This window comes from Ambystoma mexicanum, chromosome 3p (assembly GCF_040938575.1).
Source record: "Ambystoma mexicanum isolate Mex_15411 chromosome 3p, UKY_AmexF1_1, whole genome shotgun sequence".
Lineage (NCBI taxonomy): Eukaryota > Metazoa > Chordata > Amphibia > Caudata > Ambystomatidae > Ambystoma > Ambystoma mexicanum.
Genome location: NC_090925.1, coordinates 1095038995 through 1095111083, shown reverse-complemented (window position 1 = coordinate 1095111083; position 72089 = coordinate 1095038995).

Here is a 72089-nt window from a genome sequence, read left to right as displayed (position 1 = left end):
GGTGGAGGCTGCCCCTGCACTGCTGGGGGGTGGGGGTGGTGGGAGACATGAGTGGGGGCCTGGTGGAGGCTGCCCCTGCACTGCTGGGGGGTGGGGGTGGTGGGAGACATGAGTGGGGGCCTGGTGGAGGGTGCCCCTGGTGGCAGGGGGGTGGGGGTTGTGGGAGACATGGGTGGGGGCCTGGTGGAGGCTGCCCCTGCACTGCTGGGGGGTGGGGGTGGTTGGAGACATGAGTGGGGGCCTGGTGGAGGGTGCCCCTGGTGACTGGGGGGGTGGGGGTGGTGGGAGACATGGGTGGGGGCCTGGTGGAGGCTGCCCCTGCACTGCTGGGGGGTGGGGGTGGTGGGAGACATGAGTGGGGGCCTGGTGGAGGCTGCCCCTGCACTGCTGGGGGGTGGGGGTGGTGGGAGACATGAGTGGGGGCCTGGTGGAGGCTGCCCCTGGTGACTGGGGGGGTGGGGGTGGTTTGAGACATGAGTGGGGGCCTGGTGGAGGGTGCCCATGGTGGCAGGGGGGTGGGGGTGGTGGGAGACATGAGTGGGGGCCTGGTGGAGGGTGCCCCTGGATGGTGGGGGGTGGGGGTGGTGGGAGACATGAGTGGGGGCCTGGTGGAGGCTGCCCCTGGATGGTGGGGGGTGGGGGTGGTGGGAGACATGAGTGGGGGCCTGGTGGAGGGTGCCCCTGGTGACTGGGGGGGTGGGGGTGGTGGGAGACATGAGTGGGGGGCTGGTGGAGGGTGCCCATGGTGGCAGGGGGCTGGGGGTGGTGGGAGACATGAGTGGGGGCCTGGTGGAGGCTGCCCCTGGATGGTGGGGGGTGGGGGTGGTGGGAGACATGAGTGGGGGCCTGGTGGAGGCTGCCCCTGGATGGTGGGGGGTGGGGGTGGTGGGAGACATGAGTGGGGGCCTGGTGGAGGATGCCCCTGGTGGCAGGGGGGTGGGGGTGGTGGGAGACATGGGTGGGGGCCTGGTGGAGGCTGCCCCTGCACTGCTGGTGGGTGGGGGTGGTGGGAGACATGAGTGGGGGCCTGGTGGAGGCTGCCCCTGTACTGCTGGAGGGTGGGGGTGGTGGGAGACATGAGTGGGGGCCTGGTGGAGGGTGCCGTTGGTGACTGGGGGGTGGGGGTGGTGGGAGACATGAGTGGGGGCCTGGTGGAGGGTGCCCCTGGTGGCGGGGGGGGTGATAGGGCACATGAGTGGGGGCCTGGTGGGGGCTGCCCCTGCACTGCTGGGGGGTGGGGGTGGTGGGAGACATGGGTGGGGGCCTTGTGGAGGCTGCCCCTGCACTGCTGGGGGGTGGGGGTGGTGGGAGACATGAGTGGGGGCCTGGTGGAGGGTGCCCCTGGTGGCGGGGGGTTGCGGGTGATAGGGGACATGAGTGGGTGCCTGGTGGAGGCTGCCCCTGCACTGCTGGGGGGTGGGGGTGGTGGGAGACATGAGTGGGGGCCTGGTGGAGGCTGCCCCTGGTGACTGGGGGGGTGGGGGTGGTGGGAGACATGAGTGGGGGCCTGATGGAGGGTGCCCCTGGTGACTGGGGGGGTGGGGGTGGTGGGAGACATGGGTGGGGGCCTGGTGGAGGGTGCCCCTGGTGGCAGGGGGGTGGGGGTGGTGGGAGACATGGGTGGGGGCCTGGTGGAGGCTGCCCCTGCACTGCTGGGGGGTGGGGGTGGTGGGAGACATGAGTGGGGGCCTGGTGGAGGGTGCCCCTGGTGACTGGGGGGTGGGGGTGGTGGGAGACATGAGTGGGGGCCTAGTGGAGGGTGCCCCTGGTGGCAGGGGGATGGGGGTGGTGGGAGACATGGGTGGGGGCCTGGTGGAGGCTGCCCCTGCACTGCTGGGGGGTGGGGGTGGTGGGAGACATGAGTGGGGGCCTGGTGGAGGCTGCCCCTGCACTGCTGGGGGGTGGGGGTGGTTGGAGACATGATTGGGGGCCTGGTGGAGGGGGCCCCTGGTGGCAGGGGGGTGGGGGTGGTGGGAGACATGGGTGGGGGCCTGGTGGAGGCTGCCCCTGCACTGCTGGGGGGTGGGGGTGGTGGGAGACATGAGTGGGGGCCTGGTGGAGGCTGCCCCTGCACTGCTGGGGGGTGGGGGTGGTGGGAGACATGAGTGGGGGCCTGGTGGAGGGTGCCCCTGGTGACTGGGGGGGTGGGGGTGGTGGGAGACATGAGTGGGGGCGTGGTGGAGGGTGCCCCTGGTGACTGGGGGGGTGGGGGTGGTGGGAGACATGAGTGGGGGCCTGGTGGAGGGTGCCCCTGGTCGCGGGGGGGTGGGGGTGATAGGGGACATGAGTGGGGGCCTGGTGGGGGCTGCCCCTGCACTGCTGGGGGGTGGGGGTGGTGGGAGACATGGGTGGGGGCCTGGTGGAGGCTGCCCCTGCACTGCTGGGGGGTGGGGGTGGTGGGAGACATGAGTGGGGGCCAGGTGGAGGGTGCCCCTGGTGGCGGGGGGGTGGGGGTGATAGGGGACATGAGTGGGTGCCTGGTGGAGGCTGCCCCTGTACTGCTGGGGGGTGGGGGTGGTGGGAGACATGAGTGGGGGCCTGGAGGAGGGTGCCCCTGGTGACTGGGGGGGTGGGGGTGGTGGGAGACATGAGTGGGGGCCTGGTGGAGGGTGCCCCTGGTGACTGGGGGGGTGGGGGTGGTGGGAGACATGAGTGAGGGCCTGGTGGAGGGTGCCCCTGGTGGCAGGGGGGTGGGGGTGGTGGGAGACATGGGCGGGGGCCTGGTGGAGGCTGCCCCTGCACTGCTGGGGGGTGGGGGTGGTGGGAGACATGAGTGGGGGCCTGGTGGAGGGTGCCCCTGGTGACTGGGGGGGTGGGGGTGGTGGGAGACATGAGTGGGGGCCTGGTGGAGGGTGCCCCTGGTGGCAGGGGGGTGGGGGTGGTGGGAGACATGGGTGGGGGCCTGGTGGAGGCTGCCCCTGCACTGCTGGGGGGTGGGGGTGGTGGGAGACATGAGTGGGGGCCTGGTGGAGGCTGCCCCTGCACTGCTGGGGGGTGGGGGTGGTGGGAGACATGAGTGGGCGCCTGGTGGAGGCTGCCCCTGGTGACTGGGGGGTGGGGGTGGTGGGAGACATGAGTGGGGGCCTGGTGGAGGGTGCCCATGGTGGCAGGGGAGTGGGGGTGGTGGGAGACATGAGTGGGGGCCTGGTGGAGGGTGCCCCTTGATGGTGGGGGGTGGGGGTGGTGGGAGACATGAGTGGGGGCCTGGTGGAGGCTGCCCCTGGATGGTGGGGGGTGGGGGTGGTGGGAGACATGAGTGGGGGCCTGGTGGAGGCTGCCCCTGGATGGTGGGGGGTGGGGGTGGTGGGAGACATGAGTGGGGGCCTGGTGGAGGGTGCCCCTGGTGACTGGGGGGGTGGGGGTGGTGGGAGACATGAGTGGGTGCCTGGTGGAGGCTGCCCCTGCACTGCTGGGGGTGGGGGTGGTGGGAGACATGAGTGGGGGCCTGGTGGAGGCTGCCCCTGGTGACTGGGGGGGTGGGGGTGGTGGGAGACATGAGTGGGGGCCTGGTGGAGGCTGCCCCTGGATGGTGGGGGGTGGGGGTGGTGGGAGACATGAGTGGGGGCCTGGTGGAGGCTGCCCCTGGATGGTGGGGGGTGGGGGTGGTGGGAGACATGAGTGGGGGCCTGGTGGAGGGTGCCCCTGGTGGCGGGGGTGATAGGGGACATGAGTGGGGGCCTGGTGGGGGCTGCCCCTGCACTGCTGGGGGGTGGGGGTGGTGGGAGACATGGGTGGGGGCCTGGTGGAGGCTGCCCCTGCACTGCTGGGGGGTGGGGGTGGTGGGAGACATGAGTGGGGGCCTGGTGGAGGGTGCCCCTGGTGGCGGGGGGGTGGGGGTGATAGGGGACATGAGTGGGTGCCTGGGGGAGGCTGCCCCTGCACTGCTGGGGGGTGGGGGTGGTGGGAGACATGAGTGGGGGCCTGGTGGAGGCTGCCCCTGGTGACTGGGGGGGTGGGGGTGGTGGGAGACCTGAGTGGGGGCCTGGTGGAGGGTGCCCCTGGTGACTGGGGGGGTGGGGGTGGTGGGAGACATGGGTGGGGGCCTGGTGGAGGCTGCCCCTGCACTGCTGGGGGGTGGGGGTGGTGGGAGACATGAGTGGGGGCCTGGTGGAGGCTGCCCCTGCACTGCTGGGGGGTGGGGGTGGTGGGAGACATGAGTGGGGGCCTGGTGGAGGCTGCCCCTGGTGACTGGGGGGGTGGGGGTGGTTTGAGACATGAGTGGGGGCCTGGTGGAGGGTGCCCATGGTGGCAGGGGGGTGGGGGTGGTGGGAGACATGAGTGGGGGCCTGGTGGAGGGTGCCCCTGGATGGTGGGGGGTGGGGGTGGTGGGAGACATGAGTGGGGGCCTGGTGGAGGCTGCCCCTGGATGGTGGGGGGTGGGGGTGGTGGGAGACATGAGTGGGGGCCTGGTGGAGGGTGCCCCTGGTGACTGGGGGGGTGGGGGTGGTGGGAGACATGAGTGGGGGGCTGGTGGAGGGTGCCCATGGTGGCAGGGGGCTGGGGGTGGTGGGAGACATGAGTGGGGGCCTGGTGGAGGCTGCCCCTGGATGGTGGGGGGTGGGGGTGGTGGGAGACATGAGTGGGGGCCTGGTGGAGGCTGCCCCTGGATGGTGGGGGGTGGGGGTGGTGGGAGACATGAGTGGGGGCCTGGTGGAGGATGCCCCTGGTGGCAGGGGGGTGGGGGTGGTGGGAGACATGGGTGGGGGCCTGGTGGAGGCTGCCCCTGCACTGCTGGTGGGTGGGGGTGGTGGGAGACATGAGTGGGGGCCTGGTGGAGGCTGCCCCTGTACTGCTGGAGGGTGGGGGTGGTGGGAGACATGAGTGGGGGCCTGGTGGAGGGTGCCGTTGGTGACTGGGGGGGTGGGGGTGGTGGGAGACATGAGTGGGGGCCTGGTGGAGGGTGCCCCTGGTGGCGGGGGGGTGATAGGGCACATGAGTGGGGGCCTGGTGGGGGCTGCCCCTGCACTGCTGGGGGGTGGGGGTGGTGGGAGACATGGGTGGGGGCCTTGTGGAGGCTGCCCCTGCACTGCTGGGGGGTGGGGGTGGTGGGAGACATGAGTGGGGGCCTGGTGGAGGGTGCCCCTGGTGGCGGGGGGTTGCGGGTGATAGGGGACATGAGTGGGTGCCTGGTGGAGGCTGCCCCTGCACTGCTGGGGGGTGGGGGTGGTGGGAGACATGAGTGGGGGCCTGGTGGAGGCTGCCCCTGGTGACTGGGGGGGTGGGGGTGGTGGGAGACATGAGTGGGGGCCTGATGGAGGGTGCCCCTGGTGACTGGGGGGGTGGGGGTGGTGGGAGACATGGGTGGGGGCCTGGTGGAGGGTGCCCCTGGTGGCAGGGGGGTGGGGGTGGTGGGAGACATGGGTGGGGGCCTGGTGGAGGCTGCCCCTGCACTGCTGGGGGGTGGGGGTGGTGGGAGACATGAGTGGGGGCCTGGTGGAGGGTGCCCCTGGTGACTGGGGGGGTGGGGGTGGTGGGAGACATGAGTGGGGGCCTAGTGGAGGGTGCCCCTGGTGGCAGGGGGATGGGGGTGGTGGGAGACATGGGTGGGGGCCTGGTGGAGGCTGCCCCTGCACTGCTGGGGGGTGGGGGTGGTGGGAGACATGAGTGGGGGCCTGGTGGAGGCTGCCCCTGCACTGCTGGGGGGTGGGGGTGGTTGGAGACATGATTGGGGGCCTGGTGGAGGGGGCCCCTGGTGGCAGGGGGGTGGGGGTGGTGGGAGACATGGGTGGGGGCCTGGTGGAGGCTGCCCCTGCACTGCTGGGGGGTGGGGGTGGTGGGAGACATGAGTGGGGGCCTGGTGGAGGCTGCCCCTGCACTGCTGGGGGGTGGGGGTGGTGGGAGACATGAGTGGGGGCCTGGTGGAGGGTGCCCCTGGTGACTGGGGGGGTGGGGGTGGTGGGAGACATGAGTGGGGGCGTGGTGGAGGGTGCCCCTGGTGACTGGGGGGGTGGGGGTGGTGGGAGACATGAGTGGGGGCCTGGTGGAGGGTGCCCCTGGTCGCGGGGGGGTGGGGGTGATAGGGGACATGAGTGGGGGCCTGGTGGGGGCTGCCCCTGCACTGCTGGGGGGTGGGGGTGGTGGGAGACATGGGTGGGGGCCTGGTGGAGGCTGCCCCTGCACTGCTGGGGGGTGGGGGTGGTGGGAGACATGAGTGGGGGCCAGGTGGAGGGTGCCCCTGGTGGCGGGGGGGTGGGGGTGATAGGGGACATGAGTGGGTGCCTGGTGGAGGCTGCCCCTGTACTGCTGGGGGGTGGGGGTGGTGGGAGACATGAGTGGGGGCCTGGAGGAGGGTGCCCCTGGTGACTGGGGGGGTGGGGGTGGTGGGAGACATGAGTGGGGGCCTGGTGGAGGGTGCCCCTGGTGACTGGGGGGGTGGGGGTGGTGGGAGACATGAGTGGGGGCCTGGTGGAGGGTGCCCCTGGTGGCAGGGGGGTGGGGGTGGTGGGAGACATGGGTGGGGGCCTGGTGGAGGCTGCCCCTGCACTGCTGGGGGGTGGGGGTGGTGGGAGACATGAGTGGGGGCCTGGTGGAGGGTGCCCCTGGTGACTGGGGGGGTGGGGGTGGTGGGAGACATGAGTGGGGGCCTGGTGGAGGGTGCCCCTGGTGGCAGGGGGGTGGGGGTGGTGGGAGACATGGGTGGGGGCCTGGTGGAGGCTGCCCCTGCACTGCTGGGGGGTGGGGGTGGTGGGAGACATGAGTGGGGGCCTGGTGGAGGCTGCCCCTGCACTGCTGGGGGGTGGGGGTGGTGGGAGACATGAGTGGGCGCCTGGTGGAGGCTGCCCCTGGTGACTGGGGGGGTGGGGGTGGTGGGAGACATGAGTGGGGGCCTGGTGGAGGGTGCCCATGGTGGCAGGGGAGTGGGGGTGGTGGGAGACATGAGTGGGGGCCTGGTGGAGGGTGCCCCTTGATGGTGGGGGGTGGGGGTGGTGGGAGACATGAGTGGGGGCCTGGTGGAGGCTGCCCCTGGATGGTGGGGGGTGGGGGTGGTGGGAGACATGAGTGGGGGCCTGGTGGAGGCTGCCCCTGGATGGTGGGGGGTGGGGGTGGTGGGAGACATGAGTGGGGGCCTGGTGGAGGGTGCCCCTGGTGACTGGGGGGGTGGGGGTGGTGGGAGACATGAGTGGGTGCCTGGTGGAGGCTGCCCCTGCACTGCTGGGGGTGGGGGTGGTGGGAGACATGAGTGGGGGCCTGGTGGAGGCTGCCCCTGGTGACTGGGGGGGTGGGGGTGGTGGGAGACATGAGTGGGGGCCTGGTGGAGGCTGCCCCTGGATGGTGGGGGGTGGGGGTGGTGGGAGACATGAGTGGGGGCCTGGTGGAGGCTGCCCCTGGATGGTGGGGGGTGGGGGTGGTGGGAGACATGAGTGGGGGCCTAGTGGAGGTTGCCCCTGGTGGCAGGGGGGTGGGGGTGGTGGGAGACATGGGTGGGGGCCTGGTGGAGGCTGCCCCTGCACTGCTGGGGGGTGGTGGTGGTGGGAGACATGAGTGGGGGCCTGGTGGAGGCTGCCCCTGCACTGCTGGGGGGTGGGGTTGGTGGGAGACATGAGTGGGGGCCTGGTGGAGGCTGCCCCTGCACTGCTGGGGGGTGGGGTTGGTGGGAGACATGAGTGGGGGCCTGGTGGAGGGTGCCCCTGGTGACTGGGGGGGTGGGGGTGGTGGGAGACATGAGTGGGGGCCTGGTGGAGGGTGCCCCTGGTGGCGGGGGTGATAGGGGACATGAGTGGGGGCCTGGTGGGGGCTGCCCCTGCACTGCTGGGGGGTGGGGGTGGTGGGAGACATGGGTGGGGGCCTGGTGGAGGCTGCCCCTGCACTGCTGGGGGGTGGGGGTGGTGGGAGACATGAGTGGGGGCCTGGTGGAGGGTGCCCCTGGTGGCGGGGGGGTGGGGGTGATAGGGGACATGAGTGGGTGCCTGGGGGAGGCTGCCCCTGCACTGCTGGGGGTGGGGGTGGTGGGAGACATGAGTGGGGGCCTGGTGGAGGCTGCCCCTGGTGACTGGGGGGGGTGGGGGTGGTGGGAGACATGAGTGGGGGCCTGGTGGAGGCTGCCCCTGGATGGTGGGGGGTGGGGGTGGTGGGAGACATGAGTGGGGGCCTGGTGGAGGCTGCCCCTGGATGGTGGGGGGTGGGGGTGGTGGGAGACATGAGTGGGGGCCTGGTGGAGGGTGCCCCTGGATGGTGGGGAATGGGGGTGGTGGGGGACATGAGCAGGTGTGCAGGGTAGTCCCCTGTTTTGTGGGCTGCCTGCAGGGGCCGTCGAGGGTGTACAGGGAACACCTGTGAGGACCCACCCAGCCTAATCGCGTGTGTAACTTCCCACGCACCCCTGTAATACACGTACCAAGCCAAATCGCGTGTGATAATTCCCGCGCACCCCTGAAATACACGCGCCCAGACTATTCGCGTGTGGAAATTCCCGCGCACCCCTGAAATACACGTACCCTGCTGTAATCGCGTGTGGGACTTCCTGCGCACCCCTGAAATACACGCGCCCAGGCTATTCGCGTGTGGAACTTCCCGCGCACCCCTGAAATACACGCGCCCAGGCTATTCGCGTGTGGAACTTCCCGCGCACCCCTGAAATACACGTACCCTGCTGTAATCGCGTGTGGGACTTCCCGCGCACCCCTGAAATACACGTACACTGATGGAATCGCGTGTGGAACTTCCCACGCACCCCTGAAATCCACGTACCCGGCCAAATCGCGTGTGAAACTTCCCGCGCACCCCGGTATACACGCACACGTATTTTTTGTCAGCGTGTCCGTATTTGTGGGTACCCCTTTGCACGTCATTTGTCCAGGAGGGCCACAGTATAGGACATTCATCATGGCAGTATATGGGTGCTATTTGTTGGCGCATCTTTTGGCGCACATTTCTTACAGCCGCAGAGACGCTACCGCCTGCTTTGTTGTGGCGGTCGTGTTTGTGCCTGTGCGCTGGTTTGAGCGTGCGCTTTTTTGCCCTATTCTATTCCATGAATACGTGTTGTAGGCGAGCGTGTGGGCGTTCCGCGCACTTGTGCCCTGTACTTCCCCCATGACGCCCACGTTTTTGCAAGTTGTTCCCCATTCCGAGTGTTACGCCCGTGTTCCGCCTACTTTTGTTGCGTGCGCCGCGCTATGTGCGAATTTCGCTGTGGCCTGTGCGATTTTCGCTGTGACCTGGCGCACGCTGTTAGATGGCCTGTGCGCCAACGTGCGCGGCGCACTTTTTATCGCACATCCGCTGGTTTTCTCGCGCACGGACTTCCATGAATCGACGTGCCTGCTTTTCGTGCGATTTTCGCACTTGCACTGCGATTTTCGCTATTCCACTGCGATTCGCACGTTTTTGCCCACTTGCGCCGCGCTAATTATTCCATGAATCGGCCTGATAATGTGTTCTCCACTGCAAAATGAGGCAGACTCTGAAAGTCATTTTAAACACGCATCCAGATTTTTTTTTTTCTCTGTGCTGCTCTGTCCACAGTATTTGCAGGAAGCAAAGATTCGAATAAGCAGGAAATCAGTTTTGTTACAGTTTTCTTACTGTAAAAGATTTCTATTGTGTGCAGGAGGAGGATAGGACATAGGGGATTCTTATTGGACAAGCACCATGTTAGCGACTGTAACCAAGTTTTCCTGTAGAATCTGGGGGAAGAAGAAGGCAGAATACATTTTACACAGCTCGGAGAAAGACCTGACTGGTGGCTGTGGAGTTCCTGATTGAAAAAGCAGATCCCAGCTGCACTGCTGCAGAGACTGGGAATTCCAGACAATAATCCCCAGTTTGAGTAACGGCAGATGCCTGTTCTCACTGGGGGTGCTTGAAGAGGGAATTGCCACATCCAGAAGGCGACCAGCCGAAGAATTTCACATGCTGAACAGATTAGGTAATTATACATTGCAAAGTACGGGGGCAGTGTGCATGAGTGCGAAACTATTCAGTCAGTGTAGAAGAAAGAATTCCAGTGTTTTATCAACATGTTTAATGTTGCGACTGTTCTCGTCGCCCTCTTCTCATTTTGTTACAGATAATGTTGACTGTGCTATTTCATTTATCTCTGTAAAAAGAGTAAGATCGTGTTAAATGCAATTTTTTAATACACAAAAATATCTGAAAGCAGACGGGTAGTGTGTTTTATTTTCTCTTTCCTTTGTGCATTTACCATTACAGTGCTGATGATGTGGGGAGATGTTTAGACAGTGCAATTGTCATTTTTAAGGTAGCTAAAAATAAGACTTGGCTGCAGCCTTGTGCACGATTTCATTCAGTATGAGCAATTATAAATAACTGTGTGTGTTATAGCCTGCTGAAGGTAAATGAGTCAGCAGAAATAGAGACCCGGGACATAGTTCACTGTTGTATATAAAATAGTGAGTGTTGTACCACATGTTAGCTCGCTGTTGTAAATAATTCAGTGAGAAATTGCCCATGGTGGCCCACTAAAAATGAAAATTTGGTAAATACTTCTGAAATGTAGGCCTGAGGTCTCTCTAGTGATCACACGAACAATCTAAACAAAAATAAGGGGTTCTGGATATTGGGGCCACAAATAAAACAAAGTAATTATGCTCACCAAAAATACCACCAACCACGCATACCAACAAATGTATACCATTTAAATATGTCTGTGTACAGAAATAATGCATATCCACTGTATTATTATTATACATAACCCAATCTGAATACAAGGAGTGATTGTTGCTAAATTATTTTTTCGGCGGTAAGAAAATACTGCCAGGCCCCAAATCTACACAAAATACCCAACATTACCCATACGACATTCCATCTTCATTCACCAGTATTGGGAATAATTCTAGTAGCATATTAGATTATAATTTCACTGCCATTTCTTCTACCTTGATTATACGTATGTTTGTGATCCAATTTGAAGAAAAAAACAATTATCCACCGGTTGCCTGCCTTGATCTATTCAATCAGCCCAAAAGTGTTGTTCAATCTGGGAATCAAAGTGTCAATCGTTCTCTTAATCATGTTTCTTAGAGCGACAAGAAATTTGGGGAGGCATCCTCCATGGCCCAGGTTGTCCTTGGCGATTACGTGATAGCAAATACATTTTCAGATGTTAAGCCCCCAAGGGCTTTTGCAAATGCAAGGTGTTACTGATTATTAAATGTGTGTGGAGAGCATTAGATCTAGTGCCTTAGTAAGGCTTGGTACATGCTCTCGAAATGGAAGTGAGCAAACAAAGAAAATGTCCCCCTTTCCCATATACAGATTTGTAATGGAGCATCTCCTTTAGTGAGTTGGGGCACAAACTTGTTCCTACCTTGTCCTTGCTTGTACCGTCACATAGTATTAAACGAGGGGACTTAACAAGGAACTAATCACATTTCTTTTTGTGGGTTAAGTCAGAATCTGCTTCTTAAGACAACTCTGACCCAACGCGTAGTAATGTGGACTCTATATATGCCGAACAAGAAAGTTGAGCAATAAAAAGATCAAAGCAGAAGGAGTGTATATTGCAAAAACAATGTATACAGTAGAAGTGTGTGGTGCAGTAACACTTATTAGCAGTGGCACATGTATTCAATGTGAACAAGAAAAAATGATATCACTTTCAGTTTTTTGTGCAAAATACTGTAATCAAGGAAAGAAAAAAACATATGTACAATCCTAGTTGGTTACAAAAACATATTTACAATAACATAAAATTAATCAATTCAATCAGAAAAATGTGTTGAAGATTTCACATTGGTTCTATGGAGAAAGCAATTTGCAATTAAACAGGGTTTATGGACTGCATTGTTGCTCAGGTGAAAAACAGAGCCAATCATGTGTTACTTTCACTGATAGTTCCCATCCCTAAATTCCTGTTCAGGCTGACCTTTGAGGTCTGGGTCTTGGACTTTCAAGATATCTCAATATATAGCGAACGTGTTCTAAGAGAGATGGATTAACACATTACTTGAAGAAATAATTGGAAATAATATGTCCATAGTCATCTTCTGTTTACTGACTAGTGTGTTCACGTTTCGGTGCATGTGTGTACTTATGTGCAAAGCACCTTCTTCAGGGCGTCCAGTGAGCAGACCCTGTTTCAAAATTTAAGAAGAAAGAGAAAGAAGTGTGAGAGTTCCTCAAGTTATCAAATGCTGATAGTTCAGCATATTTTTATGAGTGTGAGTGCTCAAGTTACTGGCTATGCTTCAAGAGTAGTCGGTAGCAGAATCCCAAGTCCCTTGGGGAGTCCGAGTAGGTCGGGACACTTGCGCAGGTCAGTGGACAATAGTCTGGTGAGAGCAGGCTGTGGAAGGAGGTATAGCTTCCTTGTAGCGTGTGCACATCCGTCAGTGCGGGTGTGCTGTATTCTGACATGGTATGAGGACGTGGGGAAAGGGGGAGAGCAGAGAAAGAAGGCGAGGATGAAATTGTGAAATACCAGCATATATTAAAATTTGTAAAATGTGTATGTTAGTCCATGTGTACAGTGGTCACCTTGGTATATTGTCTCTATTAGTAGACCTATTCTTTTACAGTAGCAGCTGATCTATCTGATGGTGAGTCCGGAAGAGGTTGGGGGAGGCAGTGCATGTCTGTATGTGAAAAAGACATATCTCAGGACTATGTTAAAAACCTGGTGTAGTATATGGGCAGGCAAGGGGTGTTTTATGCGACAGACGACCCGGTGGATGGGCGCCGTGGGTATGTGGTGCTAACTGAACTGTTACAATCATGCCTTCCAGTGTGATCGTGTTGGGAAGGCACGAACATGCGCACAAAAATGTGTCTAGGGTCACCATGCAGTGGAATAAGCGGGCTATGTATGACTCATCTTCTTGTGTCTCCCCTTTATTCCCTCGTGTGATGCCTTTGGGGAAACCTCACATGCCGTAGTGCGAGCACCGTGCCCAAATCCACTACGTGTGGTCTAGGGAGGAAAGGATCCTCTCTGCACTCGCTCACCTTGCTTCTTGTTTTCAAAGTGCTCCCTTATATCTCTTATCTCATAGCCCCTCTATATGTGTCCTCAATCTGGAATGGAGCTACGCGAACTGTGCTGGTGTTAAAGACGCCGGTGGGTAGTTATGGCGACCGCCGTGACATGTTCTACGCTGATTGGTGCTCCGTGTGCTTGCCGGGATGCGTGGGTGGCAGCGTGCATCCTGATTGGCTGTACGGCATAGTCTGGGAAACAGGCAACGCTAGGGCTACACAGACGTTCGAGCAAGTCTGATCTTGCTAAGATAATGTTGTGCAAATGTCTGGGTCTTGGTGAAGTCGCGTGCCGAGCTGTGGCTTACTCAGATGTTGTATGTCTAGTGCAGCTGCCAGGCTTATTTAAGTAAGAAGAAAAATAAAGTTTGTAATTGTGCATGCTCACTATTGGAACAATTTGTGTTCCAGTCATGCTTGGGTGTATTGAAACTTATGGGCGGAGGGCTGTGAAAAATGAATAAATAGCCTGGGCAGGAAGCAGTCCCAATGCGTCTGCATACACCTAGGTGCAGAGTTTCCTGTAGCCTGGATATGGTGCCAAGGACTGGCAGGCTGTGTCCAGTATTTTGTGTTTGCACATAGATATAGAATGTGCATTAGAATGCCATCTTGTGATTGAAAGGTGCAAGTGAAGACCTGGGGTGATAATGGAGGATCAGGAAGGTGTAATTTAAGCCTGCTCATGTATTTGGGTAAGTGCCATATGGATTAAAGAGTCAATGCAAACTGGGTTGAAAAGACTCGTTAAGGCCATTGTAGTACGTGTCCAGACAGTGTATCCATCTCGATTCTCTGTGTGTTAATCTTTTGGATATATCAGGTCCACCTTTCACCTTCTCCAGTACCCACCAGGTGAGATCATTCGGTGTATGTGTGCGACCAATGGGGCTGTTAGGGTCTTACATCTAATCCATGAGCGATGTTCTGATATTCTCAGATTGACAGCCTGTGTTGTTTGGCCCACATACTTGAGCCCACATGGGCACTGAATGCAGTAGACGACACATTCACTCTTACAGTTAGTGAGATCTCTCAAGGTCCATTCACGTTGGCCTATTTTAAATGATTTTAGTTTAATGATACATTTACAGGCCACACCTTTGCCACAAGGGTGATGCCTTTGTAGAGGTCTTAGTGTACTTTGAATCTGGTTTCTCAGCTCTGGTTGGAAGAGGGAGTGTACCAGGGTTTCTTGTATGTTCTTCCCTCGTTTATTTGCAAATCAAGGTCGTGGGTCATCCGGTAGGTTCAGTTTGGCTATGTGCCAGTGTTTCCGTATAGTTTTCTTCATTTGTGATGTGTGTAATCCATGGGTGATTACACATGTATTGCGATAGTCTGCATCTTCATCATGCCTGGTTGGGTTCTGAGGTTCCAATAGGATGTCTCTGTTAGTGTTTAGGGCTCTTTTTGCTGCTTGTTTGAGTATGGATTTTGGATACCCTTGAGTATTTAGTCTGTGTTGGCGAGGTCTTTCGAGTGTTTTTTGAAGTCTTCTTTGGATATGCAGTTCCTCCTTATTCGTAAAAATTGTCCGTAGGGTAAATTTGCTTTGGTGTGGCTGGGGTGGTTACTTGTATGATGTAATAGAGTGTTGTGGTCAGTCGGTTTGCGGTACAGGTCGCATTCCAATTTACCATCCTTGTGCCAAATAATCAAGTTCAGAAATGTGATTTGCTTGGTACTGTGCTACATTGTGAATTGGATATCCGGATTGCATGTATTTAGCCATTTGCCAGAATTGCAGTAGGTGCGGAAGGTCTCCTTGCCATATAAAGATGACATTGTCTATGTATCTGAACCAGGAGTTCAATTGTGCCCGCCATTGCTTTGTTTGAGATAGTACATGTTGATCTTCAAAAGTGGCCATATATTAGATAGCCATGCTTGGGTCGAAAGCCGCCCCCATCGCTGTGACTTTTGTTTGTAGATACATCTGGCCATCAAAGGTGAAGAAGTTCTTTGTCAGGGCTATGGTCATTAGTTCGAGGATAAAGTTGGTCGGTACCCTTTGTTGCAACGGGTTCTTGGTGAGCCACTCTTGTTCGCATTCTATGGCCGCATCTTGTGAGATGTTGGAATATAAAGCTTTAATGTCCATGGTGACCAATATCTGGGTTTCGTGACTGTAGTCTTTCCCCTCGAAGATGGTGATGGTGTGCTTTGTGTCACGTACATATGTGGTAGTTTGCATGCTCAAAGGTTGTAGAAAAGTATCTAAAAAATTGCACAGTGGTTCCAGAATTGATCCGCATCCTGACACTATTGGTCTGCCAGGAGGGTTTATTGGATTTTTGTAGATTTTTGGTAGTGCGTAGAAACAGGGTGTATGGCCCCCTTTCCTGATCAAAAATGCAGCTTCTTCCTCGGTTATCCACTCTCTTTGTATTGCAAAACCAACTGTTTCTGAGATTTTGTGTTCTAGATTTTTCGTAGGGTTGGTTCGGAGAGTGGAGTAGCATTCTCTGTCATCCAGTATTGTGAGCACCATCTGTTTGTCTGGGGTTACTGACATGATAACTATAGCCCCTCCTTTGCTGGTTTTATTATTATACCTTTGTTATTCTGGAGTTGCATCAGGGCTTGCTTTTCCTTCTGAGTGAGGTTGTGTTTCAGTTTCACTTTCCTTGTTTTCAGTTTTTCTAGAACTTTAAGGATACACTTTTCAAAAGTTAAAAGTTCTGGTGGTACTTGGTTGTCCGTCGGGGTGAAATTGGATTGTGGATGAAGGCCTGTGTCCGTCACTTCTTCCTGTGTGTTTTGCTTGTGTTCTCTGAAGAAGGTCCGAAGCCTGACTTTCCATAAAAAGGTTTGAATCTCCATCTCCAGATCGTACCAGTCTGTCTGTTTAACCGGTACAAATGTAAGTCCTTTTTTGAGAACAGTTTTCTGTTCTTTGGTGAGTTCAATAACCGCCAGGTTGAATAATGAAGTGGTTAGGGTCTCATTCTGGGTTGTCAATATCTCAGTCTCCTCCTGCGCGGTCTGGTGCCGGGTCTACCTCCTCTGGGGGGTGGGCCCCACTGTGGGGGTCCCCATTGTTGGTTGCCAAAAGGTCATCCTCCTAAAAAAGGAAAGAACTGAGGTGGTGGATAGGAATAATTAGGCTGAGATTGATTGGCCTGCTTTCTGAGTAGGTCATCTGATGATGACCCACTGCTGGAACCTGAAAAATTGACCGCTCTTTTTCTGAGTTCTTGCCGTTGATGAGACAGGTGATCCTCCCTGGTTGGTGTTGGGGATGTAATTGTCTGCAATGTAAGGATAAACTACTTCCAATTGAAAATCCTTGATATCTTTTTGGAGTTTTTTCATTTTCCTATTTAAGGTTGCAGTTTTAAAGTCCTCAATCTGTTTTTGGAGGTCAGTTTGTGTATTTTTCGTGTCTACAATTGTAGTGTCTTCCTGGAATTTTTTCTCTTCTGTGTCCAATTCCTGTTGCATCTGATTACTTTTTCGCTGCTCTGTTGTGATCGTCAGTACCATGAGGTCACAACTATATTTTGTGGCAATAAAGCTGAAATTAGTTACATATTCTTTGTCGTCCAGAAACAGGCAAAGTGTGTTCCTTATGACCAGTCCTGTGGGTATAATGCTGGACTTAAATATTCTTGCAAAAAGTGAGCATGCTGTTCTGTGCGGAATGTTTTCTTTTTTAGACGTAAGATGCTATCGCCCGTGTTGGTTAAACTTGCTGGAGGATTGTTACCTGCTGTATCAAAAAAGGAAGGTCCAGATAAAGTGTCCTGAATCTGTTGCTCAGTAAAGCTTAAGGTTGCGTTTTCTGCCGTACCTGAATGGGATAATCTAGGGTGTCCTGCGCTTGTGTCCTCCCTAAACCAGGAGATGTCCACGGGAGGGAATGAGTCTTGGGAGAGCAAACATGTTTATTTGTTGGACTGGTATGGATATGGATCTGGATAGACCTAATGTCCTAACCTCTGTGTGCTAAATACCTAAGCAACTCGGTTGCCCATGTTGGTAACAAAGAAATGTGAACCGTGAGGTTCTAGGTTGAGACTGTTTCAACTTGGAACAAGGGGCCTGGGTCTCATGTGACAAGAATACAAACAAAGAAAATTGCCCCCTTTCCCATATAAATATTTGTAATGGAGCCCCTCTTTTAGTGAGTTGGGGCACAAACTTGTTCCTACCTTGTCCTTGCTTGTACCATCACATAGTATTAAACAAGGGGACTTAACAAGGAACTAATCACATTTCTTTCTGTGGGTTAAGTCAGAGTCTGCTTATTAAGACAACTCTGACCCAACGCGTAGTAATGTGGACTCTATATATGCCTAACAAGAAAGTTGGGCAATAAAAAGATCAAAGCAGAAGGAGTGTATATTACAAAAACAATGTATACAGTAGAAGTGTGTGGTGCAGTAACACTTATTAGCAGTGGCACATGTATTCAATGTGAACAAGAAAAAAATATATTGCTTTCAGTTTTTTGTGCAAAATACTGTAATCTAGGAAAGAAAAAACATATGTACAACCCTTAGTCGGTTACAAAATCATATTTACAATAACATAAAATGAATCAATTCAAGCCGAAAAATGTGTTGAAGATTTCACATTGGTTCTATGGAGCAAGCAATTTGCAATTAAACAGGGTTTATGGACTGCATTGTTTCTAAAGTGAAAAACAAAGCCAATCTTGTGTTACTTTCACCGATTGTTCCCATCCCTAAATTCCTATTCAGGCTGACCTTTGAGGTCTGGGTCTTGGACTTTCAAGATATCTCAATATACAGCCAACGTGTTCTAAGAAAGATGGATTAACACACTACTTGAAGAAAGAATTGGAAATAATATGTCCATAGTCATCTTCTGTTTGCTGACTAGTGTGTTCATGTTTCAGTGCATGTGTGTACTTATGTACAAAGTACCTTCTTCAGGGCGTCCAGTGAGCAGACCCTGTTTCAAAATTTAAGAAGAAAGAGAAAGAAGTGTGAGAGTGTCTCAAGTTATCAAATGCTGATAGTTCAACATATATTTATGATTGTGAGTGCTCAAGTTACCGGCTATGCTTCAAGAGTAGTCGCTAGCAGAATCCCAAGTCCCTTGGGGAGTCCGAGTAGGTCGGGACACTTGCGCAGGTCAGTGGGCAGTAGTCTGGTGAGAGCAGGCTGTAGACTGAGCTATAGCTTCCTTGTAGCGTGTGCCCGTCCGTCAGTGCGGGTGGTGCTGTATTCTGGAAATGGAAGTGGGCCTAACCAAATACATCAATATGCATTCACTAATGAGTTTAAATGCAAAAAAAAGGGCCATGCAAAAAGAGCTACGTAATATATCACACTTGCCATTAAATTGCAGGGAACATGCTAGCTGGCTGAAAACTATAAAAAATAAATTATCGCAAATGGCTCAGAAGGCATATGTTCCAACTTGAATTCAATGCAATCGAAGGGGAGCCCTAGTATATTCGTCCGTAACTAATATCTCTTTTGAATTCTGGAAGATCATAAATGGTAACAAACACCTCGATAGAGATATTAAAGGATTGTCAGAACAGACTTGAGTTTCACATGTGGAACAATTGTTTGGGGGGGAAGATGTGACCTTTAGGGCAGCCATGATAACCTTTGAATAGCTTTTTACAAAATGTGTTAATGACCATGGCAAATAAATGCTCTAGGGCTCCTGGTCCAGATGGAATGTGTAGTACTCTGATTAAACTGGACAAAGAAATTCGGGCAACTTTATTACCTTGTCTGTTTCCGTGGATTGGAGTAACACAAACTATTCCAACTCCTTGGTGTACTAGCATTTTAGTCCCAGTGAAAAAAAGGGAAACCATGCTGCCCCTTGCAATTATCACCTATTGGCGATTTTGGATGCCATCGCACATTTTTCGCTTGGGTACTCTTGAATGAGCTTGAAGAAAGGGTAGAGACAAATAATCTCATCCCATTCAACCAAACTGGGTTTCAAAAAGGATTGGGCACTTTGATCAATACTTTTACTTTGGTTAGGATCATCCAGCAGGCGTGGATGATACGTAATTTACTGATATAGGTGGCATTTGTAGATTTTAGTGTCGCTTTTGACATAGTTGATAGAGGTAGATTATGGCAAAAGCTGCTAAATTGGAATATCCCCCACCAGCTCTATTAAATATGGTTATTTCACTACATGAACATACTAACGTGAAGGTTCGATTGGACCAACATGGTAGAACATCAGGCTGGATACTACCGAGTAAGGATTAAATCAAGGATGTATTCTAGCACCGATGCTGTTTAATCATTACATGCCGGATTTGGGTGAAGCCAGTGCTAACTGCTCCTCAATTGCACCACAATTAGATGGCATTCTAATACAATGGATGGGCTGTGCTCATGATTTAGCTTTAGTAGATTTGACGCCCAGTGGATTGCAGTCTTCTCTGAATAAGTTGAAAGATTATACTGAATTGAACTTCTTGGTAGTGAATAATGTTAAAACCAAAATCATGGTATTTACACCTCTATACAAAAAAGAGATGTAGGCTTGCTGGCATATGAACGAGGAGGCAATCAAAGTCGTTTCTCAGTACAAAAACTTAGGTATTTGCTTAGATAATAACCTTTGTGGCAAAAGGCACTTGGAACAAGTACATTTAAAAGCTTCTCAGATGTCAGGCAGCACTAGCTCCTTTGCCCCCAAGGCTAAAGTTTTTGCAGGCAAACATCTTACCCATAATCCTATATTGAGCAGAAATCTGGGCAATGAAGGTTCTATTTGAAGCTAACAAAATAGAATCATCGATTCTTAAGAGACTTACTACATTGCCTTCGTGTATATCTATCAAAATGGTCTATCTTGAATTTAATATACTGTACCATTCCAAGTCCAATATAATTTAATTTGTCTGAATATGTACTGGATGTTGGCAAATGCATCTGAAACCTCCATGTGTGAGCTTTTATAGAAAGCACTATTGACTAAAGCCAGTCTTATGCCCTTGAGTTGCATCGTTAGATTTAAATCCATATCTAATAGATGGCTTGCTTTGGCTCCTGAGAACGTCTTGAGATCACAACAAAATAGCTATAAGAAAGTCTATTTCGGTAGAGAGAGTTAGAGGTATTGTGATACTAGGCCCCAGAAAGCCTTGTGGACGATGCAGAGGGCCTTCAACTTGATCCTTGCCACCACTGGGAGACAATGAAGAGATTTCAGTGCTCAAGAGATACAATCCCTGGGCTTGAGGCCAAGGACCATTCTCGCAGTCCTGTTCTGAATGAGTTGTAGAGGACGGAGTGCAGAGGCAGGTAGATTTAGAAAGAGGCTGTTGCAGTAGTCCAGCCTAGAGAGAACCAGAACTCCAGAGACAGTGAGCTTCTGGGGGAAAGTGAGGAAGCGACGAATACCTCTGAGGAGGTGCAGCTGGTATGGTAGTTTGACTACTTAGAGACATCAGAGAATTGAAGAGAGAAGGAGAGTCTGGAGTCGAAGATGACCCCACAGTTCTTATCCTCACAGGTAGGAACAGGAAGAAGGCCTGGATTGGACGGCCAGAGAGTGAGAGGAAAGGAAGGTGCTGGTGAGCCGATGTGGAGGATCTCTGTTTTACTGGCATTAAGGCATGGATCATTGGTGGCACACTACTACCGGATTACGGACAATCTGGGATGAGAGTGGGAGAAGAGGCGGATGAGCTGAGTGTCATCCACATAGCACTGAAAGTTGGAGCAGAGAGCAGCTATGCAGTGGACGAGAGGTGCCAGGTATTGATTGAACAGCCAAGAAGGAAGATTAGAACCCGGGGGAATACCACAGGTAGAGAGAGAGAGATAGAGGAGAGGAAGGACCCAAGTTGGAGCAAGGATGGTCGCTCAGAGAGAAAGGAGGTCAGCCAGGCCAGGGAGTGATCAGTGATATCCAGGTTATGTCTAGCTAGTTGAGCAGGATGGCATGGTTGACAGTATCAAAAGCAGAAGAGAGATTGAGGAGGATGAGGACAGAAGGATGTTTAGTGTCAAGGTTTGAGAGCAGGTTTTCACGGATGTTCAGTTCCTGTGCTTCTGGCTGCTCTGAAGCCAGACTGATTGTCATGGAGACAAGCAACAAATTCAGTGTGAAGTTTAAGCTGGGAGATGGCCATCTTTTCCAAGAGTTTGCCCAGAAAAGGAGTAATGGTGATAGTTAGCCAGACAGGACGGGTCAGCTGAGGGTTTCTCAAGAAGAGGGTGCACAATGGAGTGCTTCAGGGGGGGGGGGGGTTCCAGTGGCGAAATAGTGTTTGCAGAAGTTGGCCATGGCTGGAGCAATGGTGTCATTATGGTCCTTGATGGTTTTGGATGAACAGGGAAGAACCTGTTTTGATGAGACTTCCATAGATTGGACTTGTCTAGAAACCTTGTCAGGGGTGATCAAAGGAAAGGAAGAGAAGGGAAGAGGAGAGGCAGCCACAACAAGGCCAGAAGTAGAGAAAAAGGTAGAGTAAGAACGAGGAGAGGAAGAGAGGGAGGGCAGGAAGTCCTGGGTTGTAGAGTTGAAATGTGAAGCCATGGCCGTACAGAGGGCCTGGGTGCAGACAGGAGAGGTAGAGACTGCAGCAAAATTGTCCAGCTCCTTGCAGATTTTAAAGAGTCTAGCTGAGTTATTAGATGCCGCAGAAATGCAGGCTTGGATGTGAACTCTCTTCTTAGTGTGGACAGAGAGTCGGTACTGTCTTTGGAGCAGGCGGCAGGCCAGTTTGTCAGAGGGTGCAAATGGTGCCCGCCATTTCCTCTCAGCCACCCCACACATGTGTTTAAGTTTGACATGGTCTGAGTCGTACCAAGAGTTGCACTTGGCTTTGGGCTTCAAAAGGATCCTCATGACAAGGGCAAGTAAATCAAGAGTGTCAGATAGAAGAATGGAGGGTGGAAACGGCCGTGTCAGGATGTGAGTCAGCCAGAGGTGCAGGAGGGGGAGAGAAAGTGGCGTCGAAAGGCTCAACTGACACACGCTTCATGGGTTGGATGACTGAGAATGTGGGTGGCAGTGCTGGAGTTGGCTCGGGCTGAGGAGTAGAGAGAGATGAGAGGAGAGGAGAAAGTGGTAACTCCAGGAGAGAGGAGTGGTGAGAAGGTTAGATAGGGGGAGGACTGACGAGATCAGAGCATCCAAGGTGTGCCCTACAGAGTGAGTCGAAACAGAGGGAAGAGTAGAGAGAGAAAGAGAATCACAGAAGTTGCGAGAGGAAGGACAGGCAGCATCCAGGTGGATATTAAGGTCTCCAAGGAGGAGGAGTTGAGTGATAGAGGCAAGGAGGAGAGGTACAGCCACTCAGAGAGGAAGGAGGTTACCTGGCCAGGTGACCAGTAGCCAGTAGCCACAGTAAGAGAGCCGCCAGGTGAGAGAGAGAGAGAGAGGGAGAGAGAGAGAGAGAGAGAATGAGAGAGAGAGAGAGAGAGAGAGAGAGAGAGAGAGAGAGAGAGAGAGAGAGAGAGAGAGAGAGAGAGAAAGAGCCTGCAGACTAGGCATTCAAAGGAGGAGTAGACCTGCATAGGAATGATAAAGTCAGGGATCCACTCTGGGAAGATCAAGGCTACACCCCCACCGGGATGGTTGGATCTCGGCACGGAGAGGATCTTGTAGCCATCAGGGTGGAGAGTGTCAAAGCTTATGACAGATCTGGCCATGAACACGTCTTGGTCAGACCGACAACATCAATGTCGAGTTCTTCTAGGAGACAGCAGATGTCAGAGGAGTGTTTGACAGCTGAACAAGAGTTGAGAGTGACAATGTGGAGAAGGTTGCCACCCTTGAAGGTCTTCTGTGGAGTGGTACATGTCAGAAGGAGCCCGAAGGTGGGCAGTGGAGGAAAGAGGAGAGGGCAAGGTAGGCGAGGAGGATGAAGATGCCAGAGAGGTGTTGACGGAGAGAGCCAACAGGGCAACCAGAGAAGAAGTAGAGGAAGCCAAAGAGTGGCAGAGGGTTGATGCAGAGGAGCCTGAGAATGGAGAGAATGGACAGCAGGAGAAGAATGTAAATTGATGCGGCACGGGAAGCATCTATCAAAAAGGAGGAGGTTGGCCTGAGGGCCTTGGACCAAGATGGTGCCAGTTAGGTAAACATTAATAATGGTCTTAGGGGAGTGTGAGGGGATCACGAGAGCCTACCACCGGGTGCCACCATTAATGAGAGAGGAGGAAAAAGGAGAGAACACAGAGACCATATGTGGAGTCCATAGGTCTGGCGAAGGAACGACAAAGTGGATGTCAGTGAGGGTCTGTCTGGATGAAGCGCTGGTGTAGGTATCAGCCATAGGGAGGCCATCCCTTTTGAACTTCTTCCTACCAGGCTTAGTAGGAAGGACAGCATAGTCAATAAAGAAGCAGCCAGAGAAGATAGGAGAGACAGAGAGCACCATATAAGATATATAAGGAAGGGAGAGGGGGAAAAGTGGGAGAGGGGGGAGCGAATGGTGGGGAAACAAAGGTGAGGGGGTGGGCACAAGAGGAGCGGTGCAAGCAGATGAGACAAGAACAAATTAATTTCAATGCAAGATGGGCTTGATGAGAAAAAAGAAGAGCAGTCATGTAGCTGTGAGTAACTAGAAAAAATGTAAGGGCAATAGCTTTCTTTTTTTGTTGACAGGGGGCCAGTTTCTAGAACACAAGGTCAATATAGGAACCAAGGAAATAGAAACCAGGCTACCCCTCCCTTTTGAACACACAAGGGGGAACCCTACTGGGGGCTCGTATTTATTAGAGCTAGCAAGGGAAAATCACACTCGTAATCATACAGATAAAACAAACTTTAATTTAACAAATATAAGTATATCATGTTAAAATCTATAAAAACACATACGAAAAAAGAAAAGGGGGCAACAGAATCACTGTTGTTGACAACAAAAGGCAAATAATTGTGTCATATCATGAATGCTCAATACAAAAGAGCTTGATGTGTGATAACAAATTGCGAAAACATTTCTACTGTCAAAGTAGGGTTCCACTTTGTGCGTTCAAAAGGGAGGAGTAGCCTGGTTTCTATTTCCTTTCTTCCTGCTGTGAGTAACAAACCAGTTAAAAGAGCAAGAAACATGAGTAACAGACCAGTTAAAAGAGCAAGAAATGACCAAGGGAACCTGAACGAAAAAGGAACACAACAGGGGTGGCGGCAGTACAATGTGAGGGACGACCAGGCAAAGTGAGGGCTAAGCAACAGAATAATGATCAAGGGAACCTAAAGGAGGAGAGTGAAAAACATCCAGAAGTAGGCAGTACAAGTAGACAGCAGTCAACAATAGCAGACACAAGAGCAGTGCAGTCAAGAAAATCGGTGTCTAGAAGAAGAAAAGCAGCAGAGCACAGAGTAGTAACAAAGGGGTAAGGAAAGGGGCTGGGAGGAGAAAATGACAGGGAGGAGGGTATGGCCCCGCAGGAGGAGCAGGGATGGCAGAGGACGCATAGGCGTGAGTGCAGCCAAGGATGGAAGGTGCGCAGAGCACAAGTGATCAAGGATTGCGTGTGAACCACGTGGACAGATGAAGTGCAGGCGTGAGCGCAACCAAGGATCGAAGGGGCGATGAGCACACGCGATCAATGATTCTGAGTGAACCATGTGGGCAGAGGACACGCAGGCACGAATTCAGCCAAGGATGGAAGGGGCACAGAGCACACGCGATCAAGAAATGCGAGGCAGAGGATGAGCGAGCACGAGCGTGGCCAAGGATCGAGGGGGTGCAGAGCACATGGGATCGAGGATTGTGAGTGCACGACGCAGGCAGAGGACATGCAGGCACGGCGCAGCCAAGGATGGAAGGGGCACAGAGCACACGCGATCAAGAATTGCAAGTGAACGACGCAGGGAGAGGATGCACAGGCACAAACAAAGCCAAGGATGGAAGGGGGGAGGGAGCACGCAATCAAGGATTGCAAGGGAACAATGTGGGCAGAGCATGTGCAGGCGTGAAGACAAGGATGGAAGGGGCAAAGGAGTGCAACAAAAACAAAGAGTGTGATGGAAACCATGCGGGTTGGGAGCAAGGTTAACGTGGGATGGCAGCGATCAAGGAAAAGGGGGTGATGGTGATCTATGCCTCTTTCCATGATTATGAAATGAGCAAACTGTCATCAGTTACCACTGCCGAACGAAGAGCATTGGACTGCACTGAATGAACAGGTGAAAGAAGTTTAGGTAGATTATTCTAAATGGAAAATTACTGCCCCACCCTTTGATAAACATTGGACTACCAGACCTTTACTCTCCTTAATCATCACCTACCACCGACCACCATATACATCGAACACAAAAAACATCACATGAGGTGTACCACAAGGATCAAGCCTGTCCCCACTCCTCCTCTACATTTATATGCAGCCCGGATTGAAACTCATTCAAACCGATAGACTGACAGACTACAACTGCGCAGATGACACCCAACTCATCTTCAAGATAACTACCAACTATGACTCTGACCGCGCCCTTAATGGATGCCTCAATGATATAAACATTTGGATGGCAAACAACCTTACGCTGAACCCAACCTAAACAGAAATAATAATTACCCCATGAGACAACAATCTAACGCAGACACATGTCACCTGGCTCCCGAGCATGGAAAATCAACAGGAGACGTCACCAGTGATAACAAATCTAGCACTTCTCATGGACAGTGGTCTCACTTTTGCACCACAAGTCAATGCAGTAGCAAAACAATGTTTTGAACACCGCTGATTAATAAGATGGATCTTACCTTACTGCAACTTCCCACACAGCCCTCATGATAATTTCCTTGGTATTATCAAGAATAGGTTATGCAAATAGTCTCTACCTAGGAATGCTTGAATGCCTCACCAAAAAACCACACTGCATGCAATATACTGTGGCAAGACTACTCATGAGACTAAATAGAAAAGACTACATAACCCAAGACCTGAGAAATCTACACTGGCTACAAGTAAAGAAACACATCAACTTCAAAGCCCTATTCATTGTCGATAAATTTGCATGGACAAGGGGCCAAATTCCTGCATGCAAAAATCACCCAATACCAACCCAGAAGAGACTTAAGATCTAGCACTGACCTTCAAATGGAAACAAGACACTAAGAGAAAACAAAATTTTGAACAACCACTTCCTCCTATTTGATAGCCAAACTATGGAACTCGATCCTGAAGTAAATTAGAATGAAGGAAGACCACCTAACTTTCAGCTAAGTGACTAAAAACCTGGCTAATCAACTCACCAAGATAAAAACGGAACAACTACGCAACAGCCATCCAGACAGGCAGGACATCCAACCACAAACAATACCCAAACCTCATCCACAAATGGTAAACTCGTAATACAATAATGCAAGATAAATGCCTGCAAAAGGAACACAAACACAGCTGCACAATAACCAGAGACCACACAAATACCACTAACCATCTGCTTTTTCCCTTTTCTGCTCTACATCCTCATACGTCTCACTCACCACACACGCCAGAGGGCTGACAAACTAACCAACCAAAATACAACACTCCGTAACCAAGTTAAAAACCCATTAAGCACAGACACCAAACAACACATACACTGGACACTGCCCATCGGGATACAACAATCCCAAGTGCACAAAACAAAGCACACCCAGAAAGCTCACAGGCACAGGTGTCAGATACTCTTCTTTCTGCATGCATCAATAGATGAGCACATCATCTACCCTATTCCTCTTTCCCTCCCTAATCAACCCAACCTACTTTACCTTTCAGAGCCACAAGAGACTGGAGTTCATGGAAATGACTGGTGGTTTACATCAATGAAACATAACATAACCCTTACTCTCCTTAATCAGAGGCATGTTCAGGCTCAGAATGGCCTATAAAGCAATAGGCCCATGGTCGAACAAAAAAGACAAAATGCTGCTGTGGTTTTTTTATTTTTTGTCAAAGTGCACCACTTTCTTGGCCAATTTGGGCCAGATTGATGAGTTCATTTACTGTGCGGCTAGTAGTTTTGACCAGTGTTGTTGAATAAATATTCTTTAAAATGCACAGTTTGCATTGTCACACTTTATGAGAAACTCCTGCTTGGTTACTATTCAAACAGTGTCACAAAAGGAATAATTAGCCATTTGCAAGTGTTTGCCATTTTTTTCATTGGTGCCCGAGACAATTTTATGGCCCAGTCTGACCCTGGGCATATCTGCAGCAGGCCTCTGAAAGTGGGTCCTGCTTCCACCGTTTCTGACAAAGCTTCAGGTAGGTGCTGTGGGATGTTTCAACCCACTAGTCTAGGACCTGCAACATTACTGTGCATTGCTTGCATCAGGAACATCAGAATGGCCACCGGAAAGCATGCTGCTTGCTATAAATCACCCAAAAGTGTGCAGTAAAAATCTGAAAAATAGGCCGCCATCCACTTTTGCCTATCTCAATGGTAACACAGGAGACCACTGCCAAACCCCATCATTTGGCTGCCCACAGAGAAAGGCTGATTGTAAAAGAAACACAGAGCTGTGAGAAAATCCATTTTTCTTGATTGTCAAATTTGCAAAAATCATGACTCACAAACCACCCAAAAGATCCAACCTCCTTGTTGGGTGTTAAACATCATTCTACTTCAAGAATCCACATAAATACAATGTTCACAGAAGTACACTTATCAGAAGAATATCCACATTGAAGATTGCTTGCTGGAAAGAAATATGTCAAAAATGGGTGCAATACCGTTACTCGCCTCTGTCAGATGCTGGCGATCTTTAAATCTGAGAGGTGAAACTTGCGTCTCAAAAACTAAATATGCCAAAGAAGGGACTTCCATCAAATGCAATATGGGGTGCCACACATTGATTTTCATGTTGAACAAGGCTGGAATTGAAGATATGTTTGATTATTTTAAAATGTGTAACTTTAATTTCCACAAAAGAACAATGTTACAATTTACTGTAAAATAACCTGATTCAGCTAAACTCCAAGAGGTTTCCCACACTGAGCTTCAAAGACATTCCACACCTTCTACCCAACAAAAGAATCTTCCCCCCTGCTCTGCTAAGAAACCGGCAGGCTGGTGTGAAAGGAACTGGGAGGGGAACATTTGGCCTGTTGTCCTGCTAGCAGACGAAGGACTCCCTTGAACTGAATGGAAATGCTAATTTGGGGCGTCAATAGAAACCAGCCCTGGCAGGAAGGAGCTCAAGTTACTCTCTGAATCAGCCAAGACCTTGGAGGCGGGCCAGACTGAAAATGTGGATTTGAAATTGGAGTAAATATATGTTTAAGGAAAAGACTTATAAAATATTGTACCGAACTGACAAAAATATGACATTTAGAGATTATTAAAATGAAAAGATCGCTCACAGTTTAAAACTAATCTGGAATCTGTGCGATGTTCTGAGACTGAACCACAAACATTTTAATATTGTAGCTATTGTGATTATGCTATGAATTGAAAATTTACAGAAGTATGCCCAGATGTTATGTGCATGTATGTGTAAAAAATTGTACAGATCCGAAAATGTGTAACGAACCAAAAGCGTGAAAAACTGTCATTTATGAACCAAAACTCGCAGGAACATGAGACTTTGACAGAAACGTACCTCAGTCAATCTATCATGTAAATATGTGTTATGAACAAGTTGTGCATATTGTATATATGTTTTTATGAAAAATAAGATATACTGTACAGAGACAAAGGGGAGGTTTTCTCCCTAAACCATAAACATGACACATCATGACACAGCATGACACACTGCTCCATTCTCAAATCAGGAAAGGGGGAATTCTTTGACCTATCAGATCCTTAGAGGGTTGGGCATTGACAATCAGCCTCCCCACCCACTTTGGAAAATGGATAAATAGGGACTGTTGAGGACCCAGAAGGACTTTCACTCAACTGATCCACTGGCAAAGCACCCTGCAGGAAGATCCAGACTCCAAAACCTAGATCCAGACTCCAGAACCTAGATCCATACAGAATTCTGAAGCAGAAAGGCCCACCCAAAAAGCGGAACCCTTTTCAGCAGGCCTTTAAAATCTAGCAACCTGGTTTTAACCCCTAAACTTCCACGGGCCTAAACCATTCAACAGCCTGGCTGAGGTGTTCTGCTGCTTCTGGCCAAGACCTGTGCTAGAACCAGAGATCCAAACCAATAGAGCAGTGCTGTAACCCAGAACCCATCAGATCCAGTCCAAGAGGCTGTGCAGACCAGAGTGCCTTGCTGAGAGCAGAACCCAGCACCTGAGACCTGTCCGGTGATGAGCGAATCCCAGCCAAACCCTTGACCAGATCTTTGACGGGCCCATTCCATTCCAAAGCCATAGTTGTAAGTATTTAGCATAAAACTGTCCATAGTCATCTCTTAGTATTAAGTAATGCCATCCAACTTGTTCCAATAGATCCATAACTGCATTATTGAATCTCATTTGTCTATCCTAAATCTTTCTCTCCTCCACATAATCCTGTGATAATTGTAGTCATAAGCATCTTGGCGCTAATATATAATTTCTGGAGAAAGGCAATCATCTCAGGCAGATAGAAACCATCTGGAGGTGCCTCTGGATAGGTGGCTGTGCTGTCCGTGTAGTTTGCGGCTCCATAGACTCGATTGTGTTAAGAAATCTTTGTTCTAAATCTTCAACAGCGCATCTTTCAATTTGAAATCTTGACCTTTTTGAGAAAAACCTACCTTCACTAAAACCTCTGTAACTCTTGAACCATACCTGCTGGGAACAAGATTGAAACGTCATTTTGAAGCTAACATCCTCAGCTTTCAAACGACATTCCAATTCCTTATAGTTTTTCCGTTTTCGCGTTTCTCGCACACAGAAAAGTTGCAGCGATTTTGCATTTGGCTCAATTTCACTCCATGTAAAATAGCTATTTCTTGCTTCCAACTTCTGAATTTCGTTTTCCATCTGCTCACCATTCAATAATCATTGCTAGTATTGACCTGACCCAATCCAAAACAACTCTCACTAGTTCTGAATCCCATTTAGCAAATTAAAATAATTTTTAGCATTTTTCCATTCAATTCAAACCCCATTTAAAAGCAACTGACCTGTTTTAAAATCATACCTGTTCTCTCTAAGCTTGCTGGGGGAATTGGGATCGAACTGCATTGTTGATTGTTATTCCTGAAACCTGTTTGCCCTTATTCCATATCTTCATATTGCATATTGGGGGAGTGAGTAGTGACAGGGGGAAAGAGTGATCACCTTGTCTTTGATTGAAGTCATATCAAGTCTTATTCCTGCGTTGCATTTTTCCTATCATTGCAATTTCTTGAACCCATACAAAGTATTCTCTGCTACATTATTCTTCCTATTCCTACTCCTAATTGATTAAAGAGATTGTTGATATTGTAATATTACCCATTGCTGATCATTGTTCATATTCATAAGTGTGATATTCAGATATTATTCATATTCATAAAAGTGTAATATATATATTGTTCAATTCTTCAAATAAATCTTTTAATTTGCAAAACAAACCTATTTCTTGGTTCAGTGAGACCGGGGGGATTGAAAGAGAGGGGCTTTATATAAGGGTACATCATCCAGAATTAAAAGAACTTTTGACATAAAAATATATAAATAAGGGTTTCCATTGGGCATCCCATACTAGGCATTGATTTAGTTGGAGTGCTGGATTGAAATCATTTACAGTGCTCCCCTCCTGACCCCCTTTTTTCACATAGTTTTCTGTGCTTTTTTCCTAGTTCTTCCTCTTTTCTGCTTTCCTGTTTCTATTTTACCTCACCTTTTTCCTGCCTTTGGTCCCCTGCCTCCCGGTCCTGTTTTGTGTTTCCCACCCCCATTTTTCTCTCACCCACCCACCACCCCTCCCCACCCCATAATTGGGCATGGTTGTTTTTGCAGCCCACCTTACCTGTTTGCAGGTTCCAGGATGGTCTTTCTATCTGCACCAGGCCTGTCTAAGCGGTTCCTGCTGCCACCGTTCCTGGCCCAGCTTCAGGTAAGTGTTCCCCTCCTGGCCCACTCCTTTTCAGTATAGTTGTTTGTACTTTTGTCCCTAGTTCTTCCTCTTGTCTGCCCCCCCATTCCCACCTTTTCCCCACCTTTGGTCTCCTGCACTCAATGACCGATCCTGTTTTTTGTTTCCCACCCCCACCCACCTCCCCTCTCATGATTGGCCAGGCAGGGTTTGTGGCTGCCCTCTTAACAGATGGACCCGGGGCAGACTTAGCCGGATGCCTTCGGCAAAGGGCCAGAGGAAAAGGACAGCTTTTCCACCAAGCAGTTCCATTTTGTGTTTGCCCATGCTCATTTGAGATGCCTGATGCAAACAACCTACAGCGACTGATAATGTAAGTATGGTGTGGGCAAGGAGTACAGCCACTACTGTTCTCCAGTAAAACCCCACCACTCTTACTACCTAATATCATATACCTACAGGCCTTTAACATTAGCCATATTTTGCATTTAGCCTCAGTGTGCAAGGTAGCCATAATTGTGCTAGTCAGCCATATTTTGCATTTAGCCTAAGTATGTAAGGTCACTATATTTTGAATTTAACCTAAGTGGGTAATGTATACATACCTTGTCTTTAGCCTAATTGTGTTAGTCAGCAATATCTTGCATTTAGCCTAAGTGTGTGTGAGGAATTTGACCATACACACGCTAGGTATGCATTCACCAGGGCTTTTTTTAAATGTTTAAGTAAATGGAATAATGGTAGGTCAACCTCCAGAAAATGTGTGGGGCTAATCACACCACAACAAATGTATACACCTGTGTACTCTGTCTAGACACAGCCTACAGGCACAGTCCAGTCTGTCATATTTAGTTGGAATGTGACAACCAGGAGTACACTGTGTCCACTCCTGGAAGGGGTAGGACCAATCTTCCTCTTGCCATGGCCAGTCTGATTAACTAAAAAAAGGCTTCATGGATCCGCTATGCTCTTTTGTTCAGCCCTGCAGCTGGTGGCAGAGATTACCACACTAATAGAGTGTAATTCAAGCAGGCCCACATGGGGCCTGGCTGCAGAGGCTAACAAAGGAGAAAGGAAGCACTAACAAACTTTCATATGTAACTGTGTCAACCTGAAGCCAGTTCTCACCCTCAGTCCCACTGACAGTGAGATGTGTTGTCAGGGACTGCATATGTTTACAGTAAGACTGCCCGGTAGGGGGACCCCATTCATCAGGTAAGAGAATGTGGTTTGAAGGAGCCAGAGAGTCTGGTCTTGCCACAGCTTCAAGAGAGATGTGCTGCTTTAAACAAGAACCACAGAGAGATCCATTAACCATGCTCTTTGATCAACAACAGACAGAAAGATTGATGGGACTTACTATTACATGTTTTCACCCCTTTACCTTTCCTGTTGCAAAGCACTCTTGTTATGACCTCATGCATACAGAAGCTTGTTGGTATGAACCCCATGATTGGTTCAAAGACCAATTGCTGTAGCACATTTGGCTTTAAAAGAGGGCCCAGACACTCTTTTGGCAGATCATCTGAACATTTCAAATGGAGTAGCAAGAAGAGCTCATCATTTGACCCTGGATGAAGCTACAGTCTGCCTTATATCTTCCATCAGTGAAGGAAAGTCAGGATCTTCAAAGAAGGAAGCAAGATCCCTCCCCTAAGTTTCTCACAGTGAACAGAGGGAGATACCGAATCCAGAGGATCCACCAGTCGCTGCAGAACTGGTACCCAGCCATGACACAGCAGGAAGTGCCAGATGGTCTCTGTACCCAAAACCAAGGACAATGCAGCTGCCTGCAGCGCACTACTCAGCTTTGGGTTGTCTGCCCTAAAGGAGGACACAAGCCCATTGAAGAAGCTGGGAGAAGTGCTTCGATAAGCATCTACCGGCGTCTGCCTTAAAGGACATATTTGTGCCAGTCGAGTTCCTCAAGCTGCAACCGACTAGAACACTGACGGTTGTCAAGCCACAGTCGCTTAAAGACTTCTGAGACATCTAGACCAGTGCTTCAAAACCGCCAATCAGCAATGAGACAACGATTCCTCCATCCAGCCGCCATGTAGGCTAGCCTGCAGCGGTTTGTCCAGCTTTGCAGCTGACTGCCATTTTGAACTCTGTCACAGAAGCCTGAAAAGTTCCATGAAGCTGATTCAACCCTGTCAAGCACCAGAAAAACCTACAGCACAAGGTATATTGTGGGTCTGTTCCCCTGTTCCTTCCTGGAAGTCCCCTAGAGCCATATTATGACCCGTTGCTCCCTTTGTGCTAAAGCCAGGTAACTCTTTTTTTTTTTTTTTTTACTCCAAGCCAGGTAACTCTTAAACTGTTGTGATTATCAACCATACTGACTACCATCCTGTCAGTATCCAGAGTGCCTTGCTTTTCCTTTTTTGAAACTGTCAGTCCTCTGCATTCCTTTACAGGGTGGGTTGTATTGTATACTTTTGCTAGAACAGTCTGTAGTGATTAATACAATAGATATTTTTGATTTAACCTTGACAGGACAGTCCCTTTTACCATTGGGTAATAATTGTATTTTCGCTGTGTTGCAACTAACCAACGATCCACAACCTTTTGTACAAATGTCTGCTGTTCCATCCATGTTACCAACATTGGACAAGGATGTTTATAATGTGCTTGTTATTGCAATCTGTTCAGATTCCTTCTGGTGAATTAGAGGTGTTGGACTGATTGATGGTTTAGAAACCGATATTCACCTCTGGACCACTGGTACCCCGGAAGTTAATTCATCACAGTGTGTAAGGTCCCCATATTCTGTATAGAGCCTAAGTGTGTAAGGTAGCCTTACCTTGTGTGGCAGTACCTAAGTGTGGTAGTCAGCCATGTTTTGCATTTGGCCCTATTGTGCAGAGTAGCCTTACTCTGCCTTTAGCCTAGTTCTGCATTTATCCTAATTGTGTAGCGTAGCCTTATTCTGCATTTGACCTAATTGTGTAAGGTAGCCTTACTCTGCTTTTGGCCTAATTGTGTAAGGCAGCCATATTCTGCATTTAGCCGTTTTGTGTAACGTAGCCATATTCTGCATTTAGCCCAGTTGTGTAAGGTAGCCATATTCTGCATTTAGCCCAGTTGTGTAAGGTAGCCATATTCAGCATTTAGCCTAGTTGTGTAAGGTAGCCATATTCTGCATTTAGCCCAGTTGTGTAAGGTAGCCATATTCAGCATTTAGCCTAGTTGTGTAAGGTAGCCATATTCTGCATTTAGCCTAATTATGTATGGTAGCCTCATTCTGTATCTGGCCTATTTGTGCATGGTAGCAATATGTTGCATATGATGTTTCCAAAATCAATCACTCAATGTCTGTCTATGCATTTAGACCCTGTTCCCCTTTGACATCTAGGTGCTTACCATTTTTTTTCTTCATATTAGGTCTTCCTATGCATTTTAGGCATGAATATAGGTGATACGTAGCACTGCTCTTTGTTCAGAGATGGAACCCAGGATGTAAACGTTGTTGCTTGTAACCAATGCCCCCCCCCTCGCACCCGCACCTTCATAACTTTAAACGGAAGGCACAGGCTCATTCTGCACACCCTGCACCCACATATAGCACACACACACTATTGCATAACATCTCTGCCATGAGAATCAAGCTACCTTTAACGACAAAAAATGTGAATTGTAACTTCCCACATAATTATCTATCTCCTTAAACACAATCCACCCTGTTTAGCACATAGTTTACCTCAGTTGCGCTCATCCACACCCCATTGAGACATGGGTAACTAGCAGGGTCTTGGCCACCCTCACATATCTGTAATGTCCAAAATGCACACAAGCATATTAGCCCCTTCCAATTCTCCCAAATTTGGACTCCAGTCCCTCTGAGGGCATTCAACCAAACAGTGGTGTGGGACTGTAATCATGGTGAAAGGTGCTATACAAATGACAAAAATGAATGAATGAATGAATGTGATCTGCTTTGCCTCTCATCATTTACACAGAGGTTCGTTGGCGTCAATGGTGAACGGCATTGTGTTACCCTGCTCATGATTATGCAAACCCTGCGTGTGATACTATTTACTTGAGTCCCTAAGGATGGGAGCTTCCCTGCACTGTGGGAAGCTCCCATTCCTAGGGACTCAATACAATGGTATGACACGCAGGTTTTGCATATTCACGAGCGTGGGAACACCAAGCCCTTCACCACGATCAAATGTGGGGGTCCTGTTCAGATCTTCACCCATAAAATCTTTAAAAACATAACTGCATACTAGTCACATCAAAGCTCCCTCTTTCTGCGAATTGTGTTTCTATGGAACATGTGGCATTAATAATCTCTTCCAAGATGTCCTCCTTTTGGCTGTGACATCTCTAATCATTTTAGCATTGGGGCCTGCTCCCAGTAGCATCGCCACGAAGCCAGCAGCGGGCACAGTCAGTGCGCAGAAGGGGCAACAGCATTCAGAGGACTGGGGCAGATGTTTGTTAAGGGCAGCTGAAGATGGCTCCGCGAAAGGTTATTTTCAACCCGGAGTCAAGTAAACAGCAAATATCGTGCGAGGGAGAAGAACACAGTCTGCAGAAAAATATTGCATCCTGGTACCACTTCACATACTAACGTTCATGAGCTGATAACTGCTAACATTATAGATGTGAATTTTGGAAGAGCGTGTTAGCGCAGACAGGTAGAGCGACAGAACATTTCTTTACAGATTACTAGAATGCCGCTTTTATTATAAAAAAAAAAAAACTTTCCTTTACTCATTGACTTAACAATAAACTAAAAAGAACAAAATTTTGGCTACGCTTAATCTTTAACTTATTTTTGTTTATATGCATATAAAAAAAAATGTTAATAGCCCATACCAGGGACCAGCTTCTTGCCGGAACGTCTCAGTGCAAGAAAATTCCTTTCTATAAAATAAACAATATCGATGACATATCACACTCCTGTATTAAACTTGATCTCAAATACCTTTGAAACCTTTGGTTAGGGTGCAAGTGAACAGGCTCCCTGTTGTCCCACCACAATCAAGATGGGGCCACTCGGGCTAGGGCTTTGGTTGGCTGGAAAGAGTGGACGGTCCACAGTGTATTCTGGCCCGCTCTTTCAGCCACTGGATAGGCTGAGTGCCCTTGCCAGGTGTGAATACCCTTCAAACCTTTTGCTAGGCTGCAAGTGAACTCGAATACCCTTCAAACCTTTGGTCAGAGTGCAGGTGAACTTGAATACCCTTCAAATCTTTGGTTAGAATGCAAAAGAGTATGGGCCTCATTACACAGTAGGCGGTGGACCAAGGTGCTATTATCACCTTGGCCATGCCGGTAAAATACCGGAACCACCTTGGAGGAAAGGGGAATTACCGCCCTATTCCAAGGTTGGCGGGGCGGTAATTCCCCCTTCCCCCATTGCCCTTCCCCATTCCCATTTTTGCCCCATAGGGCATAATGGGAATGGGGAAGGTGCTAATTACGGTACCGCAAATTGCGGTACCGTAATTAGCACCCTGGTCCCTTTGCGGGTTGGTTTTTAACGCCTGCTAAAAAGCAGGTGTTAAAGTACCAATCCGCAAAGGGACCTCCTAGTAAGGCGGTAAGGGTTAACGGTCACCGGTACCATTACCGGTGACCGTTAACCCTTACCGCCTTCCGTGTAATGAGGCCCTATGTCTTGGCATCCAATCCAAATACAACGAAATTGCCGAGACCTTGAAGCATTCTAGGCCCACCGATGGTCCTCCAGAAGCCTACACTCAAAAACGTCAGCATTGCTGGCCGGAAAAAGCACAAGGAGCCGGAGCCCAGAGCAGGACAAATATAGGTGTGGGCTTGAACAAAAGAAGAGAGAAGCAGTATGGGTAGTGTTGCAGAAAAGAGCAGGAGATGGGGGAAAAATGGTGCTTCAGCCGGGCACAAAACACTGGAAACCAAAGAGCAGCACGGGCAGTAAAGATACCCGCCAGCGTTTAGAGAGAAAAAAAAAACACAAGCGGCATTATGCTGCCGGTGAAATGCTGCTGCCACGAATACGATGCGCCAGCATAGAGACACAGATCCCCTTGAAGTCTACACAGCAGAGAAACATGCTCACATCTCTGCCGGATGACGCTGGCTATACTTTATTCACTGACATTCGTACTATGACTCTTCCCACCTTCGGGGATTGTTTACCATCTTCATCCTAGGTCCTAAACCCGAGGCGTTAGAGGTAATTTTCCAAATCTGCCCGATCAGAATAATTGGTCGTAAAATGTCACTATACTTTACCACAAAGTTTTATGATCTGCTAAATTTGTAATCGTTTGGCTGGTAGATTTGCAGAGCAAAACGCACTTAACGTCCATGCCAGAATGTTCAGCCTGCTTGCCAAAATCTGTCATTTTCATGCTGGTAACAAGGCCAATTAATTCCTATGGAATTCTCCTGACTTTTACGCGTGGTGAAACCAGGTAGATTGTTTTAGAATCCATTGTGAATTCCTCCTGCACACAGAAGACCATTTGCGGAAGTGCAACTGGAAACACCCCCTTCCGCAACATACCACTTCAATAATAATGACCCCTTTATGCTTCCATGCCATGTTTCCTGAACCTCAAAACAGTGAACATTATTTAGGTGGAGTTTTACTTGTGTATGACCCATTGGCAGAAATCACATCAGCTGCAATGGCAAATATTGTAGCTGTGTTACTTGTTGTATTTAAAGTTGTGTGTGGATAGGCAACACTATTGGTCTGTAGAGAAGTCAAAACACGATGTACAAAAGTGGTGTCTTTGGGAGTTTTGGCCCAGCCAGTAGATTTAGCACATTTCCTCTTTGAGTAATAATGTAATGGAAGGAGGCCTCGAAAGAGCCCTTTTGATTGAGTGGGGCGCCCGAGGCATCTGCTGCCCCTGGATGTTGCAGAGAAGAATTCCTTTCGGAGATTGTCAACGCACAACACTCTATTTTGTGGTTTAAGATGCAAGGCGTATGACCTCTATGCAGTGTAATTATCACACCAGTTGTGAATCCCAATTCTAAGTGCCTTGCAATTAGAAGAAATTAAAGTGGTATTAGCAGCAAAAACAAGTAAGGTTTGTGGTGAACGAGTGTTGATTACAAAATTAAGTCTGGAGGAACATGAAGGTCATACCATTAGAAAACGTGAAAGCTTTTTGTCAATTTAAAGTCCCAGAGGATTAAAAGGACCAGGAGGGCACAGGGCTAAGCAAAAAAACCATTTTGTGTTTTTTTTCTAGAACAGCTGACTTGCTCGTTCCAACCTGCATATAGTGCTGCTGGAAATCCTGGGTCCAGTATATCTACTGACATGCTTATTAACAGAAATTATTTGGAAGTATCTAGCATCTTTGACTGGACATTAGCTCTTGAAGTTGATGGGGAGTGAGTATTAGTAATACCTGAGTCCTGTGTGAACACTAACTTCAATTGATCTAATGAATCCACTGGTAATTCCACTTTATTCTGCTTGCAATTCCCTATCTTCCCCCAATCCATTGTTCATGGGCATTTTTCAGGAAGTAACGCAATCAACTTAGCTTGGGCTTGTTCAAGGGCAGGGGCGTCATTTCACCAAAATGCCCGGGGTAGCGGAAGTGACATCACATAACCCTTGACCTCTGATGACATCACGGGAAGTGATGGCATTTGACCCCAGCCCCAAGTGACATCATGGGAAGCGATAGAACATTACCGTTCACCTCTTTAATGTGTCTAGCAATTATTGTATAGAGTTCCCAAAAGACAAATTATTTGTTATTCCGATTCTTTCTTATTTAGGATCCCTGCTCAAAGTTTACACTTGAATAACCCCTGTATTTTTTTTTTAAGAGTCCTCAACATGAATTCCAACCACTCCAGAAACAAAGAGCCACATGGCACTGGCCACAGCCCAGGAGCTTCAATGTAAAAAAAATAAAAAAAAATAAAATAAAAGAAAATCTTTTAATTTTAATTGTATTTTTTAACGGGTAGCAAGGGAGACCACAGGGATTGCAAGGGAAACCCCAGAGGTCGCATTTGCAATCCTTGGCGTCCCCCAAATGATGTCCATGTTCAAGGGCCTCCCCTGTGGATGGGTCTGCATGTGGCCCATTAGTTTGGTGTGTCTGTGCCTAACATCTGGAGGCATTGCTATCCTCATAAACTGATTCATATCTGCCCATGCAGAGTTATGGCATTAGTTAATGGTAAGGAGTTTCTCAATTAACTGCTGTGCTTCCTCTTTGATGTTGGGAATCTCCTTGTCTAGATTTCACAAATCTACCGGTGGGACATGGACAGTGAGTAAATGGAGATCCCCCTCTGACACTGGTGCTCCCATCATTTGCCTCAATGATGCTTGCAAGAGTGCAGAATCGACCACATACTGCATGAATCTCCTCATTACAGATGGGGTATAAGGAGGAAGTGTAGTTGGCATGAACAGAATTATAGAGCACCTTTGGTACATGGCCCAGGCTGTACTTGTGCAACAGATGCCGCCATTAGAGACCCTGTGATAGACACCTGTTTAACACCTTAAGTTGGGGCACTTGAACCCATGGCTGTCTCATCACGGACACTACGACAACATCAATAATGTCCTTCACGTATTTTTCATCTTGTTTATCATCTGCCTTCTCATGTATGATCTGGGGGCATAGCAGGATGGATGACCCACCCATCTTTTCCTTTCAAAAACCCAAACTGTCTCACTAACCGCTCATTAAAATCTTCAATTTCTGTTAATTTTCATATGTTAGATCTAACCTTGGCTTCTTCAAGCCACATTGCATCTGCCTGCACTCTCCAAGACTTGGTTGACATCTCTGTGTTTCTAGGGAGCATCTTAAAGCTACCAGTTTATCTAAATTTAAGGTGCAATCTACCGGAAACTGGGTATACTTGTTACATTGAGTTAAGAGGTGCCAATTCCCGAGGAATTTGCATGTGGCACTACTGTAGTTGGCATACTTGAAATGTGCAGGTGTACCCTTAGGTGTGGCTTTCGCCTCTTTACTGTGTTCCTTGCCTATTTCCTGTCCCTCATTTTAGTTCATCTCACCATATAACTGATGCCCCTGTAACACTCATAGCTTGACTCCACTCGTGTGTTGTCCTCAGAAGGGAGTGGGATTGACAGAGACACTACTGAGTGATCCAAAAGCATCTATGGGCATTCATTCTGTTCTTGCCCGAGCTCTGTGAAGGGCGAAGAAGCTATGCCATTCTATTTTGACTACATTTAATAAATGGATGCAGGCAATTCCATCTCTGAAAGGGTAATCTGCAGAACAGATTCCTCGTTCATGAGCGTCAAGCCAAAGGCATAGTGTGTACCTGGGCCCATCTGCATCACTATCTTGATCTGCAGTGCCTGCTGTACCAGTAGCACAGAGCAGGTTCAGAGGTCACAGGTGCCCCTTTGATAGCCTCTGTGAAAGATGAGTCTATGCAGCACAAGGGCTCCATTTAAGATATGCACCCCCTTACCAAAACTATGATGATTATATGGAGCCCATGCTGGTGGCTGGGTAAACTCTAAATATAAGCCATGCCTTAGATTGTGCATGGTACTGCTCATAATCATTGCAGCCACTTCAAATTCATATCACAAATGTGTCAGCCATGTAGGCCTAGATCAGCTGCGGAAGGGTTATGCGTATTTGTCCCAGACAGGCTGGACTTTGCCTTGTTGGCAGGAATGTTAAATGTTAAAGGTATTTGTACGGCACACCGTCATCAACAGAATTGTTCCCCAGGCGCTCAGGCGGATCTGTAAACGATAAAGGTGGGATGAGTTAGTAAGGTGAAGAAGGGAGTAGGATAGTGAGAGGAGTGGTGCTCTGTTGGCAGCATCAACTCGGTATACACCGGGTGGTGAGCTTTGGTGCGGCTATCGGATCGGAGTCAGTCCGTGTGTGCTGTTGTTCCTGCTTGAGTGTTGTTGCAGTGTTGTGAAGTGCGTGCGGCTTGTTGTGCGAGAGATGGTTGTGTGAGTTTTTTGAGTGAGATAAGTATGCAGAGTTTGAGCTTATATTAGTTAGTGGGTTACCTTACCTTTACCATGCTAACATTCACAGCTCTGTCCGAGTGCAGCACCTGTCGGCCTCCACATTCCCATCCAGACGCGACGCAGGCATGTAGCCTGGTGGGATTGCCTCTGTTTGTTACTTTGGTTTTAAAAAAATATATATTTTTAGTGATTTTACAATAAAAGCAAACAACAAGAAAACATGCACAACAGACAACTATAAACACATCAGAAATATATTATCAATAAAACGTCATTTGCCCCATATAAAAATAAGAAATAAGTGTAAAAACAGAAAGAAGGAGAGTAAGAATGATGGAGAGGAAAGAAAGAAAGAAAGAAAGAAAGAAAGAAAGAAAGAAAGAAAGAAAGAAAGAAAGAAAGAAAGAAAGAAAGAAAGAAAGAAAGAAAGAAAGAAAGAAAGAAAGAAAGAAAGAAATAGGGGGTTGAGGGGTTAGGCATATAGCAAATTGAACATGAAAGAAAGAAAGAGAGAAAGAGAGAAAGAAAGAATGAAAGAAAGTAAAATAGAAATAGGGGGTTGAGGGGTTAGGCATATAGCAAATTGAACATGTGCTCTAGCACCTTGAAGCATCTCATGTGCTGGAGGGAATTACTAATAATAATCTCAGACCCAAATAACCCGACAGAATCAAAGAATATGTCAAAATTCTACTTTGTTAGCAGCATAGAAATAAAGCAGGTTGGAATAACAAGCAGTAATTCACGCACTCACAACGAGCGCGATTATACAAGGTTTCATGCCTCTATATGCGTCATCTATGATGTCATCCTACATGGCAAAATAAAACCCTTTGAAGGGAGTGATTGGTTAAGGGAACATTTGTAACTGTAATATATGTTAGTGTTAATAACTTCATTGGCTGCCCCTTATCTGGTGTGTACGCCTTGAAACACCTCCTAAAACGTGTAATATTGATTATAGCAGGAACAATGGCAGTAGGTTGGTCTTTGCAACATTATATAGCATGTTGCTATATAGACCCTCTGATTGGTTGGCATTCTTTCCCAACCTTGGACCTTTTGCTAATTTTGCAGCACGTAAGCAAAACAAAACTCAGGTGCCGCAAGCACAAGCAACGTCAGACTACTCCCCACTTTCCCAATAAGTCCATCGTCTATCATTGGTCAGGCCCTAAGCCAAGGCTTCTCCTTTGTAGTTGACCTTGAAGCCTGTTCTCTTTCTGTTACATTCAAGGGAGTATTGAATGAATGAACAAATTAATTAATTCATTAAGCACACTATTATCTTAGTTTGGGCTTAATGAATAGCCCTTGTTTTCAATTCCGGAATCACATGTGAATAGACCACAAATGTGTCCATCTCAACCTTCTGTTTATTGCTATTTGATTCAATTGAATTGGGTGTCATTACATTTTTTAGCCTCTAGAGACTTGCTCACTGTGTCTTACATGGTTTTTCCACATCTTTAATTGTTCAATACTTGGCTCTTGCAGATGTTTTCTCCTTTGCTTAATCTAAGAGATATATGTCTTTCATAAATGGCTTATCTGTTTAACTCCTGTTGTCCCTTGCAATTATTCCTTGAAGTAGCCTATTTGATCCCAGGCCAAGAGACTCCTCTTTGTTCCTCACACAAAGCTGCTTTTCCAGCATCTCCCGACTCTGCAACCCATGGTTTGTCTTCGAGGTAGCTTGATTGGTTTTAATATGAGTATGACGTCCATATTCCCATCATAGCTGCTCTAGTCATGTTATGTTTTCCTCTGCTGCAAGCTTCTATATGTCTCATCTACCATGCGTGCCTGCGTATATACATTTATTAGTCAGCAAGTTACATTATCTTCTTTGCATACACAATTTCTTCATATTCAATTACAGGTTTCTCTTGTTACTCCTGTTGCACTTTGTCTTTTAGGTATTTTAATATTTTTTCAGTGCGTCTTTGTATGTCTCCTTCATGATTTCACTCTGTCTTTGTTAGATCTGACTTATAACTCCACTATGTCCAATGGTGTGTGCAGAAATCCTTCCACCCTCTCAGTGTGAGGGTGCATTTGATACGGTTGTTTGAGTGCATATCTCATACACTGGATGCAGTATTGGGATGATATCTGGTGTCCCACATAAGACTCTTCTACTGCTGTTCCAGTATGATGGAGGTAAAGGTACTGGGAGCTAAAGATGATTTGTCCACCTGCTCCTCTTCATTCCCCCCTCTGGCTGAGTCCTCAACCACCTCCTCAAACTTCTCCATCTTATTTTCAGCTCTAGGTTTCTTTGGGATCCATATTTTTGTCACCCTCCTCAAGTGACCTGCCTTCTTAATATGTGTATCCACACTCCAGGTCATATGGCTGCACTCCCCAGATGGTGGGCAGAATATCCAATGCCCTACATATTCTTGTGTTCCTTAGGGAAGTAAAACTGTGTTCCTGGAGGTGGCACGAGACTCTTCTTCATGTTCTTGCAAGTGCTGTCCTCATTGTGCATTTGTTGACCAGTTTCAGCATTTATGCCAATCATTATCTTCATCCCAAAAGCTTTCTTGGCTGTCTTCTGGCATTGTCGCAAAATGATCCTTATCTGACAGAATCCTAACAATATCAACAATAGCATTGCTCCAAATAGTTTAAAGGCATTTGTCAGCCAGGTTGGAATCCATGAAAACAGAGACAAAAACCAGTTATCTCTTGCTGTCTCATCAACTTCATCCTCCATCTTCATGTGCAGGGTCGTCAGCATAGTTATTGCTTCTATCAAGGTTCCATTATCTCCATCATGGGAAGATCTGAATGTACAGCAAGAAGGCCCGACCTTGGTGCACACGGCTCCTTCCATTGCTGCAATTAAGTCCAGGATCTACCAGTTCTGGAGGGTCACACGCCTAATGGCACTCCGCTCTTCTCTGATTGCATGAAATCATTTTATTGTAGCATTGAACGTTTGTACCAGCTCCCATCTGTTAATCTGCAGCCACTTGTCATTCACTGCTGTCTGGAGTCCTGGCATGAATATAAATGTCATTATCATTGCCATCTTGCTGAATGGTGTATGCTCATCTGGTATGTCATCATAGGCTTCCATTGATTTTGATGAGAAATAGTTTGCCCTCTTCAGTCTGTGAAGGTTTAGTGACCTCTTCCTTCTCTGGTGTTCATTCATTTTTGGAAATTCATAAATATGTAGGTCACTTTGGGGAATCACTAATGCAAGAACTTGTTTGACCATAAGGGAGCAGGCTACTCCCCAATTTTTGGGCGACTGCATGTAATCTTTGGTTCCACAGGCCCAATAGCGATCCATCAGCACGGCAGTTCCTTCATTCTTTCCTGGTACTTCAAGCACCTGCTCACATCCTTTATTTTCTCCAACCTGAATCAGGGCTTCATTCCTGCAGATATGTTTTTTTTGTGTTATTATGGATATTGGTCCTGCTTCATTGTCAACCCATGTTAGTAACTTAGAGTACTTGACCAATGACTTTAAACACATGTCATTCACTATTTGTACAATGCTTTCTGGTTCCTTCTTCAATAAGTGCTGCTAAAAACCCATCCATAAACCAATAGCTGAGGTCTCTACAAGGGTCCTGGTACTCCTGATCTTTCCACTATGTCTGAGAAGTCCCTCCTCCTAATTTCAACAACCTTTATTCATTCTTCGATCTGGGATGATTCATACATTTTTGTGCTTGTCCAGCCCACCCCTTTCTCCATACTTGGTGCTTTCAAATAAGTATCTTCATATGGAATGTTCCCCTTGATCGTCAACGAGGGTTGCCCATTTTTCTATGAATTGCCTTCTAGCTGTGCACACCGCTAGATGACTTAGGCACTTGGCATTGTGTGCAGGCATTTCTTTTGCAATAAATGTTCTGGCTGCGTTCATGGCATAGGGGATGAGAGAACACACAAAGCAGCTTTGTTCTGACGCTCTCTCCCCCCCATTTCATGTGCTGATGCCATAGGTTATACTTGAAATGAGCCAAATTATCAAGATATGTATTTATGCCTTCATGATCTTCTCCAACATCTTTTTTAAGTTGAACAATTTGTCTAGTAAGATTAGGGAAGATGCTGCTCATACTTTTGTTATGTATTATAAAGGATGTTTAATTGTCCTCCACATTGTATACATTTTTAATCATTATGTGTCTGTAGTAATTTTTATAGCGCTTTATAATATTTCTAGCACTTTAGAATATAGCGCTTCACTAAATGTGATGGCAAATGTTTTGTTGCCAGTAATAATGTGGCACACAAATATAGTCATTTTTATGTTGCCAGTATAACATGTGAATATGTGGCTGGTGGCATGCAAGGTACAGGGTTCTTAATGCAGCAAAAGCTCAATGTGAAAGTGCAGAGAGTAAAGTGCACCATTTTGTTTCTCTTCTCTTGAATACCACATACATAGAAGACTGCATTATTTATCTATAACTAACTAATCTAATTAACATTTACTAAACACTAACTCTAACCCCTTAACATTATAATGTAGTCCCATGTACAAAATGAGGTGAAAATACATATTTTGAAATTTGTTTCTTAAATGTGCACTGGCATTTTGTTTTTCTCTCTCTTCTGTGTTGGGTTGCAGAAAGCAGAAATTATGCATAGCAGGAAATAAGAATGGATTCCTTTGTTAGAAAAGTAAAGAGTGCTGTTGAAAAAATCCTTTTTAATATGATTGGAGGAAAGTGTCGGCAGATAAAACTACGTAAAAAGGGGCTGGAAAAAAAAAGTCTCTTGATGACAAGGGAGGAAAAAGAAAGTTAGTTCGGGATAACGGGCTCTGAGGACAGAAGTGCCTGGTCACTGAGTGCTGGCTGGAGAACCCCTCGTTCTCGCCGCGCATTCCAAGCACCCAAGATTACAGGAGCAGTTTGTTGGCTGGGGATATTTTTCTGAGACGAGCAAGGCAAGGTCCTGTGGGAGAGCTTCAAACAAATACCTCTGGTAAGCAGACAAAGTTTAAGTGAGGTCACTGTGTGCAATCGGATGGATGACCGAACTAAAAATATCATGTAGGCAGAGTAGCAAAGGAAATCCCCTGCATTTTACTTCGTCATGTTTAGAATGTTAAAAAGTAATTCATAGTTTTAAAAAGGCTTGTTTGCCCTGTTTCTATTTTTTTCTCTTTTGTTACAGATAACAGTGAAATGTACATGGTAAGCATTGAATTGTGCATTGTGCTTGTCTGCAATATAATCAGTATATAAACATGAATTGTTTAGAGTCTTTATTGCATTTGGGATTTTATATGTGGACACAGGGGAGATTCATTCTGTTTGGTAATACATTTGTCAATTTGCCCATGCAGATAGAATAACAATCAGAATAAGCAGTGCTAAAATAGGTGTGTGTGTGTGTGTGTCCTCCTTGAATGTCATTTGGAGGGAATCTTATATAACATATTGATTACTGGAGGTCTATGAGCCAGTAAAGCCTATGGGTGCATAGATCACTGATGTAGATAAGCCAGTGATACCGGCCACTGACTGTAGGTGGCACTCTATATAAAAGTGTTGGGTTTTCTTGCGTGTATAGGTCCAAGGCCCTCTATAGATCACTAGGAGGTATTCTATTAGAAAGGAAGGTTTTGTTTATGATGGGGTTATAATGTAGGGAAGGAAACTATGCTCACCACTAAATACCGCAAACCATATACTACTACAAAATATTGCAAGTAATACATATTACTAAGTTCTCCAGTATAATATAACAAAGTAGGGTCACTAGAATGATATGAGGCCAAACCCAATATAAATGCAAGGATTAGTTATCACCAACTACCACTCATATTTTGGGGGTAAGAAAAATACTACCAAACCCCAAATTTACACAAAATATAGTGACATTAGGGAAGATGCTGCTCATGCTTTTGTTATGGATTATAAAGGGTGTTTCACTGTCCTCCCCATTGTATACATTTGTTATCATTATGTGTCTAAATGCCATAATTATAAGGAAGAAAAGACAAAATAACCCAAAAGGAAATCACAATTACCATTCCTGAAAAAACACATCAGCTTTCTTGATGACAGCGAGTCTCTCATATTTTGAAACCTTCACATTTTATTTAACTCAATATGTTATTGTGTTATCTTCTGAAACTCAAAATATTTCGTATCAAGAACTGCAAAATAATTGCCACAATGATTCTAAAAATAATGTGATTGTTTTTAGGATTGCCAAACAGTTTTACAATTTCCACATGTCGTCTTATCAAAGCTGTATAAGTAGGTGAAAACAGCATAAAATAATGGACATCATTTTATTATGATTGTTAGCATAGAAGATGCAATGCATTCATTGTCCTTTGGCTCCGGTGTTTTAATGCATTGTTCCTTTCACCTATCTAAAAAAGTTCCAGGATCACTGGAAGTCCATTCATTCCTTATTATATTTAAGAAATGTCAATATTTATTTCAAGGGTATTTTTACAGTTCCATGAAATCTTTATCTTTGTTCTTGGTTGCTGATCTTGTCTGCATACGCAAAACTTCTTCTCTTGCTTCATGGTCAGTAGCTGCAGGAGGGGTTGAGGTTTCCCCCTTGTACGGTTTGATGCTGTGCAGATGCAGCCAGGCTCTCCTTCCTTGCAGTTTAACAACCATGAGGGATAAATACTTCCACCTCATGGGGTCCTTCAAAGCAGGCCGTATTCCAGGTGCAGACATATTTGCGCACCAGCACCTGGATATAAGTTTGGCTCTTTCAATAATCAGTCTGGATCAGTTGGATGCCTTTCTTCTTCAATCATCTCTGACCCCTCCCTTCGGTTCTTGAGCTGTTGAGGCATGAAATAAATACCTGCAGTCATTGTTGCTAGGTAATCATGCATCCCACCACCTAATGTCTTTGCTACACTTTGGGCATCAGTTTCTACCCTAGTTGGAGGAGAAAGGGCTGGTCTCATTTGGCGTCCAGTCATCAACTCATGAGGAATTAGGTGGTGATCTGATCCAGGCTGATTTAGCAGTGTATATAGCGCAAGGGTAAACAGTCTAACCACCCCTTTTTCAAAGTCATCTTCATCTTTGCTATCCTCTCTTTAAGGAGTCTGTTTAATCTCTCACACATCGCATTGCTCTTTGGGTGATAGGCAGAAGAGAACCTGTGTCTTATACCTAATAAAATAGTTACTTTCTCAAAAAGTTCATTTACAAAATGCAATCAAATGTCAGACTGCAAAATTTTGCACGCAACCCATCTTGAGAATACCTCAAACACAAGAAACTTAGCGATGCATGTGGCATCGGGGAGCGTACATGATCCTACCTCGATCCATCTAGAAAAGGGGTATACCACTACGAGCATGTACCTTTAAGCGCTGCATGTCTGCAACATATCCACATAATCTATATGTAAATGCTGAAATGGGCCATTGGGTCTAGGAATTGCTCCTCTCACTGTTCGCAAAGTGTGCCCTGCAGTAAATTCCTGGCACATGATGCAATTCACAATAAACTGTGCCACATGTTCTAACACGTTTGGTGAAAACCAATCTTCTGCAATAATAGCAGCAAGACTATCTCGAGTCTCATGCGCGGGGTAGTGAAGATGCTACAGCTGTACCCTTAATAATGCTATAGGCATAACTGGCTTTCTAGTGCTATCCTGCCTCCAAACTGCTTCAGTGGTGGAAACAACACACCGTTTTCTCTATAAATCTTGCTCCTCTTGTGCGGCTTGTATTTTAATTAACTGAACAGTAGACATCATGTTAAAGTTCCCCTTTACCAACATGCATCATTCTGCTATTTGCTTTATACTTCATACTTCAAAATCAGAGATATTTGGGAAATATGCTTTCATTTTGCCTTCTAAGTCTGTGGCTTCATTTCCATGAGAAATTACGACTGTTTTTTTTAGTATGTGCTGCGCTGCGCATTTTATGACTTTGATAGTCAATGGGAGTCTTAATGCCTCAATGAGATTCTCCAAATAGGGCTGCATGTTGCACTGGAGTGGTGTCTGCGAGGAGGAAGCCCCTCCTTTTCCAGCATGATAAACCTGCGTGCACAGTTGACATCACATAGGCAGAGTCAGAGTACACTGTCACTTCCTCATCTTCATATGTTTGGAGTGCAGTGATAAGCACTACTCATTCTGCCGCCGGTACTGAACAATGCAAAGGCAATCCTGCCCTTGTTGCTAATTCAAATTCACCCTCTCAGTTCACTATTACTACTGCTGAACCAGTATGCATTTCGCCAGTAGTTTGATACATTTTTGAAGAATCATCAATTAAAAAAAACACTATGAATGTTGCTTGATTCATTATTCTGCATCCAACAATTTTAATCGCAGGTTTCGAGATAATTACCTTGTACCCTGATGCTCTTTGTGTGGTCAAAGTACTTTTGGGTTTCGATAAAATGGCAAATAATGTGTGCTTGGCAAATAATGTTACTTGAAGCCTTGTCAATTGCAAATATACAAGCAGATGAAGCGTGTTCAAAGGGCTGCTTTCATAACTTCTCCATTCATTTTTCATCAAAACCGCTCACTCTATGGCTAGTTTTGACAATGTTTTTGAAAGTAACTTCACTTTCTCCTGCTTTCTACTCTCGACTTTCTTCTTATTCTTCGCTTGTACCAATCGGCAATGGTGCACAACAGTCAATTGTCTTGAATAAAAGCAACAGGATCTTCATCCTCCCCATCTTCCTAGTCATGATCGCACCGATATCTGATGTATCAGGATACTGTATTCTGAGCGCCTGCCATACATCTGCTACACAATTTTTAATGGCGCTCCATCGTGTGTCATGTTTTGTGCAGTCACAACTGCATATCCTGCTCACTTCCATATATTGTCAGCCCTCTCCCCCAGAATGGCTGCTAGCAGGCCTTTTATGTCACCTATAACTAACGTCATTCTTGATGTCATTCTTTCTAACTCATAAATCCAATTCACACGCCTGAAGTACATTTCAAATTATCCTTGTCTATTTGTGGCCATGGAATATATTGTCATCCTCCTCCTCCTTTCTCTAATAATGGAAATTGTGAAAACCCTGATCCATAATCATACCTACCTATGTTTCGTGTCTTCCAGGTGTGGCTAATCTCGCTCATTTGTCTCTGTTCTGGTAATGACCTTAATCTGCTTACATAAGGTGGCGATACATCCACTGCACTGTGCAACTGTGCTAGTGGTGGCTCAGTGTATGGTGTCGGTTTTGGTATTTTTTCTTTCGGGTCCTCTAAGTCGGTGTTATACCTGCGTTCCAGCCATGATCCGTTCGCTCTAGCTCGCATCAGCCTTGCCGTCTTAAAAATCGGGTGCATTCCTTGTTTTCCACATTCTGGCAGCGTTGGTGGTTGCTGAGGTAACCAAGCTGCAGGTCTGTTTGTCATTTCTCAAATCACCTGTCACAGTCACGCTGTGGCAAGCCAATGTGTGTGTGTGTGGGTCACGCATTGCTTTCCATAAAAGGTCACGGGATCCAGGGCTTGGTGCTTCTAATTAGCGTTCTCTCAGTCCCTTGCGATCCTTGTGTTTTTTGATTCTCTCCTGCTCGACTTCGGAATTGTATTTGGACAACGCTATTTGCGCGCCCCTTGACTGTTTTGTTTGAACCTACCTGCTCGATCCTGATCCTGGACCGAATCGCTCTATTTCTCATGCTGCCCACGGCGGACGCCTCTTGAATTCTATCCGGGGCGGCTCTCTCTGAATTCCACTGTGCAGCCTGCATTCTCCTGTATGCTCGTGCGGCAAGAGCTCCTCCCAAAACACGAAGACAGTCACCTAGCAGTCAGTAACATCTACGCTCCGCCTGGTGCCCAGAGACACGGACGTCAGCATATCCTCTGGTAAGAATTAATCAATTAAGATTACGTGGTTCTACCCTTGCCATTTCCCTTGGAAACCATAGAAATTTAGGAATACCAACCGGACCCCCTCCTCTTAGTACTGTCACCTTTGACTGTCCTTCTCTCACGGAACTGAGGTTTGGATTACCCGTACAAGCTGGACGCTACGATGAATTCTTTCTTGCACCAAACCGGACCTAGTTGCGATCCTCGTGCCGCCCGGGGAGAAACCCTGTACTAACCACCCTGTTTGTTTTTTTATACCGTCGTTGTTTGGTACTCTTTGACTTCCCTTTAACAACCAGATGGGTGAGACTTATCATATTCTTTCATTTCTTTCTTATCTTTTGATTAATCCTTATAGCTAAGTCTTTCTGTTCTTTCTTTCTTAGACCTAGCTGCTAACACCTTTCAGGTATATACCTCTCCTCTAGAGACCAGCTATCAATGCCATTCAGATATAACATTAATGTTTTTGTCTTATGACCGAGGGGGATCCCCGATCTGAGCCCAAGTGAGGGTGTTCTGGGGTGGACTGTGAGTCCACAGAGAACACCCTGTGAGGAATTACATGCATGAATACTGTACGAACATTGTGGTGAAAGGATCTGAGCCGACTGAGGGGTATCCGAGGTGAATAGTGAATCGCATGAGAAATTGGGTATGTGTGGAAATATAAAAGAGGAAAGTAACTCATTGTTTGTTTGTTGCATCATGCCCTCTGGATAAAAAGACTTTGAAAGGAAAAGAGATCTGGGTAAAGAAAGCCCTGATGCTATTGATTGAACTATATCCTTGTGCCAGAGAAACCAGACACTGTGATAAGCTTGAGTGTACCACCTTGTCCCTTGCTGAAAACATGGAGAAGGGAGGCAAATGGCCTGAACATCCTTACATATCATTTTGTGAACACTTCTTTCTTTTCATAACATTGTCCCCCACACTATTTGTATTCAGAGGTAAAGATTGGCAATAGGTTTATTAGTATAGGACCTTTTACTTTGACCAGACACTACGAGGACTGCATTATTTATTATTTGATGGTCATAGCTTGCTCCCATCTGTATATTTAGTATTAGGTAGATGTTTTTCAAATCCTTTTTGAAGCTCAATAAACACCTTTGAACTGTGGTCACTTGTGTCTATCTAACTGTTGATGCCATGCCTTCCTTACACCTCCCAACAATTTGTTCGGTACTATTGTTACTTCCTTAGCTTTATCTTTCACTTCCCTTTGTCTCCTTACTTATTCCTCTGTCTCCATCTGTCTATCCTCTCTATCCTTTCTCTCATCACACTGTTTACTTTCATCACGAGTTGGCATATATTTGCGTTCTCTACTTCTGCTCTCTTGCACATTTTCCTAACCGTTATAAGTGGGGGGCACGTATGCCGGATTAACGTACCCCACCACTGCTTTTAATTCCTTTAAAGGAAATAATCCCCTCTCCTCGATATGCGCTCTTGTTTTCAGAAGGGGGAAAGATGAGCTGAAGGTGTTACATTCTCCCCTTTATGCTGATTAAGCATCCACTCTTTCTCAGGTGGATCCTCTTTCCCACTGTCATACATTTTCCACAATTCTAAAATGACCAATCTTTTCTGTAAACTTTCCCCTTTTATGTAGCATGTAAATATGTTGTCATATGTTCCAATACAGTTTTTGACAACAAACCCTCCTGAGGACACGGCATTAGTGTTTTATTAGTCGTGCCTCTGACCCACTCCGCATGATTCTGCCTTATGTTGGGTGTGTATCTCGGCAGTGTCCTGCATATGTGTAGAAGTGGAGAGTCCCCTATGATGACAAGTCAAACTCGACTGTCAATACTTACCATATCTTTTGTTATTTCATTTATTTGATCAACTATACCACACTGATTAATTTGAGCTGGCACAATCAATTGCTGCTTAGTATCAAAAAATGTTTTTAAACACTTTTCATAATCGATCCAATGATGTTCATTTTATTCCTCCATTTAAGCTTTCTATCAATTTTAACCATCTCCTTGTTTTATTATTGATGTTTTACATATCTCTCCTTTATTCATTTATCATTTTCCTTTGATTCTTACCCTTCTGACTGACACCAATCTCTCGATAAAAAAATCTGATAATCACCTTAATTGTTTACTATCGTTTTATATCACCTGAAGTGTCTGAAATACTAAAGATGGACTGCCATGCCTGGGTAGGCATGAAATGAACAGCTAAGTGAACGGGAAGCCGCGCAGCAGGTAACACACATGCAAACACTGCAAGCAATCGCTCACTAGACCCCCCGTCACCATGTGTCCCAACACCCATACAGTCAGATGGGTCACCCTTGTGACAACTCACCAATAAATGCCCTGCAGTGACAACCCCCCTCACAACAATCCTCTCTCAACCAGTTCCCCCCTGAATGACATCCACAAACTGCAAGCTTGCACCCACCAGCCTATTTTCACTATGTGTACCTGCACTCATGAAGCCAGACCTGCTCACATCAGTTCAAGGAAACAAAAAATACACCCCACACAGTGCCAGAATCCCTGCCACCAAAAACACACCAAGTGTCACCTTGGGTGTCTTTGACTTACCTGCACAAAGTATCTACCTGTATAGCATCCACAGTATCCCACCTGAAGCAATATCCTGAACTTTCAAAGATATGCATTGCATCAATGTAAAGACACTGGACAGCCATGCCAACTCCCACATGGAACACGGATATAGCCAAGGACCATCCAGTGTCAACGACTGGAAATGCAAAAACCCAGGCAACCTCAACTATCTACATGCGCACAGAAAAACTCACCAACAGATAAATCCCTGGCTGCGAAGTCAAAAGATTACAAACACAGCACAACATGCACGCCGGAAACAAGTAGCAGACCCCTCTCCCCCCTGGATGCAGCCACAAGTGGGGACATTGTTTGCAGCATACAAGTCCTGCACACCCACTGTCAGGTGTCACATGTGCCGTAGGCAATCCCATGGGTGCAGGGCAGGAAAATGACTCCAAGTGAGGAGGCAATGCTCTTGTAAGTATAAGTGTGGTAGCTGATGCGAATTATGACAGAAGTCAAGATTGAGACAGGATACTTAGCGATAAAAAGACTAGCAGTGGAGTGAGAGATAAGGATAGGGGAATCACAATGCTAGGAGGAGACTGGCTGGTGAGGGGATGAGGAAAGTTATGTAGGACATTACAGTGGGAAAGGGCATAGAGAAGGTAGGCAAGAGAGGAAGTAAGACACAGAAACACATGAATAAAAAGCAGCATGGTCAGAGAGTCTGGATGTTACATATTTGGAAAACACACATCACACCGACTTTTACCGTGATGCAAACATTACACCCCCCGGAAATGAATATCTGTGAATGCATGTAAATATCTTGGCAACGACTAATGCAGATACAACACGAGAGACTGTGCTCATACTTACCTGCTGACAGTGCTGCCTTGATGGAATTCCTTCATCGCCTCTACTGGAAACTGTACCTCCACATTTGTGAAAGGAGAGCTAGTGCCTGGCAGAGGCTATGGGTACTAGGGAGGAGACAGGGTGCAGGGTGGACCACCCATGGGGCACAGTCACTGGATGAATCAGAATCACTGAAACAACATGGAACATAGAATGCCACCATCTATAGTACCAAATCAGGCATACAGCACATGTGTGGAAAAAGTCCACCAACTAATTTTTCCCTCCACATGTCATCCAGTTGTTCTCAAGGCAACCATGTCCGTTGACATCACTGTGCATGGCTGCATCTACAGAAAAATAAATAACAATATTAACCAAATAAAATCCATCTTGGATCGTGCAAAAAAACAACAAATGCCTCCTTGCTAGACAGGGGTATGTGAAAATAAGAAAAATAGGGCTTAAGGGTTCCAAAAAACAAAAATCAGCCCACTCCGTTCAGGTAAACAAAAAGAAAATGTCCATCCTAGACTGAGGGGGGTGCATGTTAATATCCACATGAGTGGACCATAAACAAAAATATGAAAAATAAAAATAAAACAATAAAAAGCCTCCATGGGCTCATGGACATATCACAGCAATGGTGGTTGGGAAGGAGTTGGTATGCTGGGCTCCCTATCCTGTGATTGATCTGCAGGTGTTTGGGGTGGTGGATCCAATCCACGTAGTTCCAGGGCCTGTTCTTCATTGGCCAGGGCCAGCCGTGACACTGAAGCATGCAGCATCATCCCAATGGCCGTGAGGTCACAATACGCTTCCTCACAAATGGCTAAAGAGTATGTATGCACACTCAATCCAGTTGTTGTGACAGTGTCTGCCTCAAGGCACCCATCTCCTCGTGGAGCTGCGTCCTTGTGGCTGAGAGTTGATCACGCAGTGCAGTCCTCAAACTCTCCATTTCTAGGTGATTTAATGTAAAGATATCAACATCTCACGCCTCAGGGCCCTTCTATGTACACTAGCATCTGCATGCAGGGACTCCAGCAGACACCTAAAATCAGCCGGTGGCCTGTAGAGGAGCAGCCAAGTGCCTCTACAGGATGTCCTGCCCCTATTTTGCCTATATGTTGTAAACTGGAAATTGCGACATGTGCAATGCTAGTAAAGGTACCTATACCACAAAGAATTTTTGAGACAAGGTATCTGTTGAGAAGACCATATGTGAAGTATCCCCGAACGACTGAAGCTCTCCTAAGAGAAGCACCTGAAGAAGTGTGAAGATGTGAAAAGGAGAAGCTGGTGATGTCACAAAAGATGGGAGTGACACATTGGGAAGGATGACCCATTAAGAGAATGCATAGGTGACATAGAATCTGATGGCGAAGTAAAGAATCGAGAAGATTTTGTGTACGGAATGAAGATTGCATGTTTGAAGAACACTGCAAGAAACACAAGTCGTTTTATAAATTGTACAGATGCTGCAACACAAGTAGACTAAGTAGTCGTAAGGCTGGCCATACATAGTATGTAGACTGCAGGCAGTGCCGCCTATATATATATATATATATATATATATATATATATATATATATAAATATATATATATATATATATATAAATATATATATATATATAACAGGCTGCCTCCCTGAAGATTGCAAGAGGCATGAAAGCGCTTGGAGGAGATGATCACTGGACTGTGGAAGGTACACCAAGCTGGAAACCAGGTTGCGCCCCTCACCCCCTTTCTTTCCCAAACATTTTTTGGGAGTCCCGGGCTCCAGAGGTGGCAGCACCGGGGTGACACATTCCCCTACTTAGGAGAGCCACACTGCTTGTTTTCCCCCGTCCCCTTATTGGGGATTTACACTGTGTAATAGGAGGGTGATTTGGTTCCTGGTTACCTGCATTGACTACAGCAACCAGAATTCCCTGAGTCCACAATTGGTACTATCCAGTAACACCTCGACAGACTGCCTCACTGAAGATTGTAAGAGGCATGAAAGCGCTTGGAGGAGAAGATCAACTGGACTTTGGAGGGTGCACCAAGTTGGGAACCAGAGTGCAGCCCTCACCCCCTTTCATTCAAAACATTTTTTGGGAGTCCCGGGCTCCAGAGGTGGTGGCACCGGGGTGACACATACCCCTACTTAGGAGAGCCATACTGCTGGTTTTCTCCCCTCCCCGCAATTGGGCATTTACACTGTGTAATTGGAGGGTGAGTTGGTTCCTGGCTGTCTGCATTTACTATAGCAAACAGAATTCCCTGAGGCCACCATTGGTACTAACCAGCAACGCCTGAACAGACTACCTCCCTGAAGATTGCAAGAGGCATGAAAGTGCTTGGAGGAGACGCTCAACTGGACTGTGGAAGGTACACTAAGCTGGGAACCAAAGTTTTCCCTTCACCCCCTTTCTTTCAAAAAAAAGTTTTGGGAGTCCCGGGCTCCAGAGGTGAAGGCACCGGGGTGATACATGCCCCTACTTAGGAGAGCCAAAACATATATATATATATATATATTCAGTGAAAAAACTTTGTTAAAGGGACGTTATGGTTAAGTTGCGCTACTAAAAACCTATGAAATTCAGTGAAAAAAACTTTGTTAAAGGGACGTTATGGTTAAGTTGCGCTACTTAAAACCTGTGAAATTCAGTGAAAAAACTTTGTTAAAGGGACGTTATGGTTCCAAGTAAAACCGAAAAACCCTTGAAATTCGCCAGTTATGGTAAGCTAAGTAACCATAACTCGCGCCACCAACGTGCACTGCTAAGACTAACACCCAGGACATCAAAGATGACATCACAGACACAACAGAACTGAGAACAAGACCAGACCCACTGAATACATAGGACTTATCTTACCAGAAATAGTAAGTGTACTTCATTTTACTCATATATTTATAAAATTTCTGTATTAGATTAAAAAATATATTATCTTTTTTTTTTTCTCACAGAAATGTCTAGTACTCTGGAATAGCTAGAGGACAATTTCCCACATGAAGAAATGTCGCAAGATAGTGAAACTAATGGTAAACACTTTATAATATAAACCATTTATTTATTATTTTTTTATATACATTTAACATATATATTATTTTTTGTACAGAGCATACCAGAATAGAAAAAACTTCAGAAAACCCTGTTATGGATAACCGTCTTCACAATATAGAAGAAAAAATTGATGTATTGTTGGCTAATTTTAATAATTTAAAAACTTTTGTAGAAAATCATTTCAAACCAAAAACCTCGTACCATTGCCCCACATGTACTTGTCCCTCCTCACCATATCCCAGTCAATTATCCCCAAACCCTCTCCATAATCCAAAACGTTTTGATGAGATTTCCATCCCTTCTTCACCTAATACCAATCATGTTGAAACCCCAAATTCTCCTGTTTTTGTTTCTGTTTCTGCCTCACCTTCTCTGTCATAAATTATTAATATATGTTAAATAAAGTTTAATTTTTATATTGTATTGTGAATAGTTTCCGTTTTTTTTTAAAAAAACAATAAAAGTGTCCGCAGACAGTGCGAGTGTTCTGAAATGTTCGTAAATAAACGAAAATGGAGGTGTCCTGAAGAAAACTACACCTGTTCGTACTGTTCGCTAGTAAAGTTGAAACTGTTCTAAGAACACATGTGGTGTCCTGAAATGTTCGTAAAGAAACAAAAATTAAAGTGTTCTAAAGAACACTATATCTGTCCGTAATGTTCGCTATCAACTTAAAACTGTCCTAAGAACACAATTGGTGTCCTGAAATGTTCGTAAATAAACGAAAATGATGTGTCCTGAACAACAGTACAACTGTTCGTAGTGTTCGCTAGCAACATGAAACTGTACTAAGAACACACGCAGTGTCCTGAATTGTTCGTAAACAAACAAAAATTAAAGTGTCCTAAAGAACACTATACCTGTCCGGTACTGTTCGCTAGCAAGTTCAAACTGTTCTAAGAACGCTATTGGTGTCCTGAAATGTTCGTACGTAAACGAAAATGGAGGTGTCCTGAAGAACACTATACCTGTTCGTAGTGTTCGCTACCCAATTGAAACTGTTCTAAGAACACAATTGGTGTCCTGAAATGTTCGTACATAAACTAAATTACACGTGTCCTGAAGAACACTATATCTGTCCTTACTGTTCGCTACCAAGTTTAAACTGTTCTAAGAACACACGCGGTGTCCTGAAATGTTCGTTTCAAGTGTGACGCACTTTTAATTACTTCAGAACCAGAACAGTGTCCGTAAGACATCAATGCGCATGCGCTAACCAATCTCCGTGCACTTGGTGTCCTGCGGACAGGCGCTTCCTTCGCGGACTAGTTCGCAAACGGATCATATGACCGCGCCCACGCTCATCGTGTGTCCTGAAATGCGGACACTGTTCGTGTCCCCAAACAATTTAAAAGTACATTTTCAGTTAATCCATAATATTTTTCAATAAAATCTCACCATGGCACAAGTCCCACATAGCAATCTTAAGTTTCTATATACCTTTTGAAACTTTCCGATCCTTTTTTTGTGTTCGATCTGTCCGCGGACAGTGCGCATGTCTGCAGACCGCACACAAGCACCCCTATAATAGACCACGTCCAAGAGCTTATTCCCATTGTGTTTCTGGCTATTCTTCAGAACACAGTGATTTTTGCTGCCACCTGCAGACTACACCATCATCGAGATGGCATCCTTGGCTGCTGAACTGCCACTTGGTGCTGCACCTGCTTCAGCACTACCCCCACCCCCTCCACCACCACCACCTCCCCAAGGGCCTGAAGAGGGGAACAGGAGTGAGGATGCGGAGGAGGAAGAAGAGGATAATGAGAATGAGGTAGAGGAAATCCCTACTACCCGCACTAGGCGTGAGTCTTGGGTGTGACGGTTATTTACCATTCATGGGAATGGTCCTAAGGCTCGTGCGAACCGTGTTACCTGTAATGAGTGCAAAATGATACTCAGTCGTGGGAAGCACGGTAAGTACAGCTTTGGGACCACTACTATGAAGCGACACCTGAGGTCATTTCACTCTGGGGCTATTCGCAGGGTTGTACCTTGCGAAGAACATAGCAGGTTGATTTCCTCTACTTCATCCTCTGTTTCTGATCCTGTCACCACAAGGACCACCTCTGTGGGACAGCGTCTTTGTCAAGCTGCCTCACAGGCCATACAGAATGCTGATGACCCTTACCTTTCGAGGGTCACAGTTGTATGTATGTACTGTGACACAGTTCTCTGCTGGGGGGAGCGACTTTGGAGTGCTTTTGAGACTATCCTCTCAGAGCACGAGAAGACCTGCTCACTACCCAAATAAAACCCACTCTACATCTTCCTCTCTCAGCTCGCCCTTTCTTATCCCTGTGGTTGGTGTCCCCCCCATTACCCTCCTTTACCCTCCTCTCCTAGTGTGTCGTGTCTGAAAAACCAAAAAAAATAAAAAATTACAAAAATCAAAAAAAATAAGGCTCTTTTCAGAGCCGCCTTTCCCAGTTAAAAAATAGAAGTGAAAATAAATGAAGCAGGGCTCTTTGTATTTTTTAGAAGTCCGCGGACAGTTCGCGAACATTAAAACAATTGGGTTGCTACTCCATCACAAACATTGTAATTTTCTCTGGAAAGAAGTGGTGGCTCTGTAAACAGCCTTTGGGTGGTGTTTGTAAGTCAAAAATTGTAAATGCTTAACATCTACTTCAAAATCGTTGTTGTAATTCCAAAAAAGGTCGCAATGCATTTTGTACATTTCTCAGAAAAATCTGATTGCCAGCATAAGTAAGATGGACTCCATCTCTGTGAAAAATGTATGTACTACAAAACATAATATTTTCATTGTGAAAAGAAGACATGCCAAAATCTCTTAGAAAGCCACAAACAGCCCTATTAACATTGCGCCTTGCTTTTTTCATTTGTGGACCAAATGAAGAAGAACGAAGCCACATTTGTCTCTGCGCAATACGTGAAAATATCACTTGAGAATTAGGAAACATGTCCATAACCTTCCTAAGTCCTTCTTTCATAGCAAATTGCAAAAGAATTCCAGTCACATGTCCTAAACTGTTCCCTCCACAATGAATTACAATTATGTCTGGATGTTGCTCTGTCTCCAAAGTTGCACAGAGAGGTAGCAAGTGCAACCACTTCATTCCACGTACTCCATGCCAGTGTACTTCCACATGTGGGAATCCAAGATCTACAGCTACTCCACAGCTTTCTGCATGCACCTTCAACCAATGTATCCACAAATCTCCTAAAATCCAAACAATCTGTTTTCTGAAACACACAGCCATAGCTATCTTTTGTTCTCTGAGCAAAAAGAGTATCTGAGAAAATCTCTCCTGGCACAACACACCCACCAAACTTTCCTGACCAATCCCTTTCAGTGCTTATTCTCATTTGCATGACTTCTGAACCCAAAAATCCCCGGATGTAACTCCCGATGTCCGCGAACTACCGCCATGTCCGCGGACATATCGTAACATGAACAGCCCTTCTACCATTTCCACTACACTCTCTCTGCCATTCCCTCATTGGTTGTACCTCAAAAATCACATGACCATGCACCAATCACATTCAAGACCTCTACATCTAACTGCATCATCATAGATCAGCACTGCAAATGTACTCTGAATCTCTCTGAGTACAAGTGTCATATCATTGGCAAGCAGCATCTACCACAAATACTGTACAAGTCTTCAAGATTTCTACTTGCAGCTCCATGCATATCCATATGCATGAACACAAACTTCAGGTATGCATATTTTCTGTATAGTAGATGACATAGCTCTCAACCATTTTTGTTTTACAGGCGGGTGAAATCACCCGATTTTGTTTTTGGTGGGTGAGACGCCCATTGGAATGAATGGGCGTGCAGGAGGCTTGGCGGGTGAGTCTGCCCTTTACAAGACGTGTGACAGCCGCCAAAAGCGTGTGAGTTGAGAGCTATGGTAGATGAACACATTTTCAAACAGACTTTTACCTTGTAAAATCTGTAAAATGAATTTACTGTACTTTTTTCAATTTCCTAAAATCAACTATCACTTATACACCTTTATACTTTTTACTTTCTTTATACACACACACTCAAATCATGTTAAACTAACATTTTTTAAATGAAATATATAGACTACATATATTCAAACACAATTGCATGCAAACACAATCTATGTTTAAACCTTTATAAAAATACTTATACAATTTCATATTTTTTGTTTTTATTCATTTATTTACTTAATTACTTTAAATTAGACATGACATTGAGGCGCTATTACCTAGAACAGTTTACTTACAGAAATAGTGGTATTCACTAATATATTATAAATTTCACAAGACATAGTAAAGATATTTTATTTTTGCTACAGTTAGTCATTCAATACAATTTGTTCATTAAGAACATATCACATGTACTGAACTGATGCAATCTATCTTATGTAAATAAATAAGTTTAATGGTTTTACAGAAGGCACTGAGGATTTCAATTAAAAAATCAATATCTAAATTAAAAACAGTGCTATATACAAACAAAGTTACTAATTTGAAGCTTTTACAGTTGCAGTGAAGACCAGTTTCCTGAAAAGAAGCAGCCGAATTCGAAGAAGAAAGAAAAACTAAGAAGTTACCTGTTGATTTAAAAAAGAAAGTAAGTAAAATATCACCATAATATTTATATTATTAATCAAATATACTATAACATTAATACCAGCTATTTTGGTTTCTTAAAATAGAGATTTTGTACCATTTTGTCCAAAAATGTCCATGTCGTAAACAGCGATTTACAACCAGAATGGCCCACAAATTTCTATTTTTGGACACACAAATTAGCCAACTGAACCACTACAATTTTCATATTATAGAACAAACAACTGTTTTAATTGTATACATTAGATTTACTATTTGTACTTTTCCACACCACTAGTTTACTTTTTTTTTGTCATCTGAACCCCAGTTTAGTGACACATAAATTCAAGAATACCTATCCCTACTAGTTTTAGTTCTCAATGCACAATCACACACCATTACATACATCTTTATCATCTTACTCAAACACTCATGCACACAGCACACATACATTCCAGAACACCCCAACCCATATCTTCTTTATTTTTTCAACAGACCCTAAATAATGCCTACCAAAAGACAACTCCGTAAAAAGCAACGCAAAATTAGAGCAAATGAAAATAAAGGATTCCAACATAAGCATCCATCTCTAGCAAAATTTGTAAAAAAAGTTGAAACAAAACAGCTAATACAATCATTTAGTGAAACACAAGAAGTTTCAAGTACAACAAATTTGCTTCTTCTATCAAAATGAAAAAACAAACCAAAAAACAATTAACAGAAAATCAGCTATCAGTACAGATAAAACTACTTCTTCAAATTTTAATATAGTGTAAAGTAAGCATACCAAGAAAAGTATTTTAGCCAAAATATACCGTCACAAAGTCCTTCAAAATCTTATAAAAACAGGAGAGAAATCAGGTTCAAAGCTTAAAACCTATCGTAGGAAATTAATCTTAGAAGCATTGATTGACAGTGCAATTCTTCTCAAAAGAAATTTATTTATTTTACTGTTAAAAAAAATGAAACCACTAATAAAACGAATAACTAAATTACAAAAAAGACTTCTCAATAAGCGAAATGTCAACAGAAAGAACTTCTTAAGTATCTGCGGAGGTGAATGGAATCACACTACGAGCACAGAACCATATTTTAATGAAGAAGTGTACAAACAAAAGCAAACGAATACAATTGCCATAAATAGCAGTGGTCGAGGTTATGAAAAAGTGAATAATACCATAATGGAACAAGAAGTACTCCTTACAAAAATATGCCCTGAAAACTTAGAATTACCCCTCCATTCAACTGAATCAGAACGTCTAGTGTACAAATGGCCATGCACGTCAATGTGTAACATTCCCAAACAATGTTTCAAATCTTTACACCAATTCCTCAATAAATATGTAAAAAGCAAAGACAAAATTAAATTACTGCAAAATATAGATACCTGTCCAGTGCGCAAGTACACAGGACTACAAGGACATTCATTGGCCTGCATTACAGGACCAACTTGTAAAACCACTTTCCATGATATCAAAAGGATATCAACACATCATTCAACTATAAGAAATCTAGTCTATAAACTGTACTATGCTAAATGTCCTGCTTTAGCACTAGCAAAGTTAAATAACATCCTTCTACATGGTACAGCAAAAGACCTACTTGAAGAAATTCACTATATCCAGAAAAAATATTTTGGAAGTGAAAGCCATTTACAGAATGAAATAGCTTTAAACTACTAAGCAACAATTCTACACATGGCAACCTTTTGCTAAACACATACAAAAAAGAAATACTAAAATTTAAAAGTACATCAGCTGAAGTACCAAACCATGTATGTGTATGTTGCCGTAGAATTGTTTATAAAAGTAACACAAAAACTGTGGACCTATCATACAAAAAAGAAGACATTGAAGATTCTAAATGGTTTGAATTAGCTCTCTACCTTCTAGCAGAAAACAAATATGAAATAACTGAGCCCTTAATACTTTGCAGTTATTGCACTACAAAACATGACAACAACCAAACTCCTTCACGTTCTATCACAAATAATTTGCAATTTTACCCAGTACCAAAACCTCTACAACAACTTAATTTATATGAGAGCATCATAATTCAAACAGTGTACCCATTTCAAGCAATAATACGCCTTCAACCAAAAACAGCAAAATTACCTCCCTCTGAATTGGTAAAAGGCATTCGTGGAAAAGTAGTTTATTTACCATTAAATCTGAAAGAAAATGTGCATACTTTAGGAGTGCAACGTCCAATGCAGCAATCTTTAATTATATTAGTAAATGGAGTACCTACAAAAGACAAAAAAATATGGCAACAGCTGGTAGATTTATATAAAGTTAGACAAGCCTTCCAATATCTTAAAGAGAATAATGAATATTCCAAAGAAATTAATATTGAAGAAAACTTGAAAGATACAACTGAAATAATTCAAGAAACCCAAGAAGCTGGTCAATTTGAGCCACTAGATCCTGCTACAATATCAAATACTTTAGACCATTATACAATTCATCCTTTGCACTGAAATGACACCGTACAAGATGTACTAGAAACTTACCAAATGCGTCAAACAAAAGGATCGCCAATCAGTATATGGGAAAAAAGTATAGAAGCACGTGCTTTTCCTCTACTCTTTCCTACTGGCAAAGGAGGAAGGTATGATGATAGACCTATTCAAATATCAGCTTCAGAATACCGCTCATTACGGATGTATTCTGAAGATCCCAGATTTAGACAAAATGTGGAATACATATTACACCTACTCTTTGAAAGTGAACTAGCAACTTTATGTTACGGAGTTGCACACATATTAAAATCAGGATCACACTTTCAAAATATGACAGCTACACAATTATTAGAGAAAGTGCAACAAAAGGATGAGGTTTTACAATCAAATATTACAAATCTATTAGCAAATATGAGTACTGGTTTCGACGTCATGGAGATGTACGTTGTATGATCAGAAACCTTGGGCCACCCACTTGGTTTGTTACATTAAGTTGTGCAGAATATGCATGGGAAGATTTACATGATTTCCTACGCATACAAATAAAAACAAAACAAACATAGATATTCTAACACCTGGAGAACTTTGTTCTTTGGATCCTGTTAATGTTTCAAGATATTTTCACCATCGCTTCATTGCTATGCTACATTTTATTTGTAATAAAACTGTTCCTCCCCTTGGAGAAGTGCAACACTTCTTTTGGAGAAAAGAATACCAAGCCAGAGGAGCACCACATATCCACATGCTTTTATGGATTAAAGATGCTCCCAAATTTGGTCAAGACAGTGATGCCACTGTTTTACAGTTTATTGAAAAATATGTCACTTGTGAAATTCCATCAGAAGCCACAAATAGTGATCTTCGTGCACAAATCTTACAATTTCAAAGACACAAATGTGGAAAATATTGTCGTCGCAAATACAAATACAAAAACAAAGGCAAATACTACACCAAATGCCGATTTGGTTTCCCTAGACCAGTTACAAATACAGGTCAAGTAAACAACCTCATGTCTTCAGTTAGACATACTGTTAAAGGAAAGTCACCTAAAAATACATATTACATAAAAAGAAAAGAAGAAGAAAAATATATCAATGATTATAATGCAATCATTGCCCACTTATGGAATGCAAACATAGATGTGCAGTACATTGCAGACAATTCTACTGCAGTTGCACGATATGTCACAGCATACTTAACTAAAGCAGAAAAGACAGAGCTCCAAGACCTCTGGAATGACCTGTCATCAGATAAAACAGTATCTCAGAAATTATACAGCTTGGGCATGAACATGCTCACCCATAGAGAATGTGGATCTTATGAAGCAGCTGATTGTTTAACTGGTACTTCATTGTATGGTAAATCTGAAAATATAGTATGGCTAAGTCTTGGTCCAGCTAAATCTAGGAAAAGAGTTCTAAAATCATATGAAGATATAGAAACAATAGCCAAACATGATCCCAACAGCCAAGACATTTTAAAAAACAATTTATTGGACACATACTACCCAAACAGAAGTAATACTTTGGAAAACATGTGTCTATACCAAATAGCCCAAAACTACACATACAAATATAATATGAAACCCGATGAAAAAAAAGGTAAATATAGATTGACAGACTGTGAAGGCAGCTTAGTTAAACTCACTAAACCAAATTTAATTAATCACATCAAATTGTCATTGAAGACTCCTCAACATAAAGAAGTATATTACATGTCCCTGCTACAACTCTTCAAACCATGGAGAAAAGAAGAACAATTACTAGATAACTATGACTCATATGAGGATGCTTTCAAAGCAAATGAAAGCACTATAACTGATGTAAACTTTACACAGTACAAAACGATGTTGCACAATGAACAGCAACATGAAGAAGAACTCCAAGCCCAACTAGATAAGGATACTCCTGACAGTAGTCAACCTTCTGTAACAGGAAGCCAAGAACCACTGGGAGAACCACTAATAACAAATGAGGCAGAATTAGCTATGATAGAAGTAGAAAACACCATGTGTCAGTATGAAGATAAGGATGACTTAACTATACTACAATCAAAACTAAACAATGAGCAAAGTAGCATTTTTCAAGAAGTAACAAAACAAATTGCACATGGTGTAAAAAATGAAAATAAAGAATGTTCCTGCCATAATTATAAACCTATACTACTGTACGTCAGTGGTGAAGCTGGTTCTGGCAAAACATTCCTAATCAAAATCATTAGTAAGTTCCTTCAACAATTGACAAACAACAAACTGTCAGCTGTTGTCACTGCCCCCACAGGTTTAGCTGCCTACAACATAGGTGGTGTTACATTACACCGATTACTACTATTACCAGTAGAACACCAGAACAAATTAGACTATTACAAACTTTCTGCAGAAGCTGCAATGGAATTACGCAGAGTATTGAAACAAATGAAAATGCTACTAATAGATGAAGTGAGCATGGTCTCCAACCTGATGTTAGCTTTGATTCACCTCAGATTACAAGAAGTACTCGAAACAGACTATGAAGAGCTCTTTGCAGGAAAACACATTATTGTTTTTGGAGATCTGCTTCAATTAACACCAGTAAAAGGTGAACCTATTTTTAAAACATTAGGGCACAAACTCTGCCGTAAAACTGTTGGCAGCATTGGAAATGTCAACCTTTGGCAACATTTCCAATACAGAGAATTAACAGAAAACATGCACCAATCTGCAGATCTAACTTATGCCAACATTTTAAAAAGTTTGAGAGTTGGTATACTTTCTAAAGAAACAGAAGCAACATTGAAAACCTGGCACATTAATGCACTTTATGGCGATAATGCATGTGCTACAGATGTTATGGAACAATTAGCCCACAAAAATGTCAATTGTATGGCCTTAATGCCAACTCTTGCAAGCTGTTTCAAATTCAATGAAATCATGCTAAGTAAAGAAATGCAACCAATAATGGAAATTAGCGCCACAGACAAACTAGATGTATATGGTATGACACTACCCATGTGTGACCAAGCCACAACAAGACTAAATAATTTAGAAAAATCAATCTCAAACACAGCAGGCTTAGAAAAGATGTTAAAATTATCCTTAAATTGCAGAGTAAAGCTTAAACGTAACCTTGACGTGGACCAAGGACTAGTTAATGGAGCACTGGGTACAGTTGTTGGCTTTCAAACATACCCATGTGACAACAAAATTCAGTTTGTCAATATACTCTTTGACAAACTTTCAGAAGTAAAACGGATAGGACGCTCAACAGCTAGATTCCTTCTCTTCAAAGATATGTATCTCCCAGAGAACAATTTTCTCTAACTCTTGCATACGCAGTCACAATTCATAAATCACAACGTCTTACCCTAGACAAAGCAATGATAGATATTGGTAACACAGTCTTTAAAGAAGGCATGAGCTACGTAGCACTATTACGCTTACGTACACTTGACGGTCTATTTCTAATCAACTTTGATGCAAGTAAAGTAAACGCTGATATTCCTTGCATTTTAGAATATAATAGACTTCGCTCACTATACACTCCGCATCTAAACACATATTCTGTTCCACAAAAACTAAAATGTTGTAAAAGAAAACTAAATCAAACAGAAATGCAACAGGACGTCACTGCAAATCCTCCAAAGAGAGTACAAGAAACTAATACTTCATCAAGTACCACAAACAAAAAAGAATCAATTAGAGAAAGTAAACCAGGTACTTCTTTAAAGAAGGAAGACAAACTCCAAAAAAAGCAGTTAGTTACAGAACTACCTGGACCATTTAAATTCTCAAATATAGTTGGTGTAAGTTGCTATGCAAATGTAGCAATGAATATTCTATTTCAATTACCACCAATTGTTGACAACATTTACTCACACAGTACAGACCCATTGTGTTTGCAAATGTTAGTACTTCACAGAAATGCAGCAAACAATCCTGACAACACATATAGTGTTTTTGGAATAAGACGACAATTGGACTACTGTGCTGGAATGGTGAAATTCACTATAAACTCACAGGAAGATCCACAAGAATTTCTAATGTACTTACTACAAGTACTGGAAAACAAAAACATACCTATAAATGAAATCTTTCAGATTTCATACATGTGGAAACATACATGCACTCTCTGCAACAATGTGACACAAGAAGAAATCCCCAATGAACGCTTCATATATATATCAATACCAAATTGTGAATCCATTCCATTTCAGCAACTTGTACAAAATGCAAACCATGGTAGATTATGCTCTACCTGCAATTCAGATAATCGCTTCACGTTAGTAATACAAACACATAGTAAATACGTAATACTAATGCTTCTACGTTACAATGCAGATGGTACCAAAAACAACTGCAAGCTGACTGGATTCCCACATGGTCAAATATCACTTGGTAAGAAAACCTTCACAACAATAGGTATAATCTACCACGCAGGAGCCACAACCAATTCAGGACACTACACTGCATACATAAAAAAGAAATGTGGATGGTTTGAATGTAATGATAGTACCATTACTCTAAAGCAGAGATTACCAGCAAATCTTACAAACGCTTATTTGATGTTCTTAAAACCAAAATTTGATAAATAAACTGTATTTAAACCTTTAAGTAAATTTGTGTTACAAAAATATAAACTGTTAGAATACTTCAAAAGCTATCTAACTGCTCAAAGATTCTACAACAACTAATCAGATAAATGAATACCACTAAATTAGAGCAAAAAATACACAGTTAGAATACGCCAATTGGTATCTAACTGTCCCAAAATTATAAATTTGTGTTAAAATAATATAAACTGTTAGAATACTCCAAAAGCTATCTAACAGCTCAAAGATTCTACAACAACTAATCAGATAAATGAATACCACTAAATTAGGCCAAAAAATACACAGTTAGAATACGCCAATTGGTATCTAACTGTCCCAAAATTTAACAATATCCAAATAGGTGAATCAAAACCACTAAAATATATTAAAAAAATAGACAGTTAGAATACGCTAATTGGTATCCAACTGCTCCAAAATTTTATAATATCAAAACAAATGAAGAATCTGTTACTGCTCCAAAAAAAATACAACAAAGCAAAGTATAAAGCATTAGCCAGAAACAACAAGTGAACACTGAAAACAAACAAACAAATAAACTGTAGCATAACAGAAAAAGGTTTTTTTTTTTTAATCCAACATGGATTTTTTTTTCTCCCACAGACCCAATGATTTTAGCAACAAATACAGAAACTGAGCAAATTGCACAGTACTCTGATTTGTACTCTACTAAATATGAGGGTCGAAAAAAAATAAAAGTATATTGCTTATACAATGTAATAAGTCATTACAAAATACTAATACTAACATGCTATTTTCTTTTATCACAGAAATGAAGAAGAAAAACATGGACTCCCATTACTAGACCAAACAGTAAGTATACAATAATAAGGACAACCATAGCAGCATATCACATCCATAGTATCTAATACCTTTGTTCCTTATACATTTGTTTTTCACCCAAAGTTATAAGCAAATATGAATGTGATATGCTGCGGTGGTTGTTGCCAGGGCATAGAGTCTTGGGTGCATGGCCAAATGGCCATGCACACAAGACTCTATGCCCTGGCAACAACCACCGCAGCATATCACATCCATAGAGTCAAACATTTCAACTATGATCTATGGGAAACTTTTAATGTCCGCGAACAATGTGAGTGTTCTTAGAACACTTTGAACTTGCCAGCGAACAATACGGACACCGTTTTCAGGACACCCCGTACGAATATTTCAGAACAACGCGATAGTTCTTACAACACTTTCAACTTAACAATGAACAATACGGACAGCGTCCTAAGGACACCCCCTACAAACATTCCAAGACACCAGGAGTGTTCTTAGAAGCGTCTTCAGAACACCACCATCTTGTTTATTTGCGAACATTTCAGGACACCGCGAGTGTTCTTAGAACACATTCAATTTGACAAAGAACAATACGGACAGCGTCCTCAGGACACCCCCTACGAACACTCCCCGGACAACGGGAGTGTTCTTAGAAGCGTCTTCAGAACACCACCATCTTGTTTATTTGCGAACATTTCAGGACACCGCGAGTGTTCTTAGGACACATTCAACTTGACAAAGAACAATACGGACAGCGTCCTCAGGACACCCCCTACGAACACTCCCCAGACACCGCGAGTGTTCTTAGAAGCGTCTTCAGAACACCCCCATTTTGTTTATTTGCGAACATTTCAGGACACCGCGAGTGTTCTTAGGACACATTCAACTTGACAGAGAACAATACGGACAGCGTCCTCAGAACAACCCCTACAAACATTTCAGGACACCGGGAGTGTTCTCAAAAACGTCTTCAGAACACCCCCATTTTGTTTATTTGCGAACATTTCAGGACACCGCGCATGTTCTTAGAACACATTCAACTTGACAGAGAACAATACGGACAGCGTCCTCAGGACACCACCTACGAACACTCCCCGGACACCGCGAGTGTTCTTAGAACAGTTTCACTTTGCTTGCGAACAAAACGGACACATATTGACTCCTTAGAACACCCCATAGTCAGTTTATTTAGAACATTTCAGAACACCCGTGATGGCAGCAAACAAATCGAACACAAAAAGAACATCTAACACATAAAAAACACAACTTTCATCCTATCTCATACACTCCCACCCTCCCCAAACACTCCTACACACCAACACACTCTACAAAATACACATTTTGAACAAAGTTTCACCGCGCTGTCCGGGGACGTCCGCGAATCCAATATGGCGGGTGCTACCGAAAAATCTGACGCGCTTCACGCTCCACGCCGTCCAATCAGCGAACACTTTGCATGTCCGCGAACATCACGCAAGACGATTGGCCAATCAGGACACTTTCCGCGGAGCGAACAGGGAAGTGTATCCGCAAACCGAACACAGATATCACTAATTTTTTTTGACCTACTTTTTGGTCATTTTAAAAGAAACTACTGGACGTATTTTCACCAAATTTGCAAAAGCACGCTTTCGGGACCAAGCTGCTGCTCCTGGTCCAAATTTGGTGGAAATCCGTCCAGCGGTTTGGGCTGTATGCGCGACCAAAATTTTTTTCCCATTCACTCTATGGAGAGTGAGTATAACGTATACAAATATGAGCATATAGAGGGAAGGTAGAGTAATAAAAATAAAACTATGAGAAAGTGCTGATAACCATAATGATTATCTTCATGCACAGAAAGGATTGCTCTCTTTCAAGCCTGTATCTTCCGCTATGTACATGTTTCATATGATGTGACAAGACCCTAAGTCTACAAATATAGTACCTTTTCAATTTTTACTTCCTGACTGTTACTGAAGAAAACTATGTGGCTTCGATATGTCAGTAAAGGATAAAAAGGGAGAGCCAGCCATGTGATGTCATCAGTTATGTCATCAATGACATTTGTGATGTCATCTTTGATGTCCTGGGTGTTAGTGTTAGCAGTGCACGGTGGAGCGAGTTATGGTTCCTTATGTTACCATAACTGGCGAATTTCAGGAGTTTTTCGGTTTTACTTTGAGCCATAACGTCCCTTTAACAAAGTTTTTTCACTGAATTTCATAGTTATTTAATAGCGCAACTTAACCATAACGTCTCTTTAACAAAGTTTTTTTAATATCACGCAAACAATATACAAACATGGCGTGCAAAAACCAACTTCTACAGATGGCTTTACACAAAATGTTGCAAAGTAAGAATTTATGCTCGTTCACAGTGAAGGTCAGCTGCTTCCACAACTTCTACAGATGGCTTTACACAGAATGTTGCAAAGTAAGAATTTATGCTTGTTCACAGTGAAGGTCAGCTGCTTCCATTTTTTTCTCGGGCCCCGGAGAGGCTCACGAAGCGGACTATAAGGTTGTATTGTGTTTTGACCTTGACAGACAGAGATTGTGATGAAAGACTTCTCTTGAAGGAGTGTTGCTAAAACGTAAGATAAGATAAAGATGAAATTTCTGAAACAAAACCACTTTTACATATTATATCACTATACGAAAGATCGTTGGCACACGCG